The 72,089-nt window shown below is 41.8% G+C and overlaps 1 protein-coding gene across 1 annotated transcript; it reads left to right on the top strand.

Moving 5' to 3' along the window:
* Positions 1 to 10,565: 10,565 nt before the first annotated feature.
* On the top strand, positions 10,566 to 44,894 carry TIM13 (translocase of the inner mitochondrial membrane 13). The gene is made up of 2 exons (XM_086492403.1): positions 10,566 to 10,728; positions 44,532 to 44,894. Exons 1-2 carry the CDS (start codon positions 10,615 to 10,617, stop codon positions 44,682 to 44,684), a joined length of 267 nt encoding a protein of 88 aa, XP_086348529.1. The 5' UTR covers positions 10,566 to 10,614; the 3' UTR covers positions 44,685 to 44,894.
* Positions 44,895 to 72,089: the final 27,195 nt, after the last annotated feature.

Raw genomic sequence — 72,089 nt, forward strand, 5'->3', positions numbered from 1 at the left:
CCGGTTGTCACATTGCGAATGCGTTTGTTGCATTGCAACCAGAGGTAAGAGCTCTACACATTGACGTAAGCCATTCACAGTATTTCGTAGCTTTTGGCGTCGCCGACCTGCGGCCTAATTTCATCATAACTAGGAATTTACACTTTTAAATCAAAAATTAAGCATAGGTGGGTATTGGGACATCATTGCTAAGCATTTAGATGCATTCTGGGTCGAAAACAACTAGGTCAAAAACCCATTGCTGTTAATAATTGCGATTTTGGAACTTGACCTAAAGTGGAATTTGAGGCCATAGGCATGTGTGATTAGGTCTTATAAACTTGTCCTAGAAGTTTCATTACGTTTGGATGTCATTTGATGCTGTAACGGATGTGATTTGCTTGCCGATGAGCGATTGGCTTTTGGTGATTTCAGTCACTTGAGTGTAGCTTGAGTTAGATACAAGTTGTTAGTTGTTTTCCGAGAGATTGAAAACCTCTTGTAACCTCTATGTACTAGTTGAGTCAGCTTCGTCCCATGGTTTGACAAATTAATCATGGTTCTCGCTAATACTGCAATAAGATAGGATGGTGAGGTTAGACATGCGTCCCACATTTGGCGCCGCTGCCGGGGATCGAAGACACCTAAACCAGGGAAAACCACGAGCGTCTTGTGTAGTTGTCCTTTAAATTCCTCTAGGTTCGCCTAGAGTTCAAAACTTTCTTTTAGAAAGTACCGCATAGCTTAAAATTTTCGTCTTTTGCTGTGTAGAGGTAGCTTTGAAGTAATCGTACTTGCTGAGCACCTTTAGGACTGTATGATTGTAGATTTAGATTAGGATTTGGAGAATGATTGGTAGACGAGACAAGTCTTAAGATCAAAACTCTGAAAAACATTAAAAAAACACAAGAAAACGAGTGTTTGTGGACACTTTCTACAACCCCATTGCATGAGAAACTAGGAGTAGGGTAAGTAAGATCCGAGGTGGATTTCAAAACGTTGCTCTCTCTGAAAAAAAATAAAAAAATCAAGTATGAGTTGTGATTGGAAGTTGCAGAATTTTAGGTCTACGGCTAGGAATAGCTTGAAAAGACTCGAATCCACTCAATCCGACTGGAGAGTCAGCCTAAGAGTTGTCCGGACCAGTGGGTAAGCTCAAAGACACTTCGAGGTAAAAATTTCAAGAAGTTGATCAAAACTCAGATTATCTACTTTTTCTTGACATTTTAGGCCAAAGTAAGTTTTGACTTGATTTATAGGCTTAAAAAACATCATAGAAAGATTGTCTTTGAGAAAATTGCAAAAAAGTGTTCATTTCAAGCCTCAAGTTAATAATCACGATTATTAACTATTTGCTCTAAATTGGCCAAGGTTCATACCATTGACTCATTGCATGTGTACAAACAACTTTTGTAAAGACCCAAAAGATTTGGATCATTAAACTAGATAAAAACTAAAGTTTGTACTAAATTTTTTAATATTGCTTGTAAATTGGGGAAAAATTTATCCAAACTTGTTAAAAATTGATCCATAGGCTTATATTGATGTGATAAACATGTGTACATGCGACCAAAAAATTGCAAAAAATTATCAAATGTAAATAATCATGATTATTTACATCTGCCCTGTTTTTGAATTTTTGACCAAGTTGGCATACCACTAGCTTTACCATGTTGTAATAAGCCCACAAACCAAATTTGGTAAGATTTGAATCACTAGATTGAAAATTGTGACTAAAATTGCAAAGTTAATCTGCGGACCGATAATTGATGACCATTTGACCAAAAATTGTCCAAACTTGATGAAACTTGGCTAGTGACCTTAACTTAAGGTGCGTAACAGATCTGTGTCAAAGTTGGGACAAAAATTTGTAAAAAATTATCAGGAGTAAATAATCGTGATTATTTACATCTGCTTTAAAACTTGTTGATTTTGCAAATTTAAGTATACCACAAGGTCAAGCACATCAAGTAGACCCCACAAATCAATTTTGGTGAAATTTGGACCACAAAAGTGAGACTTAAGCTAGATTCTCGAAATCAAAGTCTGCAGACACAGAAGAGTTGGTAAACTTGATCAAATTTTATCCAAACTTATTGAAACTTGACCAGGGGCTTTAACAAGTTGTATACTTGCCAAACTAATCCAAAAAGTGCAAAAACTTGACAAAAGTAAATAATCGCGATTATTTACTTCTGCTATCCAGAGACTTCAATTTTAATTGTTGGGCTTATACAGTGTTAGACCAGCATAATATAAAGCCACAGGATAATTTTGGGTTCAATCAGATAAAAATTGGTACAGATACACTCAGTTTACAGGTTGCTGATTAGACCTTCGATTTTGCTAAAGTTGAATTTGAAAGTCAAATTTTGACTTCCATAGCACGATTTGAAGTGATACAGAGAGACCAATCACAAGAGTTCTCAAGAGCTCTACTGTCCTTATAGAGAAATAGCTAATTTGATTAATTTTGTAGAGGAATCAGGTTGCAGACGTGGAATCATTGGCTTGACAGAAAGTTGCAATTGAATCGAGTGGAAATTGACGACAAGTCAATCCAAGGTGAGTACTCTATCCAGGGCTTCATAAGTCTATATGAACCTTAGATCTGGTCGTGTACTACGAAATCAAGGCGTATTCGGAGAAACCATCAGTAGAGTATCCACCAAAGAAAGCGTGAATCAAGGCAATTCCTTGCACACAATTCTTGAAGAAGTCTCAAACACTTTTTCACATTCAACATCCGAAATGTCTTCTTACTCAACTCACTCGGAAACTGGAATGACAATGCACTACAAGCATATACTCTCTTTTTACAAGACTAACCGTCATGGAGCCCATGTTTACTTGGATCCTAACGAGGAGTATGCTATTCGCATTGATGACCATGGTATTGAGTTTGAAGAAGAGGTTAGGGCAAAAGCCAATCGCTCATCGGCAAGCAAATCACATCCGTTACAGCATCAAATGACATCCAAACGTAATGAAACCTCTAGGACAAGTTTATAAGACCTAATCACACATGCCTATGGCCTCAAATTCCACTTTAGGTCAAGTTCCAAAATCGCAATTATTAACAGCAATGGGGTTTTGACCTAGTTGTTTTCGACCCAGAATGCATCTAAATGCTTAGCAATGATGCCCCAATACCCACCTATGCTTAATTTTTGATTTAAAAGTGTAAATTCCTAGTTATGATGAAATTAGGCCGCGGGTCGGAGACGCCAAAAGCTACGAAATACTGTGAATGGCTTACGTCAATGTGTAGAGCTCTTACCTCTGGTTGCAATGCAACAAACGCATTCGCAATGTGACAACCGGAGAGGGAGTAGAAAGCGCGAGAAGGAGAGAAGTGAGCGCCATTAGCTCACGCTGTGTATTTCTTATCCAAGAAACTTATTAAAAACTTACAAAAATTGGATTTTATACCTTAGCCAAGGTTTTTGAGTGGTCAAAACTAATAATTTGGAGCTCTACCAAAGCTAGGAATTGACTAGCTAATACAATCTGGAAGCTCGTAGCCCCGGCTCATTAATTAAAAAGTTTACCAAGAAAATAGGAGTTATAATATTCCCGATTTATCAAAATAATAATTGTTTTACAAGGAGAACTTCGAAAAATGGTGTCCGCATTAGCTTGTTGCTAACATTCTTCTTGCAATCATTCCTTCAATCCTTCATTACAAGCGTGTGGAGATATGGTGCTCATTTTGTGCATGGTGATGGTAATGGTGTTGTGATTATGTGATTAGGGTTCATGCTACTGGCATGTAGCACAAGGGTGTGTATGTGTAGGTGTGTGGGTATGGGATAGTGTGCATATCGGGTAGTGTGTGTGTGTGTGTAGTGTCTAATGTGTCCCATTTACAAAAGAGGAGGCCTCCTTTTATAGGCCAAGAGAGTGATTAGGGAAGAGATTATGAGCAAAAGGAGTTATTACAAAGTAACCTCAGTTAGAGGAATTCCCCCAATGAGAGAGCTCCGTATGTCTTTCTTATTGACCAATTTCCTCCTAATCGCCTTCATCATGGCGAGCTTTGTCTCCATGCCACCTTCCATAGCTTGAGTCCAAGAGCTTCCTTATAATATTTGAGAGAATCTCGATAAAATAAGCGAAAATACAGTAATAATGGAGAGAAACATTTAAGAAATTGTGTGTGTGGGGTTGGATAATCGCGACTTCTTCAGATGTGGACAGATAGGCTCCACCATTTCGGCCATATCTCCCAAACCATAGCTCCAATTTTTTTTTTTTAAATAGGGGCCAAAAGATCAGCTCAACACCTACAACTTTGCTGTTGAAAACGTTTTTCAAATTTGGAATAGAAAAGATATCCCACAAAAATATGTGCCTGTCTTTTCCCTTCCAAAAGTCTTCCAGGTGGTCCCCCGGGGCGTTCACTTTTCAAAATATTCCTATATCACGTGCGTTCATGAGGTTATTAATAATACCTCAATATACATACTATATTTACACAACATGCCTATTTAAAAAACCCCCACCCCCCTCTGTATGTATACATTTTGATACAGTTTGATCTTTTAATAATCCTCGCCGGTTAACTCACGTGATAGCATACACATTCTAAACAGTGACCGCCCCGGGGGTAGTCCCCTCTTGACTTCATGTGCAAGCCTTGCGTCCACAAGTGAATTAGGATTGAATTTGATAATATTTTGTTGACTCCAATTCAATAATGTAAGATTGTCCTCTCTTTCACTATTGACTTTTACTCTTCACCTGTAGTGACCGTCGGGTAGAATTAACATTCAATGCTTTTTATTTGGATTTTTTCCTTTTTATAGGGTTGTTCCTACCTCTCCTTATTTTCGAGATCCAAATGTGTCAAAACCATAGCTATGTACAGAATAAATACATAGATTTTTTTGTGTGATTTTCATGCATTAGGTATTTCCTCTTCTTAGGGTCCTTGAAGCCTTGCCACCAAGTGCATACCAAGAGAGAGGTGGAGCAAAACTTGAAAAGTGGCCGTCATTAGTCCTCCCCTTGAAGCTAGAGGCATTTATCTATCTAGCTTTGTACTTGATTCTTCGTCAGTTGAGGTGGAGGAGTCTCCCTCCTCAGGGATTTTTATCATAAGGGCTTGATCAAACCTCAAAAAGTATTGCTTCAGCCTCCATCCATTGACATGTGTTTTGTGGAGCCTACCATCTGCATCCATCAATAGGTAATGCCATTGTTGTAGCACAATCTAATGACAAATGGCCCCTCCCATCGAGGTGAAAATGTTTTATCCTTCCTAGTGTAAAACTTGTTATTATACCTTAAGACCAACATACCTTTCTTGAGAACTTTTTCCCTAAGTCTCTTGTTGAAGATAAGTCGATGTTTCTATGTCTGTGCTACATAATTGATGATAGCATCTTCTTTGTCTAGTTGAAACCTCTCTAGATCAAGAATGTGGTTGTGAAGATGAGCATTAGTGCATTCCATCTGCCTAGCTAGCACCTTGAGACTATCCAATTGTACTTTAATGGGTAAAATGGCCTCCTTACCATACACCAAGTGATATTGCGTGAACCCAAGGATGTGTGAAATGAAATTCGATAAGCTCAAAGTGCATCCATAAGATGCTTGTCCCAATCACTTTTGTGATTGTTTACATGTTTAGTGATGATCTTACAGATCATACCATTTACCTTTTCCACCAAACCATTGCATTGTGGGTAGTAGGGAGTTGAGTGTCGTTGTGAGATACCCAGCTTCTCCATCAGCTCTCCTACTAGGTCTCATCGAAAACCTGGTCCCCTATCTCAGAAGTTATTTCAAGAGGAGTGCCAAAACAGACTTAGCCACTTTCTTAGTTGTAATCTGGGTGGTAGCAACTGCTTCAGCCCACCTTGTCATGTATACACCCATGATTATATACAATTTACCTGATTGGCTCCTTGGCAAAGGCTCAATGGCATCAATTCCCCATTTCTCAAATGGTCCATAAGAGATAATAGGAGTTTGTGGCTCGTATGTGAGCCTCCTATCCCCAGCCTTCTGACACTCTTTGCTTGTTTTTCACCAGTGATGCACATCTCTCAGTAAACTAGGCCACACAAACCCGGCTTGTAGAACCTTCCTACTGGTGATGTTAAGTGCGAAGTGCCCACCACAAACACCAGCACAAGTGGGAACGGCTGCTGTGGCACCACTCTCAGCCATAGAAGATATGCTAAAAAGGATGAACGATATGATGAACAATATGCAAAAAGCGCCTATGAGAGGACCTAGACAAGGGATACCTCCACAGGGACAACCAATTAGGCCACAAAAATGGTGTGTAATAAAGGGTAAATGGACCAACCACAAAACCCGTGAGTGCTACTTCAGACCAAAGTATGATGGGAATGTTCAGTACGTGCCCATGAGGCCCCAGGGACAACTCATGTACAGATATCAGCCTAATATGGCCAAAGCTCAAAGACCACCAATGGGTATGGAAAGACCTCAACATGTGTTGGGACAACAACCTCCATATCCAGGACATAATGTAGTGTCTGTAAAGTACATGCACTCAGAAGGAGTCATAGATGAATAAGCATTAGTGCCTGTTACACCCTATGCAGAGCCTAGTCCATCTACAATAATGGTAGAAGGAGATTGGTATAGTCCACATCCACCACCAATGGAAGAAACCATGACTTATTCTGCACCAGAGGTAGCTAATCAAGGTATTAGACCTCCCATGGGAAGACCCATGATGAAGCCCATAACAGGAAATTGTCATAACTGTGATGCTGATGACCATGGGAAGAACGAATGTCCAGAGCCTGACAAAAACCTCAAACCAATTGAAGCCTATTGCATACAATGTTGCAAAAAGGGAGGACACTTTTCGGAAGATTGTTTTAAGAATCCTTTGACCAAGGGAAAAACTGTTGTAAACATAGTCCAAGTGATGCCTACTAGCTCATTAGAGAGCGAACCGATTGTTCCAATCAAGGTAATCACTAGAGCCCAGGCAAAGAAAAAGATACACAACTCCTCTGATGATTCAGAGAACACGAAAGTTTCTTCTCAAAGAATCAAAAGGAGATATGAGATGAGAAAACAAAAACAACGGGGTGAAAACGAAGAGAAAGTAAAATGCTAGCCCAGGACAAGTTGAATGAAACTAGCAGTGAATTCAAGAAAACAACCGTGAAATCTGGAGGATCCATTCTGGTTGATAAAATTTTTGAGCCTATTAATGCTACCTTGGAAGCTTACCAAGCAGCACTTAAAGCAGGCCAAAACATGGAAAACAAATGGAAAAACTATCCATCTCCAGACATGGAAGCAGCGAAGCTGGAAGCTTGTCAAAACTTGGTAAGAATCACGCAAAAAATGCTAGATAAACAAAAACCCAAGCTTGACAGTATTGCAAAACCTGAAGAGCTTGCGGTAGAAGAAACGAAAGCGAAATCCGATGTGGTGGCAGAACCCCATCTTGAAACAAATGAACGAGAGCTTATAGTGCCAGATAGGGAAGATGCCTTAGAAGGAATCCCATTCATAGAGGAAGACTAGCCAGGAGACTTCTGGGAAAAGGTAAGAGAGATCAATGATGGGAGCCTAACTTTAAAGTCAGCTCTTATAAAGGAAGTTTGGTTGGATAACCTACCATCTGATATGAACATGGATCTACAATCCTTGTACGGGGATTGCGGATCGGAAGCTTCAGGAATATCTAAACCATTGACATTAAAAACATTACCTTCTTACTTGGGAGATAACGAAGATGAATCCATCGTGTGCAAGACCACTCAAGTAAAAAGAGCCAAACAGACCCTAGAAGTAGACAACATTCATTATATCATGTCTACACCCATCCAATGCACTCTTTACTTTGGGAGAACTGTTGAAACTCAGGCCATACTTATGGAATGATTTACAGAAAACCCTAGAGAAGGTGGGGATAACGGGGTTAATCTCTAAGAATTTGGGAAAATTGAAAAATGAAATAGAAAACAAAGAGATTCGATCAGTTCCTATGAACAAGGTCGGAGAATATTATGAAGGGTAATAAGGAAACACTACCCTCCCAATGAAATATAATGACATTGAAACCATGGCAATACTGGATAGTGGAGCTGGCATAGCCATAGCCACTAAAGCAATATGGGAATCTTGGGAACAACCAGCCATTAGACAAACGTGAATGAAATTGCAGTTGGCAGACGGACACATTGAGAGGCCACTAGGGCTACTTGAAAAAGTGATAGTCAACTCCTGTGGAATTGAATATCAACACACTTTTGCCATAGTAGACTTTGGAAAAAAACTCAACTATGAAATCATATTGGGAAGACCTTTCATGAGACAGGTACAACTTATCCAAGATTGGGGAAACAACTATCTGTACTTGAAGCAGGTGGGATCTATAACAAGAGTCAATCTAAAAGATCAAACTTATAGAGATTTCTTGAAAACACCCATCCAAGAGTTTGATTCAGTCTCTTCGGTTGAAACTAAACTCCCATCCTGGTTAGACAAATACACTCCTATTTGGATGTTGGAAGCTTCAGAAAAAATTAGTGTTTGCCTCTTTCAAGCTTGCGCACAGATTACTACTTCAAACTATCACATCAAATCGGATAAGTGTGAATTGCAGTGTTGAGAGCCCGCATCTTAAGCAGGGTAATAATAGACGCAGATTGTAAAGGTGTTTGAGTGCTTCAGGAGCAAGGTTCTGCAACACGAGACCTCCTTTATATAGCAATAAGCTTGAGAGTGTCCCACCATACGTGTGTGTGTGCGTGTAGGATTTTTTTTTCATATGACTGTGTAAACAGACGCTCCAAAAGCTGTTTTGCTACGCGCGGGTCGAATCTGTTTCTGAAGCAATCCATCATGCCAGGGCTACACTGTATAGTAGGTAACATGTGTGTGTGTGTGTGTGTGTGTGCGTGCAAGGGCGTCACTTATTTTAATGACCCCATACTGCGAAAGCTGCTCTAGCTAGCATAGGTTGCAGAATAGCCATGCCAGTAGTGTAAGAAACTATAAACCTTTAATAAAGATTTCCCCCCTTTTCTTCCATAAGTGGACGAAAATCTAAGGTGATTATTTGGTGAAAAAATCCACTAAAAAATACTTCAAAGTTTCTGAAGCTTTTGCCAGTACTACATTTGTAAAAAGAATTCCCTTTCACCAACCTTCTTGGGTTTTTAAAATTTTAGTTTGATAAAAACTCGTCTAGACCCTTTTAAAAATAAAAAGCCAAGGTGACCAAAGCAACGAATGGCCTTGGGGTTTAATATATTTTTATGTCAATGACCAACGTATATGTGTGTGTATCAACCTAAAACTTGGTCCAAACTGAATTCCAAGTCTTTATTCAAAAAGGGAAAATTATTTGTAAATTTTTTGAAGTTTTGTAAAATATCAAGACTTGTGCTTTTTTGTATGTTTGCGTCAATGATGTAATAAGTTTAACTATATTAACCTTGGTTAGGGTATAGTTTAAAGGTAGGAATAGAGTAGTCGTTATTTAAATTGTCATGAAGCAAGTATGTTCCTGAATTCAACTCCATGGTTCAAAACCAATACATGGCAGTAGGAGTTAAAAATTTGCTAATGATCAGAGTGTGTGTGTGTGTGTGTGTGTGTGTGTGTGTGTGTGTGAGAGAGAGAGAGAGAGAGAGAGAGAGAGAGAGAGAGAGAGAGAGAGAGAGAGCTGAATGATTAGGAAAAATTGAAATAAAAGCTCACAACCTGTTTCTTTATAAGCTCCAAGGGAGTCCAAGCTTAACATGTGGGACGAGACAAGGCAATTTATCATTCAAAACATGGAATGAGATTAAATCATGAAAGAAGCAATAAAGACTATGCATGGAAAGGATTTGGAATATAAAAGAAGAAACAAAAGCTCCTCACGGTTCTTGATTTACTATAGGGTGAGAGGCACATTGATGTTTGAAAGACTTTCTTGGAGTGCGATTCACATCAAGGAGAGATTGACTGATGATGTATTGCCCCAAGAGAGGTTTTGCTAGATCGAAAACCTCACACAATTTGAAGATTGTCATAGCAACTCATTGAGCACAATGGTATGATAATGAGACCTTGGAAGGGAAAAGCCTCCAAGATGAGGAGCAACTCATCTAGGTAAACCGAATGCAAAGGATAGTTTTCTTTCTTTATGGCGGTTCTCCATCTAAAATGAGACGGATGGATTATGAAAACAACCTAACTCTTTGAAAATTTTAAATGCTATAGAACAAATTGAAAGCATGCGAAAGGTGTCTTAGGCCTATGTAGCATGCGAACACCAAGCCAGGGTCCAAGAGAGTGTCTTGGGCGTCTTCATTGTTGCACAACACAAGCAAAAAAATCAAATAAACTAACTACGACACGCCAATTGGAATGACATCAACACTCCTTTAAATGGATCGTGAACTCAATCCTCTCTTAGTCCTTCACACATGGAAACTTATGAGTGTCCATAATAACCGAGAGGTGTAGACAGGAAATTACTCGAATACTGCAAACTTTAGAGGGCCCTTTTTTAAATTGGTTTAATTGGTGTATGGGGGAGCCCTCTTAGTTAACCAAAAAGCTAGGGTATCTCTCATTTCATTTGCCAAACAAAGTGTTTTATCTTACAGCAAAACTCCAAGCGGACCAACGTCGAGTAAGATGGACCCGTTCTCTTCGTCAATGAGTGGAAGTTCGCGTCCTCCATCGCCAGAAGCTCTGGCGGAGCAGGTGCAGAGTCAATTAGCTCAGGTGTACATGGAAGAATTTTTCAACGTGAGGCCCTGTCTCTTATTTTTTTCCAAACTGTGTGAATGAGAGAGAGAGAGAGAGAGAGAGAGAGAGAGAGAGAGAGAGAGAGAGATTGTCATCTCTTTGGAGATGTTTTAAGAGTCCCGTCCGGGTGCTTAGAGGGGCTACATGGCACAAAGCGTTTAAATGGATAACCAGCACTGTCTCCCATTTATATGAGGAACACAAATAGGAGCGGGTATAGTCCGTGTGCTGCAGCCCAGGCTATAAGTTGGAGTGTTCTTGAGGTGTACCTAGTCATTTAGATTGTCTTGTTGGGTTTCTTTTAGCTTGAAGATTAGGTAGACAATGAGTAAATTGACAAGGTTTCCCTGTTAGGGAGTTTTGAAATTCTTGTTGTGCCTATTTTATCTCAAATATTAGGTAGAAAATGAGTGCACTGACAAGGTTTGGAACTCATTGTGAACGGTTTTATTGCTTTCTAATGCACGAAGAGGAAAATGATGTTGTCCGGATAGGCGGTGTGATGGTAGTGACAAGAGTGGAGGTGGTAGGAAACGCTGAACCATCTCGACATGTGAAATGACTCAATACTAGGAAGGGGTGATGAAGTTCTAATAAAGTCAAGGCTGAATATAGTCTCGTCAAATTGAGCATCACATGAGAGAACACCTTCCTTTAAAGGAGGATCTCGAAACAAAATCTTTTGAAGCTGGAGGCATAATCACAAATGTCATCTCTTTAGATTTAGCGTTCAAAGTCCTCTTCTTTTATGGAACATGATCATGAGCAACATAATCAAATTCCTAAAGATGTGGAATAGCATGTTTACGACTTGTAAATGCCTCCTTTGGATGCTGTCCACCGCTTTTGTGAGAGAGCAGTTGCGAAGATAAGCCAATGTAGCCACAACTTCATCTCAAAATGAGGGAGGGAGAGAGACATGATATAGGGTATGGTTTTGTACGGGAATATAGTGTATTAAAGTTTATATCTATGGTTGAAATCCATTCGATGCGTTTTGAAAAGGATTTTTTATTATTGTACGGTGTGTTGTATAGAACGACCATAAATACGGTCGTACAATATGGTGTATTTATATTGTATGGGCATTTGTACACTATTCAGAATCTTCCATGGCATGTGGCATGGAACAAAAATAGCAAGTGGTTGATGTGGCAACCCAAAAATAGCAGGGGTTGAAATGACAATTAATATCAAATGGTTGATTTGGCGATCCAAAAATAGCAGGTGGTTGATTTGGTTGTCCAAATAGAGTAGGTGGTTGACTCGATGATTCAAAAATAGCAATTGGTTGATGCGGTTGCCCAAAAATAGCAGGTGGTTGATTTGGGAGATGGTTGAAATGGCGACCCAAATATAGCAGGTGGCGATGTAAAATAGCAACAAGAGGACTCATTGTTAGCCCCTGCATGGAAAGTGGACACATAGACAGTGCATGCATGGAAAGTGGACACACAGGTAGTGCATGCATGGATAGTGGACACACTGGCATCATATGCATGGAAAGTGGGCACGTTGACGCTCCCAATATGGTAGGAATGAAGCAACCCACACACAAGGAGTTGTTGGCGGCTGCATGGTAAGTGCACACATAGGTACTATCAGCATGGCTTGAACTGTCTCTTATTTTTTTCCAAACTGTGTGAATGAGAGAGAGAGAGAGAGATATTGTCATCTCTTTGGAGATGTTTTAAGAGTCCCGTCCGGGTGCTTAGAGGGGCTACATGGCACAAAGCGTTTAAATGGATAACCAGCACTGTCTCCTATTTATATGAGGAACACAAATAGGAGCGGGTATAGTCCGTGTGCTGCAGCCCAGGCTATAAGTTGGAGTGTTCTTGAGGTGTACCTAGTCATTTAGATTGTCTTGTTGGGTTTCTTTTAGCTTGAAGATTAGGTAGACAATGAGTAAATTGACAAGGTTTCCCTGTTAGGGAGTTTTGAAATTCTTGTTGTGCCTATTTTATCTCAAATATTAGGTAGAAAATGAGTGCACTGACAAGGTTTGGAACTCATTGTGAACGGTTTTATTGCTTTCTAATGCACGAAGAGGAAAATGATGTTGTCCGGATAGGCGGTGTGATGGTAGTGACAAGAGTGGAGGTGGTAGGAAACGTTGAACCATCTCGACATGTGAAATGACTCAATACTAGGAAGGGGTGATGAAGTTCTAATAAAGTCAAGGCTGAATATAGTCTCGTCAAATTGAGCATCACATGAGAGAACACCTTCCTTTAAAGGAGGATCTCGAAACAAAATCTTTTGAAGTTGGAGGCATAATCACAAATGTCATCTCTTTAGATTTAGCGTTCAAAGTCCTCTTCTTTTATGGAACATGATCATGAGCAACATAATCAAATTCCTAAAGATGTGGGATAGCATGTTTACGACTTGTAAATGCCTCCTTTGGATGCTGTCCACTGCTTTTGTGAGAGAGCAGTTGTGAAGACAAGCCAATGTAGCCACAACTTCGTCTCAAAATGAGGGAGGGAGAGAGACATGATATAGGGTATGGTTTTGTACGGGAATATAGTGTATTAAAGTTTATATCTATGGTTGAAATCCATTCGATGCGTTTTGAAAAGGATTTTTTATTATTGTACGGTGTGTTGTATCGTACGACCATAAATATGGTCGTACGATATGGTGTATTTATATTGTATGGGCATTCGTACACTATTCAGAATCTTCCATGGCATGTGGCATGGAACAAAAATAGCAAGTGGTTGATGTGGCAACCCAAAAATAGCAGGGGTTGAAATGACAATTAATATCAAATGGTTGATTTGGCGATCCAAACATAGCAGGCGGTTGATTTGGTTGTCCAAATAGAGTAGGTGGTTGACTCGATGATTCAAAAATAGCAATTGGTTGATGCGGTTGCCCAAAAATAGCAGGTGGTTGATTTGGGAGATGGTTGAAATGGCGACCCAAAAATAGCAGGTGGCTCAAGTGGCGATGTAAAATAGCAACAAGAGGACTCATTGTTAGCCCCTGCATGGAAAGTGGACACATAGACAGTGCATGCATGGAAAGTGGACACACAGGTAGTGCATGCATGGATAGTGGACACACTGGCATCATATGCATGGAAAGTGGGCACGTTGACGCTCCCAATATGGTAGGAACGAAGCAACCCACACACAAGTAGTCGTTGGCGGCTGCATGGTAAGTGCACACATAGGTACTATCAGCATGGCTTGAACTATCTCAGCATTGGTCACACATTTAATGGGTTGTAAAGTGGGGCTTTTTCATCACTTTTTGGCTCCATCTCTCTATGAGAACATCATGTAGTAATGTTGAATTTAAATATAGTAAAGAAATACACTTGTCTATCCCTCCATCCCTGTCTCTCTCTCTCTCTCATGTAAAACCCTGAGCTGTGAGCAATCCATCTCTAAAATCTCTGTCACAAACGCAAGCGCACACGAATAATCAACAAGCTGAAAATAGATATACTTTCAACTCAAGGAGAAGATCGACACAGTATTTGGGACCAGAAGATGGGCTATTCCTCTCCTTAAAGAGAATCTTTATTAGGGAGATTTTTTTTATAAGCATAAGAACCAAAGTGACCCCTCCGTTCTAATTATTCAGACTCGATGGTCGATTCAATTTTGTTTCTGTTTGTTTCTAGAGCGTGAAGCCCTACGGACCGTTCTCGATTTCGTTATGTGATGGAGTACCTGCAAGCAAGATCGACACAGTATTTGGGATCAGAAGATGGGTTGATTCCCCCCTTAAAGAGAATCTTTATTAGGTAGAATCTTTTTACAAGCACAAGAACCAAAGTGACCCCTCCGTTCTAATTATTCAGACTCGATGGTCGATTCAATTTTGTTTCTAGAGTGTGAAGCCCTACGGACCGTTCTCGATTTCGTCCCGTGATGGAGTACTGCAAAAGCACAAACACGAAACAACGCGTATCGCGAATTTACAATTGGTACCTGTCGCTCCAAGTATGGGAAAGCGAACTCCGAGTATTGGCCTCTCTCGATCACTTGTAGATTCCTACCGGAAGTTCTCCTTGTTGCTAGCGCTTGGGCTTTTCGGAGAGACGGAGAGAGAGCATGGGCTGCGTTTATAGGCTCCTGCACTTGGCAAGAATAGCTGGTGCGGAGCCGGCCAAAATAGGGGGTATGGGTAGCTCTAGAGTGAGGGAGACTGGCGGCCAAAATCACCGAGAGCAATCAGAGGGTGTGCTTTTATTTCAGCCAGCGCTGGTTTCTTTTTTAAAAGCCTTGGTTTTATTTAAAGAGGGTTGCTCACTTATTAAGTGGGCGGCCGGTCACTTTTTTTTAAAATGTGAACGTGGAGAAAACTCAATAAAATTGATGCTATACGATCACATTCCAGGTGTCCTCGGATGCAATTCTCTGACACAGATGCAATGCAAACACAGATTCCTCGCAGGAAAGCATTTGCTTTTCTCGGAAAACACTTAAAAAATATTCCACTTTTTAGAAAAAGCTTCTTAGAACCCATCTTATTCGTGTGCTTGCGTCTATATGCGTATTCCTTTTTCCAGTTTGGATTTCCTGCCAGACCCTTATAATATTCCCTTTTCGATGCTCTCGCACCCATCACGTAACGCATCAAGAATATCTGTTTCCCGGTCTCTCCTATCGAACTAACGGTATAGTTCCTTACCTTACGATTCAAGTGCACACATTTAAATATCCTAATTTCAATGAAAAGAAATTACTCAAAAATATAAGAAAATAGTTCATTTAGCAACATCTCTCTAGCTTCTAAATAGTTATCCTCAACTTTAGTACTTATACATATCCTTCCAGAATCTCGGGATAACATGCTAATTCTTGCTCGGTAATCCATTGTCTAAGCCCTGAAGAAGAGAGCCAACTTGTAGATGCCGACCGTCGGCCGAGGGGCCTAAACCCTAAGAAGAACAAGTAACAGAAGAAGAAGTCCTACCAACTTATGGGGACCCCGTCCGATGGGGCCCCAAGAGACATAAAGGATTAAAATAAAGCATGACCCACACACAGAGAGAAAGACTTGCGCGACGTGGTAGCTGTACGGTCAAAACCCGAAAATTGCGGTGACATGATGACATGGCAGGTTGTATGGATTTTCGCGTTTTGCATTGGTTGATGACGTGGCAGCTGTACGGATTCCCGTAAGTTACGGTGGCAGCTTTTTGGCATTGCTTTTGGACCATATGCTTTTGAGTTTGAAGGCTTTTTATGTAAACTGTTTTTTGGGGCCTAGGGCCTTTAAATATGTGCTAAGGGCTCATTCTTTGGCATGCCTATGGAGAAGGTGCAGAGTCTCGAGTACCGGCTTGTACTGTGTTGATGCAATATAAAGAAATACCAAAAGGGGCGCCAAGGTTTGGGGCCAATACTCTCTGGGGTGGAATTCCGTCACTCCGTGTCGCGTGTCGTCTCTCTCTTTCAGTTCAGTTGTTATTGAAGTGCTAAAAGTTTGTTCAATCTGTTCTTTTCTATTGGCACGTGGTGCCCGTCTTGTGACGTGGTATCAGAGCATCAGGCAAGGTTTAGGGCCAATACTCTCTGGGGTGGAATTCCGCCACTTCGTGTCGCGTGTCGTCTCTCTCTTTCAGTTCAGTTGTTATTGAAGTGCTAAAAGTCTGTTCAGTCTATTCGTTTCTATTGGCACGTGGTGCCCGTCTTGTGACAGTGGTATCAGAGCATCAGGCGTGTGCTTTTTTGAAAGCATACCGGTTCTACAAAAGAGCTATCTTCGGCCTCCGACCCCGGGCTTATTTGCCACTCCCACCCTTACTTCATCGCGCATCGGGCGCGCTCCCGTCTTCATCGCTCTCTCTTACGGGGCATAAGCCATAAAGAACCCAAGACTTGGAATTCATGGATTCAATAGAATATTTGTAGTTTTTGCTCAACGAACGTCACGACATTCTTTCGCGGCATCCTTAGCAAAATCTTTCGATGTTGCAAAGTTTTTAACAATTTTTGAACTACATGTTATCCCCTCTGATGCCCCAGGTGGTACCTCCTTCTCCAGCAACAGAAAGTACGAGAGCTTCCAACTGGCAAACTTCTCAGCCGTCTTTTCCGATCGGGGGAGTCTTTAGGATTATGGTGCAGCCATGTGACCCTGATCCAATGCAACCGCCTTTGCCACCGCCGTTGCCCCCACCTCCACCACCACCACCGCCATCAGGCTACAATGGTTGGAGCCCATATGGATACCCTTATTATCCATACTCGGGATATGCGCCTAACCAACCCAAAGATTTCAAAGATGGTGGCACGACAATCAAAGTTTTCACTTTTTCTGAGGTGAAAGATCGCAAGAAAGCATTGCAGCTCCTACAACAATTCAACATCTATGCTTTAGGGTACTATACAGAAGAATCCAAGATTTCTCGAGCAGCAGGATTTCTTAAAGATAATGCTATGCAATGGTGGATTCGGTTGCGACACAACTGCATGCTCCAAGGACCTGGCAAGGTAGTTACATGACTTCTATGTTTGAAGTCCGGATTTTGGCATAGTGGGGCAACTTGAAATTGCTTGCCATCGAAACCATGGACGAATATAACCAAAGGTTTCTCGACGTGTACCTTTCGGTATCCTTCTTTAGATATGTTCCCTTGGAGGCCCAATACGAGCGATACACCATTGGACTACCATCACCATTGCAGGAATATTGTCTAGCCAAGCAAGTCTCCACCATGCAAGAACTTATGGACCATGCCGCGGTCGGCTACATACTGATGAAGGGAAAGGCTAGAGTTTACCACGGAAGAATCTTCGGCCACTAACCACAACTCTCGGCAACAACGAACAAATTCTCGAGAGTCTCATGAAAATCAACCGAAAAGGCCTCGTTTGACGCCTCAACAACGAGACACCTTACTACAAGAAGGCCGATGCTTTGGATGCTTTCAAACAGGGCATAATCATTCTAATTGTCCCAAACACACTGATAGACCAGAGGAGCCGACGCCCGCACCAACGGGTGACAGAGCCCCAGCGCCACCTCCTGCTAAGAGAGCTAGACCCGCTATTGGACTAGTTCCTGATATTATGGCATACTCCTTGAGAGAGTACAAATGAATTGTGTCGAGCATATGGCAAAGTCAATGGCTTTAAAGCCCTTATTTTCTTTGACCTCGGAGCTACAGACAACTTCATCCATCCAGAATTCTTAAAGCAGATGCACTTTGATTATGATGCACAGGGTGGAGAAATTGAAGTTGAGCTAGCCACGGGGCAAACTCAGAAAGTGGTACCGTTCATTGGTGCTCTTCCAGTGACTATTCAAGATTATCATGGAAAAGCTGATTTCCACATCATGAAGTTGGGCAATTGCGACGTTCTCTTGGGCATGCCTTGACACGACAAGAATGATGCGACTCTCCAGGTTTGGAACCGAACCATCACCGTGATGCAGAAGGACAAGCCAATCGTCCTCAAAGTTCGGTTGTCCGAACAAAATCTCGAATGAACTCTCTCTACTTGTTTTTCTTTATAGCTAGAAAGTATTGTTTGAAAATTTGTTTGAAATGGATGGTATCTGTTTTGAACTTGTTTTGGTGTCGACTTGAAATGTCTGACTCTTGTTTTAATACTGATTTCAATGATTGGTGATTTTACTCCCGGGTGGAGTAGTGAGAAATGATGATTGAAAAGTGTTGTTGTGACTCTCGGCTCGGACCTGGATGGTTATGCGGGAGGAGTATTAAGAAGTCTAAGCAGTGGTTACTCTTAGCACCTCCAAATGACGCAGGCTGCGGTATGGGGGCCGTTTGTTTGTAAAAGGCCTCTATATCTCCCGGCCCGGACCTTTTTAGGTTATGCGGGAGGAGTGATGAGGGAGTCGTTGAATATCTCCCGGCCCGGACCCTATTAGGTTACGCGGGAGGAGTGTTCATCCGCGGCTTTATGTTTCTATGTCTTGTAACATGCATATGTGAGCATTTGTGTTGCATTGTGATGTGCCAACCACTGAATATTTCCTAATTGGATGAGATTGCCTGGGTATGTAATTTTAGTGCATTAAGACACACGTGGAAGATCAATACGGTCTAGGTGTGATAGCTAATTTTACTACGCCGAAATATCAAGAGTTCCGATTTGGATGAAAGGAGAAGCTAACTCCTTAACAAAAAGGGCAAACTGATTGTCCTTCGGAATGTCCCTCGGAATGACCCTCGGAAATTTTTGAGCTAACTTGAGTTGTTTTGCAGATATGTTGTAATCGCGGACGATTACTCTCTTTCAAGAAGGGGAGATGTCACAAACTGCTGACGTGTCAAAGCCTTGAAGAAGAGAGCCAACTTGCAGATGCCGGCCGAGGGGCCTAAACCCTAAGAAGAACTAGTAACAGAAGAAGAAGTCCTACCAACTTATGGGGCAGGGTGGTCTCGTACGGTCACGTACGTTTTGTCCACGTACGAAGACGTACGGTACTCATTGAACTAGATAATTTTATGTTGTACGATATGGTTACGTACGTTCAAAAATAAAAACACGCAATTCTTAACCCTAGATTTTACACTTGTGACAATTAGAGAATTGATTATCACATTGGACAAAAAGGCAACTTGCAAGTCCGCTCTTCGTCGAGCTTCTTGGTGCGCATGTCCGCATAGGATGGACCCGTCCACCCCTCATGGATCGACAGCCGCAATAGCTTTCACGATCCTCTTCCACCCTGTTTATGAGACCACCCTGAAAAGTCCGTCCGAGATCAATGTTTTTTAAGCTGGTCAAATGGACTTTAAAAAGGCCGGACAGAACGGACGGGACGTCCAGACGGGACGAGCCGTACGACGGACGAGAACAACCCTGTTATGGGGACCTCGTCTGATGGGGCCCCAAGAGAAGTAAAGGATTAAAATAAAGCAAGGCCCACACACAGAGAGAAAGACTTGCGCCAATACTGATGACGTGGCAGTTGTACGGTCAAAACCCGAAAAATGCGCTGACATGATGACGTGGCAAGTTGTACGGATTTTTGCGTTTTGTGTTGGTTGATGACATGGCAGCTGTACGGATTTCCATAAGTTACACTGGCAGCTTTTTGGCATTTCTTTTGGACCAGATGCTTTTGAGTTTGAAGGCTTTTCACTGTAAACTGCTTTTGGCGCCTAGGGCCTTTAAATATGTGCTAAGGGCTCATTCTCTGGCATGCTTCCTGGAGAAGGTGCAGAGTCTCGAGTACCGGCTTGTACTGTGTTGATGCATTATAAAGAAATATCGAAAGGGGTGCCAAGGTTGGGGCCAATACTCTTTGGGGTGGAATTCCGCCACTCGTGTCGTCTCTCTCTTTCAATTCAGTTGTTATTGAAGTGCTAAAAGTCTGTTCTTTTCTATTGGCACGTGGTGCCCTTCTTGTGACAAACTTACCAAACACTTTCGTGTAATCTTCCCGGATTTGAGCGGTCGCTCCTGAGGATGAATGATCTTCTCCAGTTGGAGTATTTCTTTCATTTCCTCAACCTCTAGAGGTCTCTCAGCAATAGGTTGACTTGGAGGCGGTCCCACATTATTTTCCAATTAGGTGGTAGCTCTAATCGGAACGTCACATCGTTCACTTGGTTATTATTTTAAACGGCCCATAATAACGATAGGAAAGTTTTACCACTTTCCCTTTATGAGTCGCTTGTTTCTTTAGTCTTCCCTTCTCAAATTTGAGCAAGACTAATTGACCGACTGTTAAGTCTAGATTCGTTTTGTGCTTGTCTACAGCTTTCTTATGTTTTTCCTGAGAGCGCAAAATGACTCTCGTAACTTGCCCGTAGGCCGTGTCCAAATCTCGGACAAATTCATTTGTTGTAAAAATCTTACCCTTATTAGTGACAAGGATCGGTGGAAGCAAAGGCTTACCTTTAAGAATCTCAAAAGGTACTTTCCCTGTAGACGAATGTACGGTATTGTTATACGCGTACTCGACAAGGGGCAAATACTTTTGCCAATTAGACCGTCTTTCTGACACATAAGATTCCAACATATCCAATACTGTGGAATTAGCGATCTCACTCTGTCCATTTGTTTGAGGATGATATGCAGAAGAAAAATTCTGCTTCGTGCCAAGGTTATCAAACAAAGCACGCCAAAAAATTCCTGTCATGCAAGGATCTTGATCACCTACAATAGATTTGGGCATATCATGATGTTTAAAGATGTGCGCTATAAAAATCCTAGCCATATGATCCCTTTGATCGTCTTCTTGACTCGAATAAAGTGAGCTTGCTTGCTAAATTTGTCCATAATGGTCCAAATCGCATCATTTCCAATCTGAGTCTTTGGAAGATCCATAATAAAATCCATGGCAATACTCTCCTAGGGTTGATCAAGTACAGGCAAAGGTTGGAGTAACCTAAGCGTCTTATACCAATCGTACTTTACCATTGGCAAACCAAACATTCCTTGACATATTGATCAATGTCTGCTTTAAGGCTTGGCCAAAAGAAATACCTTTCCAATGCTTAAGTCGTAGGGAGTATTCTGCGATGACTGCCATAAGGCGAAGCATGTGCTTCTTCCACGATTTTCTTCCTCAATGTCACCACCAAGCAAATTGCTTGGTGGTGATAGAGGTAACCATTCCGATTGGAATAGGGATATTCATTCTCTCCGTTTTGTAACTTGCTGCAAATGGAGAAGTCGGGGTCGTTCGGATACAAATCTAGAAGTGATTCTAGTTCTTGGTGATGTACAAAAGTAACTGCATTCATCCTAGGCCATCTAAACAATGCGTTTACAGCCGCATTCTTACTCCCAGCCGTATGAATGATCTGGAAGTGAAACATGGACAAAAAGTTGGCCCATCTCATCTGCTTGTCAGATAGCTTCCGTTGCGTGAAATAATACGGTAAACTCTGATGATCAGTTTTGATCACAAAATCTGCTCCTTGAAGATAATGCTTCCATGTAGACAAGGCGTGAATCACAACCATAAGTTTCTTCTTGTAAATTGAGGCATGCAATTGTGTATCCTTAAGTTGTCTACTTTCATAAGCCACTGCATGGGCCTCTTGGTTAAGTACTACACGGATGCAATCACCTGAAGCATCGCAGTGAACTTCGAATGGTTTCCTTAAGTATGACACTATCCATGGTCTAATTGCTACTTTAGCCTATTAAAGGCACCTTGTTGTCGCGGTTCCCATTTGAAAGGGATCTTCTTCCTTGTTAGGTCATGGAGTGGTCCTGCGACTTGAGCAAAGCCTAGGTGGGAACACAGTCCCAAAAAGCTACATACATAATGTACTGTAGTTGGAGTTGGCCAATTTTGTATCACCTGGATCTTTGTGGGATCCATACTCACTTGGTTGTGTGAGACTATATGGCCCAGATAGTATATCTCAGTGAGAAAGAACTCTCTCTTCTTTGCATTCACATGTAGTTCATGTTTTCGCAATTCTTGAGACACTATGTCCAAGTGCTTCCGATGTTCCTCCTTAGTCTTCGAAAAGACGAGTATGTCATCAAAGAACACTCGTGTAAAAGCTCGGTGTGGGCTGAAATTTCGATCCATCATTCGATTGAATGTGGCAGGAGCATTGGTCAAGGTGAAAGGCATCAACAAAATTCATAAGGTATAAAGATTGTGCAAAAGGCAGTCTTATGGACATCCTCGAGGGCTATGCGTATCTGATGATACCCGCTCTTTAAGTCAATGCGACTAAAGATGCTTGCATCCTGCAACCTATCGAGGATATTATAATTTATCAATCCGAGGAATCAGAAAGCGATTCTTGGTAGTGATCTTGCTTAGAGATCGGTAGTCTATGCACATTTGAAACGTGCCATCTTTCTTCTGTACCAATAGAATTGGAGAGCAATAAGGCAAAGTACTTGGTCGTACTAGACCTTTTTCCAAAAGCTCGTTGACTTGCTTCAAAATTTCCTCTTGTTGAGCAAGACTTACCCTGTAAGGGGGTTGGTTTGGGGGAGAGCTACCCGGTACGAGATCAATACATCGATATGATGATCTTCTTGATGTTTCGGAGGTAGCTTAACTGGCAGAGTATCTGTGAAACATTCAATACTTTTCAAGAAATTGAAAATGATCAATTTCCAAACTAGAGAGAGAACCCTCATTAGTTTTATCGTTTTCTCGTGCAAAAATCAAGTAAGCAGAAAGGCACTTCTTTATTTCCTTCTTAATGGAGATATGGCTTACAATAGGGAATAGCCATTCCCCTGTATCAACAAAAAATTTAATGTTCTTGCCCTCATGCGCGATCGTCTTCTCTAAATAATATGGGATCGGTTGCATATGGTAGTGCCATGGCATACCCAAGATGATATCACATCCCTCGATGTAAGGTGCAGCGGAATGAACGTTTGACTTTGCTCAAGATGAGTGCTCCGAACTACGTTCAAGGTTCCTTTTACTTACGGAAGGGAGAGCCTTCCGTTCCTTTAGTGAGAGAGTGCAATGGACACAACAAAGTGAATGGACACTGTGAATGGAAGTGCATGAGACTGAGAGAGAGAGAGAGAAGAAAATACGACATCAAAGACGTTGTAAAAACCCTCCTCCGAAGGCCCCACTCTCTATGGCGAGAGCGGTCTACTTATGATTGCACAAATCTCTACAATTGCTTGGACTTGCCGACGATGTCGACGACGATGAGAACGACGACGAGACGGGCTGAAATCTGAAAATGCTAATGGCTGAAATCTGCAAATCTTTATTTGCTGAATTCTGACTCTACGGCGATGACGACGACGTGCTGAAAACGCAGATGCTGAAATCTGCGTTTTCCGGGCTGAAAATACAAACTTCAATGGATCCCACCGTGCGGCGAGGAACTGCTGCGGGAAGGGGAGATCTACGAGGTTCGGGACTTGATCTGCAAGTGCTAAAGGCTGAAAACTGAAAACGCTGGTCCTATGGCTGATTCTCTCGCGATGATCTGCAAAAACGCTGAGGTTGTTCTGCAAACCAAAAAAGCTAGGGCTGAAAACCGACTTTGCGGGGAAATCTGCTAACGCTAGGAAATCTGTTGTGTTGCTGTGGAAATCTGCTAACGCTGGGGCTGATCTGTTGTCTACTGTCGTTGGGAATGTGCAATTGCAAAAACGCTGGCTGATTTGGTGCAAAAATGCTAGGCCTTCTGTTGAGAGTAAACGCCAGAGTTGTCGCGGGGGTTGGTCTTGCTGAGAAGTTGTCTATTGAGCAAGGTGCTCGTGCTGCCTCTTTTGCCAGAAAGTGCTATCTCTGGTTTGCTTATATATTATCTTAGCAAAATTGCCTTACCTAGTTTCCAACAAATCACTTAAAAATACTAAGTGAAAAATGTCAAAAAATAGGGAAAATAGGTCTATGGACTTAAAAAATGCTACTGATGGTTTCTGACTGGAATCTGATGGTCATGTTGTGTGCAACCAGAGGATATGCATCTAATCTAAGTGTCTGGATTTGCACGGTCTACGAACAGACTCACAAAAGTGCCAGATCACTTCCTATTCTAGACTGACTTGATTGAACTGAACCTTGGTCATGCTGTAACTTGTCCATGGACACATAGGGTTGGATGTGTCACGTGACACTCGATGCGTGCCATTAAAAATGATTCGCGGTCCTTGTACTTGCCAATCCGAAGATTAAGCTATCCTTGCACGGGAGTTGCATTGGTGGTCAATGAAACCGGCCCGTAGGGCGGTAGGCGTTGGCTTTCACCCGAAATTCTTTACTTTAGACACGCACAGAGAGAACGTGCAAAGGAAACCTGTGACGGGAATTAAGACTTAAGTACACACACGGCTCGGAAGCTAGAATGCCCCGAGCAGATGCCAACAACCTGTAGGCCCCAAAATTGGCGCCCCTTTCGGTATTTCTTTATACTTTGAGAGGGTAAATTACAAGGTAGAGTCCTGGGAATCCTTTATCTGTATCCCGCTAGATACTATCTGATTTGGCCAAATTTCGGCAGCATAACAGCCCCAAAACTTGCAAAATCAATTCCCCTGGTGGATCTCACTTGCACTGATGTAAACCCTATGATTCCTGCCCAAAAACAGTAAATTCAGCTCGCTGTATTTATTGGTTTTTGCCCTGTTTCCGGCCTTAAATAGTCCTTAAACTGTTCTCTGCCAATGGGGCACGATTCCCAAAGGTTCTGACGTTCGTATGACTGAAAAACAGTCAATTTTCTGCACATACACAACGCTGAATTTGCACCTGTACGGTGAGGTTATGACCCTCATCGGTGCCTGCTTTGGAGTAGCAACTAGCTACCCCTGTTCCTGCTCAAGGAGGCTCTTGCCTCAGCACAAAAGCATGAAACCACACAGTTGTACATCAGTCAAATGAAGAGCCCTCTTGTGGGGCATCACATAACTGCACGTAGGGGGGAGAGAGAGTAGTGTGTAGCGTGCAGGGCATCACTCCTAGCACCACACTGTACATGGGAGGTAAAGAAAGCACTCCATAGCTCTTAACTTGTGACAAAAATGCATAATGAAGCCTCTCCTAGCTTAAAAATCAGCGCGCTTTTTTATGCATGAGGCAAGTTCATGAAAAATTGCCACGTGGCGCATTTACAAGCTTTTGCCCGTTTCGGGGTTGCCGCCTAAAAATCTCCCGATTGGTCGCCCAGTTGACTTCGCGGCAAAGTTGTAAAGTGTTCCCCTAGTCATACCGGAGGTAATGACGCGAACACATTTCGTGGCCCAAAATAGCAATTCCCTAAATTTTAGGAAATGATTCCGTTGGGCTCCCTGTGGTCATCTGACCATCTATCCTCATTGGGACCGCATCCAAAAATGCAATGTGACCCAACTGTCGGATATTTTCTGCTGGTAGTCCCACCTTGACTTTATGCCTTTATTGAGTTCACTTCGTAGTATCCACCAACTTGCTAAGTGCGACGGGGGGACCTATATGATCTTGCTCTGAGCCTAGACATCCTCTTACTATACGAATTTCAGTGCTGACCACTTCCCGTCTGCTGGTGAAACTACCGTTCACATTGGCCATACAATGTTCTGCCGTTTGCTACTTCAAGAAGAGGGTCTCAAAAATAAAACAAACCCCACTGGAAAGAAACCAACAACTAAAGTTAGCAGCTGCCACGTCCTCGTGACATAGTTAACAACTGCCACGTCCATGTGATATACCCCCCTCTTGAAATCGCAAACGTCCTCGATTGCATACCATAAATACACGCCACTGATGATCTTATGCTATTAACGCTCTTTTATCATCGCATGTATCCGCAAGAAAGGTCGTAACACATAGATACAAATGACTTAATGAGACCTTCATACTTTTGTCATTTCCATCTATTACATTGAATTCATATGTACATTTGATGTACTAGCTCCATCATTACCCCTCCGTTGCACACGTTGGGTTGGGGCTTAGGTAGGTTGTAACCCCAAGGCTTTAAGGTAAAGCTGCAATACATTTGGTGACTCTGACAGTTCATGCTCTTCCATCCACTTTGCATCCATAGGCGGATAGTTGTTGAACTTCACCAAATAACGTCTTGCAACTTGTCCAAATGGGAGGAACCTTTTTGCCGCCTTCAACAATCTCAAATGGCGCCTTGCCTGTGGACGAATGCATTGTATTGTTGTACGCATACTCAAGCATAGGCAAATACTGTTCCCACTTGCCTTTATTATCTGACACATAGCATTTCAACAGATCTAAGACAGTAGAATTAGCCTCTTCTGATTGTCCATCAGTTTGTGGATGAAACGAAGACGAAAAATTGAGCGTAGTGCCCATGTTCTCAAACAATCCTCTCTAGAACAAACTGGTCATGCAAGGATCATTATCACTGATAATCGATTGTGGCATACCATCGTACTTAAACACATTGTACATGAACAAGCGTGCCATCTGATCAAATCTTCTTCCTGACAGGGATAAAATGAGCCTGCTTGCTGAACCTGCAGATAATGGTCCATATACCATCATTCCCTGTTGGCGTTCTTGGAAGATCAAAGATAAAGTCCATAGCAATGCTTTCCCATGGCTTATCCGGAATCGGCAGTGGTTGTAACAACCCTGGTGTCTTTTGCCTGTCAAACTTGACCTTTTGGCAAACTATGCATGCTCGCACAAAGGCATCCACATCTCTCCTGAAGGTAGGCCAATAGAAGAATGTCTCTACCGCTTTAACTGTTGCATCAATGCCACGATGCCCTGCATATGGTGGAACATGACTCTCTTCCGTAACCTTATGTCGCAGTGGCCTTGTGACACAAAGTCTGCCATGCATCATCATAAAACCATCTCTGAGGAGGGAGTGCTCATGATGTTGCCCCTCTTGTAACTGTTCAAAGATCCTTGCAAAATCTTCATTAGGAGTATACTGTTCCTTCATGTCATCTAGCTCATGATAATAAGGAATTGACACAGCTGAAATTTGTGGCTTTCTTGATAACGCATCAGCCACAACATTCTTCTTGCCTTCCACATGCATAATCTGGAAGTGGAACATGGAAAGAATGTTTGCCCATCGCATATGCTTTTCGGATAACTTTGACTGTGTCAAGAAGTATCGCAAGGTCTGATGATCTGTTTGGACAACAAAATCAACACCTAAGAGGTAGTGCTTCTAGCTAGAAAGCGCATGAATCACGGCCAAGAGCTCTTTCTCATAGACTTGCATAGTCCTCTTTGGCCCTTGCAAAATTCGGCTTTCATAAGCTACTACCCGTCCGTCTTGCATTAGCATTGCTCCGATGCTATTGCCACATGCGTCACACTGGACCACAAACGACTTCCTGAGATCTGGCAAAACAATTACTGGATCTGAAGTCAACTTTTCCTTTAAGAGACTAAAAGCTGAAATCTCTTTTTGGGTCCATCTGAAAGTGACCTCTTTCTTTTGCAAAGGGTGAAGAGGCGATGCTATCTCTGCAAAATTCCTAATAAACCTTCTATAGTAGGAACACAATCCCAAGAAGCTTCTGACATCATGCACAATCCTCAAGTCTGGCCATGTCTTAATAGCTTCGACCTTTGCGGGATCCATTTTGTCACCATCCTTTGAGACTATGTGGCCAAGAAAGTGGATCTCTTCGAGGAAGAATTCACTTTTCTTAGGATTGACAAGTAACCTGTGACTGCGCAGCTCTTGGAACACAATGGTCAAGTGATGCCTATGCTCCTCTTCATTCTTCGAATACACTATCATGTCATCGAAGAACGTCCCAACAAACTGTTGATACGAGCGGAAAATCCAGTCCATCATTCTGTTGAACGTGGCAGGAGCATTTGTTAGCCCAAACGGCATCACTAGAAACTCATAAAGACCAAATGTCGTTCTAAATGCAGTCTTGTGCACATCCTCTGGCCTTATATGATTCTGATGGTACCCACTCTTAAGGTCTATCCTGCTGAAAATTGTAGCACCCTCTAAACGATCGAGAATATCATCAATTCGAGGAATAGGAAACCTATTCTTGATGGTATTCTTTTTCAACGCAGGTAATCAATACACATGCGCCATGAGCCATCCTTCTTTTGCACTAGGAGCAGTGGGGAGCAAAAGGGTGAAGAACTAGGCTGAATCAGCCGCTTCTCTAATAACTCCTCAACCTGGCCCATAATCTTTCTACTGCGCCGCGCTAACCTTGTAGGGAGGTCTATTTGGTGGGCTACACCCTGGCACCAAATCTATCCAATGGTCCTCAGGTCTCTCTGGCGGCAATTGCGACGGTAATGAATCAGAAAAACAGACACTAAACTTTTGCAGAAATGTTGACCTTTCTTTATCTAACACAGATAAATTTGACTGATCACTATTTGCGACATCAGGCGCAAAAATCTAGTACACAGAAAGATGATTCTTTATTACAGAAGTGATAGCAGAAGCAAATACAATAGGGACTGACTCTCCTTTAAGCTTTACATCCAAGATGTGAGTTTTGCCCCTAATGACTGGATATGCAGACGCAACTTTCCAATAATGGGAGTAACACACTCTGAGTGGCCAGGACATGCCAACCTTGTCTCTGTTGTGTACCCCATCTCTTCAGCTCTGATGCCCAACTTCGTAGCTAATTCTGGTGAGATAAAGTTGGCTTTGGCACCTGGATCAAAGAAGATGAGTGCCGTTTGATCCCTAACTTTACCCCATGCCTTGCATAACTCACTAGCATCTGTATTGGGCCTGTCACCCACCATGTCTGGCACTAAACCTGCCGTGGGTTTAGGCTTCTTGCCTTTCCGGTCTTCTTTATCATTAGAGTTAGCTGGTCTTTTCCTTTGTGGACAATTGGTAGCAAAGTGACCAGCATTTGTTTTCAGCCGTTAGGACCTTCTTTTCCTCGAGCGACTTGCGCACAAAAGGCTTCCTTTTCTGTTTCTTTGCCTGCGCTCCATAAGTCCCGGCTGAATCCTTGTTTTTGGTGGCCTTTTCTGACCCCTGCGATGCATCAAGAGCCGTTTTCACAAAGGGCTTCTTCGTTGAATTTTTCTTTTGCTGCCCTCCTTTGTCGTTGCTCGGAAATCCACTGTCCTCTTCTTTCAACAAGGCAAGACCAGTGTTCGCAACTTCCATTAGCTGAGTGAGGGTAGCCACTCCGTTCTTGGTACAGTAATCTCGAAGCCCTTTAGGCAGCCCACAACAATACTTCTCTATCTGCTCTGTCAATGGCACAAATTTGTAGGAGGTTACTGAGAGTAACGCTTTACAAAACCTCCTATTGTACTCCAGCAAGCTCTTGCACGAAGCTGAAGTAAGCTGGTGCCAATCTGTCAGACGTCGGCTTCAAATTCATTTGATAGCCAAGCAGATGCAAACGTTTGCTTGAAGTAAACCCAAGTGGCGGGTGCCTGTTTTTGCATTAACAATGTCGTCCACCATGTGAGCGCATTGTCCTTTAAGAAAGTGGCAATTTTCCTGACCTTAGAGGCCTCTGTGAAATTCCCTCCTGCAGAAGCTGTATCAAACTGCTGGAGGAAAGCGAGATCTCAGCCTTTGTCTTATCCTCGAAGCCATTGAAGGTACTGAACTTTACAGCTGCACCACCTTCTTTGTAAGCTTTTGGCTTCTCCAGTGCCCCCAAGTTGTCATAAGGAATGGTCTACAACATGGGCACTGTAGTAGGCATGATCGGCACATCTTGGCCATTCACGTTTTGTGTCAGAGGTGCGATATCTGGCTGCTGTCCAAAAAAACCAGCCATGCCAAAATGACCCTGTGGCACCCCGAACTGGCCCTGGTTGTAGTAAAAACCTTGCTGCATGCCGATACTACCATACATGGGGTTTGGCATGATGCCTTGCATATCCCCAAACACTGTTCCTGGCATGTACAGCTGACTTCCAGGCGCATAACCAGCCATACTTTGGAACACTGATCCACCCCTGAAATACCCAGGATATACCGTGGGTGGTGGAAAAGCTGGGTGCATTGTCTGGTATCCAGTTCCCTGTCCATTCAAGACAACAGTGGGCTCTGAAAGGTGGCGGGCTGAACTGGCATAGCCTGTGGAATAGTCGCTCTAGCCACCTCTTCAAGCACAGGAGGAACCTGTTTTGGAGCCCCTGACTCTGCAACATGCGAGTGTTCCCTTTCTTGCTGAGTCGCACTAAGTACTTGGGCTTGAGCCTCAACAAGCTCCATACGCGGTGTAGGTTGCCTATTTTGCTATTGCACTGGTGGCACTTGCAAGAACTCCATAAACCTTGGATTCTACACCAGCTGCGAAAAGACATTCACCGCGGCAACTAACTGAGTCCTGAACGCATCATCCTCAAGTTGCCCAGTCATAAAGCCCTGTACTACTGGAATGACATTCACATTGACAGGAGGTACAGTCTGACGTAGCCGTGAGCTCTCGCTAATCTCGAAAACCATAGGGATTTCCTGTCTGTCCTTTGAAGAGGAACCCTCTTCCATAATGCCCTTCCCTTTGTCGTCCATAGCGTAATCCCGCGTTCCTGCACTCTGTGACTTTACCCAAAACAACCGAGGCTCACTCTTTGAGAAAAAAGTGATTGATATCCTGGCAATGGAACCATGAAACCGGCTCGTAGGGCGGTAGGCGTTGGCTTTCACCCAAAATTCTTTACTTAAGACACGCACAAAGAGAACGTGCAAAGGAAACCTGTGACGGGAATTAAGACTTAAGTACACAGATGGCTCGGAAGCTAGAATGCCCCGAGCAGACGCCGACAACCTGTAGGCCCCAAAATTGGCGCCCCTTTCGGCATTTCTTTATACTTTGAGAGGATAAATTACAAGGTCGAGTCCGGTGAATCCTTTACCTGTATCCCGCTAGATACTACTTGATTTGGCCAAATTTCGGCAGCATAACAGCCCCAAAACTTGAGCAAAATCAATTCCCGTGCTGGATCTTACTTGCACTGACGTAAACTCTTTGATTCCTGCTCAAAAACAGTAAATTCAGCTCGCTGTATTTACTGGTTTTTGTCCTGTTTCCAGCCCTAAACAGTCCCTGAATCGTTCTCTGCCAGAGGGGCACGATTCCCAAAGGTGTTGGCGCCCGTATGGCTGAAAAACAGTCAATTTTCTGCGCATACACAACGCTGAATTTGCACCTGTATGGTGAGGTTATAACCCTCACTGGTGCCTGCTTTGGAGTAGCAGCTAGCTACCCCTGATCCTGCTCAAGGAGGCTCTTGCCTCAGCACAAAAGCATGAAACCACATAGTTGTACATCAGTCAAATGAAGAGCCCTCTTGTGGGGCATCACATAACTGCATGTAGGGGAGAGAGAGAGCAGTGTGTAGCGTGCAGGGCATCACTCCTAGCACCACACTGTACATGGGAGGTAAAGATAGCACTCCATAGCTCTTAGCCTGTGACAAAAACGCATAATGAAGCCCCTCCCAGCTTAAAAATCAGCGCCCTTTTTTCTGCATGAGGCAAGTTCATGAAAAATTGCCACTTGGCGCATTTTACAAGCTTTTGCCCGTTTCGGGGTTGTTGCCTAAAAATCTCCCGACTGGTCGCCCAATTGACTTCGCGGCAGAGTTGTAAAGTGTTCCCCTACTCATACAGGAGGTAATGACGCGAACACATTTCGTGGCCCAAAATAGCAATTCCCTAAATTTTAGGAAATGATTCCGTTGGGCTCCCTGTGGTCATCTGACCATCTATCCTCATTGGGACCGCATCCAAAAATGCAATGTGGCCCAACTGTTGGATATTTTCTGCTGGTAGTCCCACCTTGACTTTATGCCTTTATTGAGTTCACTTCGTAGTATCCACCAACTTGCTAAGTGCGACGGGGGGACCTATATGATCTTGCTCTGAGCCTAGACATCCTCTTACTATACGAATTCCAGTGTTGACTACTTCCCGTCTGCGGGTGAAACTACCGTTCACATTGGCCATACAGTGTCCGACTGTTTGCTACTTCAAGAAGAGGGTCTCAAAAATAAAACAAAACCCATTGGAAAGAAACCAACAACTAAAGTTAGCAGCTGCCACGTCCTCGTGACATAGTTAACAGTTGCCACGTCCCCCTGACAGTCAACCCCTCGAATGCCGATCCGAAAGTGACCAGAGTTCCAAGCTGAGCCGGTGTGAGGCCCAAGCAGTCTGCAGCTTCCAGTGTGATGAAGTTGTCCGTCGATCTAGGGTCGTAGAGGATCAACACCCGTTGGTTATTCACAAATCCCTAGCCTGTAAGGCTGACATTTCCCTTTTTTTGTTTTTGTATTCCCCTACACATTAGGAACGGATTCAAGCTTGGTGGAGCGGGTTCCCTTCTTCGAAGATGCTTGGTCTTGCTGTTGCTACCGAACAAGGCAGTCCGTCTTCATGTGTCCTTTCTCACCATAGGAGAAGGACCTTCCTTGCTCTTTGAAGGTTTGTGCTTGATTTGGCGTGAGATACTTGAGTTGTTCGCTCTGGTTTCTTAGGCTGATCCAGGTCCTTTGGGGGACGCTTTGTACCTTGGTTGCCATGGTCATCATAATCCGCTCTTTGCCTTGCACGGTACGTGCTGTGTTCCATTCGTCTGGGAGTACCAGTGGAATATAGATCCTTGGCAGTGATTGACTCCATCATCCGCTGAAGGGTGTCGTGCGGGTACACCTACATTCTTCGAAGCGGTGGTTGAAGGCCTGCTTCGAACTTCTTCACCTTCTTGTTGGAAATCTTCATGAAAGACGTAATTTTCAGAAGAACCTACCTATACTTGTCGACATAAGCCATGACTTTCTCATGTTCCTTCTAGGCGAGCCAGTCCCATTCCTTCCGAATGTCCTCGAAGTCGGCGGAAGAAATTGTTTATAAAATTCAGTTTTGAATTGAGCCCACGTTCTGGCTTGTGTACCTTCCAGAATCTTGGCTAACCACCAGTTGCTTGCTATCTCCTTGAGATGCATCCCAACATAATGCAACTTGGATATTTCAGTGAAGTCTCTCTCTGTTTTGTGTAATTATCAAACTCGACATCCTTGTTACAAGATTTGAAAACCCACATCTTGCGGTGACGCTTAAAGTTATCCTTCTTGAACTTGGGCTTTTCTTTAGCAAGGAAGTAGTAGGAGTTTTCTTCTTAGGAGCAGATTTAGATGTCTTATTAGAAGTAGATGTAGTAGTATAGTCAGGAGAGTATGATGGAGAAGAGATAGAGATATCCTTGCTGTCGTTAAGCAGAGAAAGTTCTTTTGCCTGGCCCTTGCTCTTGAAAGGTTTTTCTTTATCCGGAGATCCCTTGTGCGCTTCGGCGCCTCTTTCTGTATCCTCCTCTGCGGGTTGCTATGATCGGTTCGTCCTCATCCTCTTCTGACAATTCCGACCGCTCTTCCTCTTTTGATTCTAGTGATGAGAACAAAAAGGGCAAGAAGCGACAGAAGAACCAAAGACAAGGAAAGAACAAGAAGGCCAAGAAAAGCAGATTCCACCACAGATGTCAGAAATTTTCTGACAGTTCTGAGGAGGATTCATCCTCTTCTGAGAGCTCGGACTCTGATGATTAGATGTTTTATTCTAAGAGGAAGCACTTTTATAGAGCCAATCAATACGACTTTCCAAAAATTCAAGGAGGACGGACAAGCGATTAAATTTGATATCTTTTCAGGTTTTCGAGATGCACACAAGGCCCTCGCTTTTATTCGACAGTGTGATATAGCTTTTTTTGGAGGGCGCTATTCAGAGCACTCTACCAAGAGTAGAAGGGCAACATTCTACTTGAAGGAAATGCACGGACATGGTGGTCCACTCTTCTGTTACGAAAAGAAGCCCCGACAAAGTGGTTTAAGTTCAAGAGACTTTTTATTTCCTCGTGGCTCACTCAAGAGTACGACCATGACGTGATTACTGCCTGGAATCAGCTTTGGACGGTGAAGGTAGATACTTTGGATACTTATTGCAAGAGATTTTGGGATGTTTTTCTACTTGCTTCATCCTTTAAAAAGATTAGTTTTATGCAGTAAATCGAGCGATTTTGCTGAGGATTGCCCAAAGAGATACGAGATTACTGCTTGTAACAAAAATCTCAGTGCATAGAGCAGTTGATGGGACATGCTAAGCAATGGTTTTCTATGCATTCAGGTAACCTAACTTATCCAGTAGATCAACCTTCGACAAGTGGTGATAGAAGAAGAGGAAAGCAAGATGCATGTCCCCGATTGAGAGACGAACAGAAAGACGAATATTGTTGCTAAATTGGCTTTATCTAACAGGAAAATAATTCTAAATGAATTATTGGATTTATAAGTGAGAGGGTTTTCTTGCTTGGAACACCAAGAAAAATAATTCTAAATGAATTATTGGAATTTTAAGTGAGAGGGTTTTTCTCACTGGGGACATCCGAGTACAGTATATTCATAGTGCGTCATTTAGAGTAATGACGGGAGCACTGTGAAAGGGAATATCTGTAAGGCCACCATGAACGGGTACTTCTGATGCGTCACATCGGATGGGTGACAAGGAGCATCGCGAAGAAGTATCCGACCATCCGGGAACGGACATCTCTGATGCGTCATAGGATGGGTGACATAGAGCATCGCGAAGGAGATTGTACCGTAAGTTCGGTAGGAAAGGACTATGTGATGGGTATTCCTAATGCGTCACAAGGTGGGTGACAGGTGCATCGGAAAGGGGATATCCATAGTCAAGAGGAAATTCCGAACTATGTTGGAATTGTGCACAAGGAAAAGCAAGCACTTGAGTGTAGATGGGTTCAGAGGAAACTTTGAGGAAAAACGGATGCTTTCTGAGAAAGCAGGATTGCTTTTCAGGAAAGCAGATGCTTTCCCGGGAGGAATTCTATGTTTGCATTGCAACTGTGCATGTGATTGCATCCAGGGACGCCTAGGAAGTGTTGTGAAAGCATTGTTTTTAACTTATAAGGTTTTATTGAGTTTTTGGGCAGATTCAGACTATTTTTAAAATCGCCAGCCGCCCACTTCATAAGTGGGCAGCCATCTGATAAATAAGGCAACAGATCAGCCAGCGTTTTCTCTCTCTTTTTCTGGCAGAACAGCGAAAATAAAAAAAAAATTGGGAAAAAAAAATTTATGGAAAAAAAAAACGGCCGCGATCTCTACGCGAGCAGCTATTGGTGTCCATGGCCAGCAGCTATAAAAGCATCACATGTCCTCACTCAGGGAGGAGGATCAGTTTTTGCAAGAAGGAGATGCTGCTGCAGAGTTCACCCGCAAAGAAGACGTTTGCCGGTGATGCCCATGACTGTCCCAAGTGTACCCGATGTCGCCAAGACCCAATGTGCGAGTTCCCTCGCGAAGAAGTGCCTACGGAGCATGTTTCCATCGCGACAAGATGCTGTTTTTCTCTGTTTTCAGCCCATAAACGTTGTAGATGGGGCTGATTTACGAGAAGGAACCCGAGAAAACACCTCTTTTGTGTGTAGGATTGGAAGAGAGGATTTTCTATGTAGAGATCTCTTCCGGGGAATTGCTTTTCGAGAACCGAGTTGGGTTTCGAGCGTCGAGACTTTGAAGGTAACGGATTTCATGTTATGATCTCTGAGTATTTGATTGTAGGTGTACTTCCTCTTCGTGAGGGAGTAGGAGCAGAGGAAGGCATGAGCCTCTGCAAGAGAAAAGCGCTCTAAGGAACTAGAGCTAGATCAGCCCAAGGGTTTCGTACCCGAGTTTGGGAAGTAAATCCACGGATTGGAGAGAGGTAGTCTTTCAAGTTGTGATCCGGAAGTTGGGATTCCCAAGTAAGGACTTCGTGTCCGGGAAAGCAGAGTTGTTCTGCGGGAAGAGGACTCTGGAAACAGAGTTGGAAAAGAGAGTTGTAGGGATGTCATGCCCTGAGTCTGGAAGGTGAGATCCAAAGGCGAGGACCTTGGTTCTCAAGGATTTGGAATAAGGAACGGAAGTTCCTTGGAATAGGGTTTGCCCTAGGAATCGGAAGCCGAGGCTTTCGGGAACCATCAAGTCTTATTCTAGAATGAACGTGGTAATACGTTCGGTTCAAGTGCTTGTATAGACTTCTCCTCAATAATAAAGATACTATTACGGGGGGGGGGGGGACCAGCCCATCTTCTCGTCCCGAGTACTGTGTCGATCTTCTCACTCTCTCTCTCTCTCTCTCTCTCTCTCTCTCTATATTTATTTCTCTCTATATCCTTTGGCTTCAATATTAAGTGATAAATTCTATTTATCTGAGTATATTTTATATTGTTATGCGCTCCCGAGTATACTGTGTTGAAAAAATGATGCACGTCCCTGATTGACAGATGAACAGAAAGACGAATACCTTAAAGGCAGTAAAGTGCTTTGACTGTGGAGAACAAGGACATAAATCTACGCGGTGTCCCAAAAAGGCACAAGAATGAGAATGATGACAGATTGAAATAGAACTCGGCGAGAAGATACTTGCTCTAAAACAGAAACTGGATAGAAAATTGAAAAAGATACTGATGTGTTGACATTATTTTGCTTTATGATTTTATGAATGAATAACTTTGAAATAGGAATTTTTGAAGATGACTCTGGTTTATGTATGAAATTAATGTGCTTGGAAGATCGTGATATTTGTGAATAGATAACAAATGAAATCAAGAATGAGATGATGACGAATGAATGCAATTCGGAGCAAAGACAGCTCTTGAATGAACTCTATAGCGATAACAATCATGAACTTTGAATCATGATGATGACTGATGATGAATGACATGATTGGATATGGTGGTGAGCGCATCAAGAGTTCCCGAGGGATGAGATGGCTACACAGCGATAAGATAACTAGACTGAATGATTGAAACACTCTGTTCAGTATGAGTTCAGTGTTTGATTGATGAATTGGAATTCTCGGAAATGATTTGATTTTTGATTACTCACACATGTGATTGTGTTTGAGTGCAGGATTGAAAGATGGAATGATTGACAAAATGATTGCAGCATTTTGGTCTTGAGAAATCTATGGACATGATTGCAATAAGAGTTAGTTAATCCGACATCAATGAGGTCCGGTGTGGATCTAGATGCGATTACTAAACACGTTGCCAGGAATCATGGTGCTAGATCGGAATGGATTTTATGTGATATGACTTGAATGTGATGTGATGTGACTGTCGTCTTTGTACAAGTGTTGGATTTGCAACAATACGGATCTCCGTCTTTTACGTTGACATGCCACGTGGCAGGTTGTACGGATTTCGGCAATTTCTGTTGGTTGCTTTTGGCCCAACGCTTTTGAGTTTGCAGCTTTTCATGTACTTGCTTTTGATTTTGAAGCCAAGGGCCTTTAAATAAAAACCCAAGGCCCCTCTTTCACTCAGTGTGCTGACGAGCATCTGAGCAGAGAGGGCCGCGGGAGTTGTAACTTTGCTCAAGCATTAATATAAAAATAAATAACCGAAAGGGGCGCCAGAGTTTGGTACCTTTGGGCACGGAACTACACCGGGCCGTGTCGACTCTGTTTTAAAAGTGTGAAAATTGTGAAGTATTTTAAGTGATTCTCTGTATCGTGCCCGATTTTTGACTTGGGGCGTCCGAGTCTGTTACAGACTGGCGGCCAAAATCAGCGAGAGCAGCCATAGAGAGACATCACATGCTTCCTTTTATTTCAGCCATTGTTGGTTTCTTTTTTAAAAGCCTTGGTTTTATTTAAAGAGGGCTGCCCACTTATTAAGTGGGCGGGCTGTCACGTTTCTTTTAAATGTGAACATGGACAAAACTCAGTAAAATTGAGTGAGCTGAAAATTGATGCTATACAATCACATTCAAGGCGTCCCTGAATATAGTTCTCAGGCACAGATGGAATGCAAACATAGATTCCTTGCGGGAAAGCATCTGCTTTCCAGGAAAACACTCCAAAAATATTCCGCTTTTTAGAAAAAGCTTCTCAGAACCCATCTTTATGTGTATTCCTTGTTTCAGTTCAGATTTCTTGCTAGACCCATAGAATATTCCCTTTCCGATGCTCCCGTCACCCATCACGTGATGCATCAAAAATATCTGTTTCCCGGTCTCTCCTACCGAACTAACAATACAACCCCTTCGCGATGCTTAATGTCACCCATCATTTGACACATCAAAGTTGTCCGTTCCATATGGCTTTTAATAATTCCATTAAGTGCACACATTTAAATATCCTAATTTCAATAAAAAAAATTAGTGAGAAAAATAAGAAAATAGTTCATTTAGCAACAATCTCTCTCTATTTTGCTCTTTATTGTGCTTAAGCCTTAAAATTATAGGTTTGTTCTCTCCTACCACCTAGATAGTATCAAGAGCCGGTTGGCCTGAGGCACCAGGTGCCTCATGTGCGTGCCTCATCACCTCCGTCCCTTGAGATATATGTAGCAGCTATGGTAGATTCTCCCCCTCCTCGGCCTTGTCTAGTTCCATGTCTAGTAGTTTGTCTGCCTTGTGCATGTGGTCGATGCTAAGAAGTGTCAACGAGCTTAATGTCATAAGCTCGTGAGGGGGGCATGTGTAATCTTGCAATCAATACTTTAACCCTCTATGAGGCATTTGTAACATCTCTACCTCCTTGTGTTAGGTGCAGCGGAAGTGTTTAAGGATTTAGCTTGGATCTAGTACTCCGCACAAACACAAGGTTACTTACTTGAAAAGAGAAACTGAACTGAAGACAATGAAGAAGAGCGAGAGGCAGAGAGAGAGAGAGAGAAAAGAGAGACGACATTGCATGTCTGGTCCCAACCACTCTCAAGGGCCCCCTTGCTTTGTTGCTAGTGCAAATACTTGCTTTATTAACTTGCACAATGTTGTTACAATGATCCTAGATGCTGATTTGCTGATGGGTACTTGATGATGTAGATACTTGGTGCTGCTAAGATGCTGATGGGTACTACGGTAGGTACTTGGTACTGCGGCTAAGGCTGAATGCTGAAAACTCTACTTCTTCTGCTTCTTCCCTTCTGAGGAGAAACCCCTAGGTCACATATACACACAATAAATTATGGGTTGTGCAGTCATAAAATCAGCCCACGACCTTGATGAAAAAGGCTAAAAAGTCACTTATTAATAAAATGACTTAAGAAACTGTTCCGATGCCTACATGTTGAAATGGTTGTATTGTGCAAGAGAGGGTATGCAATTATGACTGACTTGCTTGGACATGCTCGTCCTGCTAGAGGCTCACAAAGTGCAAGGCTAGGTCCCAAGCTAGACTATGGCTGATGCTAGACTGGAGCAGAAGCTTGTCCAGGTGGCGCAAGTGCAATGCGCACATGACACTTCGTTTCTCATTGTTGTGTACACCTTATCATCGATCGATGTGTGTTGCAATGCCTTGGGATCAACCTATCATCAACAAAATAGAGGTAATGAGGAGTTGGGACAAAAGACTAAATGCTATAGCTGATAGTGATTGATCAAACTTTGAAAGAGAAATGAGTACAACTTGCACATGATCATCTAACTTTTTACAGCTACGCATAGCCATAGAGGCACTACATGTTGTCGGAAAATATAAATTGGAACTAAACTTTAACACAACGGGAAAAAATCTTCAAACAAATCACACTTGAATTGGAAGAGATCTTCACACTTGAGACACGGAGTGGTGTAGTTGTTAGGTGCAGCAGAAGTGTTGATGGTGATAGCGGAAGTGTTCACATGAATTGAAAGTGACTTAAAACAAAGAAATGGCAATTGTCGAGATATGGGTAGTTTGTTCATGATTGTCCCTTGGAATAAAGTTGCAGGAGGCCTCGGTCTGCAGGAATAGTGTGTGTCGGGTTGTTAGAAGAATGCCATCATGAGCATCCGTTGCCTTTTATAAAATTGAATTGTAGACCACACTACGACCAAGAATCCCCATTCGTGAACTGTGAACACATCACATCTAGACTTTCCAAACAATGAACTATGAAACACATCTTGTCCATAATCAGGCCAACAACAATGGATTGGTGCACTCATCCATAGTGCTTTAGATACGTCTGATTGGTTCCTTGCTAGATGCATGTGCCTTGAACTTCAACCCACGGGTTCAAACACCGATGACTTGAACTCCAACACATGGGTGCAAATCATTTGTAGGGAGCTTCATTTTGCCCCTCTTTGGCTAAAGTTAGTTGCGGCAACGGCCACTTGACTAGAAATCTAGCGTCGTGGTCACACCACATGTACCATGCCGATTTGTAAGGTGCAGCGGAATGAATGTTTGAACTTTGCTCAAGATGAGTGCTCCGAATTGTGCTTAAGGGTTCCTTTTACTTACGGAAGGGAGAGCCTTCCGTTCCTTTAGTGAGAGAGTGCAATGGACACAAACAAGTGAATGGACACTGTGAATGGAAGTGTATGAGACTGAGAGATAGAGAGAGAAGAGAATACGACACCATAGACGTTGTAAAACCCTCCTCCGAAGGCCCCACTCTCTATGGCGAGAGCGGTCTACTTATTGATTGCACAAATCTCTACAATGCTTGGACTTGCCGACGATGTCGACGACGATGAGGACGACGACGAGACGGGCTGAAATCTGAAAACGCTAAGGGCTGAAATCTGCAAATCTTTATCTGCTGAATTGTGACCTATGTCGGTGACAATGTCGATGGCGACGATACGACGACGATGCGCTGAAAACGCAGATGCTGAAATCTGCGTTTTCCGGCTGAATCTGTAAACCTTGCGGAAATTGACCGTGCGGTGAGGAACTGCTGTGGGAAGGTGAGATCTGCGAGGTTCGGGACTTGATCTACGAGTGCTAAGGCTGAAAACTGAAAACGCTGGTCCTATGGCTGATTTTGTCGCGATGATCTGCAAAAATGATGAGGTTGATCTGCAAACCAAAAACGCTAGGGCTGAAAACTGACCTTGCGGGGAAATCTGCTAACGCTAGGAAATCTGCTGTGTTGCTGTGGGAATATGCTAACGCTAGGGCTGATCTATTGTCTACTGTCGCCGGGAATCTGCAAATGCAAAAACGCTAGGCCTTTTGTTGAGAGAAAACGCCAGAGTTGTTGCGGGGGTTGGTCTTGCTGGGAAGTTGCTTGTTGAGCAAGGTGCTCCTGTTGCCTCTTCTGCCAATTAGTGCTATCCTAGGTTTGCTTATATATAAACTTACTCAATTTGCCCTACCTACTTTCCAACAAAAGTCACTTAAAAATAATAAGTGAAAATGTCAAAAATAGGGAAAATAGGCTAAATGCACTGGAAAATTTCCTTGAAGGATTCTGATGGGAATGCTTATGATCATGCTGTGTGCAACCAGAGGATATGCATCTACACTAAGTGACTGGGCATGCACGGTCTACGAATAGACTCACAAAAGTGTCAGATCACTTCTAATCTAGACTGACTGGACTGACTGAACCCTTGTCGTGTTGTAGCTTGTCCACGGTCACATAGGGTTGGATGTGTCACGTGACATGATTTCCTCTGTCAAATCTTTATCACTGCTATCTTTCTCCAGCTTGCCCTTGCCTTTGTCCTCTTGTGAGTTCATGCTTTTGCCTTTGGCTTTGCATTCCCAAGCCAAACAAAGCTTCTTTTTGCATCGCAATGATAACAGTCTCGCTCCTCGTGGATACCGAGGCAGCTAATTGAGTACTGATTCTGCAATCCTTGTCAAGCTTGCCTTTGCCTCTGTCCTCTAGCGAACTCGCACTTTTGCTTTTGGCTTCACAATCTCGAGCCAAACAAAGTGGCGACTTCCTTGAGAACTGAGATCGAGCATAAGCCACTAACTGGATGATGGTCCATGCGCTATGTGTAGCCATTCTTAAAAAATAGGGCTTTCTTCTCGTACTCGAAAAGCCTTCAAAAAAATCCCCCAAGCTGCTTCAAATTGCTTCCAACCCCGATACTCTTCTCGATTGCTATAATGCCGATGTTCCCCTTTGCTTCTCAAGACGCCACCGTTGGTGGAGCCAAGTCTCATAGCCGGCGTCTCAAAACGCTTTTAGATAGGTTGCCTGTGGTGCTCCTTGTGCCTAGCGTTTCAAAATGCTCCGACGGACCACCTTGCTATCGTTGCCAACATCTTGGAACACTGTCACCACAATTGTCCCTTTGTCTCCGTCGCCATAACTGTCCCTTTGCCTTCATTTTAGAATGCCAGCATCCAATGCTGAAGGCCCAAAATGCCGGTCACAAGCACCCTAGTGCAAAACGCTGTCTTTAGGGGCCCTCTTTGCATCGCCTTTCAAAACTAAGCCAAAGGAGCAAAGAACTGTGCAGATCAAAACGCCACAAAAACTGTCGGTGCACTTAGCCTCTTCATCATCTCCTCTTCTTCAACAACACTGATTCTCTCCCTTGCGATCAACGAACCAAGTGCTCTAATACCATGTCAAGTCGACGATTTGGAAACATAGAGCAATGGAGAGAATACACGAGAGAGAAAGAGAGAGAAACTGCTGAATCAACCAACCTTGGCAATGAATTGATGTTTATACAATGGGGACTAGGTGTACTTATATAGTCACCTTAGCAAATTACCCTACTGAGAGCTTGACAAATAAGTAAAACAAATACCTAAAGTTAAAATAAATATTGGGATTACATTGGTCCGTGGTAGATTGTACGAACCTCCGCAATTCGTGCTACTGACGTGGTAGATGTACGGATTTCTTATTTTTGCGTTGGTTGCTTTTGGGAGGCCAGATGCTTTTATGACTTGAAGCTTTTCATGCAATTGCTTTTGAGAGGCCAAGGCCCTTAAAATATTACATGAGGGCCTCTTCTTTGGCAATCTCTTGCAGGAGCGGAAGTAGAGCAAGAGCCCCAGGCTGTTGTACTGAGTTCAAGCAATATAAAGAAATACCGAAAGGGCGCCAGGGTTTGGGGCCAGTGCTCTCTTGGGGTGGAACTCCGCGTCTGGTGTGTCATGTATAACTTTGAGTTCAACGTTATTTGAATTGCTTAAAGTTGTTCAATCTGTTCTTTTTCACTGACACGTGATGCTCGTGCCGTTACAGCTCGTCCATTGGAACTTGATTATGCGACTCTGGTTCATGCGGAAAGGCTTATGAGACAGTGGACGACTCGGAGCCCCGTCCTAGGAGGGATCTTAACAACAGGCACACCTGCCTTCAAGATGACGAGTATCAAAAATCGTGTGTCGATTGGGATGCTTGTAACGCGAAGACAATGTCGGCCATTGTCACAAAGTGATGACGTGGGATGTCCAGTGGGCCCAAGGGACACAAGAACATTAAAACAAAACAATGACCCAATTTATGTGGACCGAACATCCTCGCGAATTGCGTCGGCTGCTGACGTGGCATCTGTACGGATTTCCGCGATTTACATTGGTAGCTTTTGGCGCTAGGGAATTGAGACTAGATGCTTTTGGGCCTGTAGGTTTTCATGTAACTGCTTTTAGAAGGCCATGGCCCTATAAATTTATTACCAGGGCCTCTCTCCCTCAGATTAGCTTGGGAGCACTGAGCAGAGAGAGGACCCACGGACATTGTACTTTGCTAAGAATTAATATAAAAAGAAAATTGAAAAGGGCGCCAGACTTTGGGGCCAATATCTTTGGGCACAGAATTACGTCGGGTCGTGTCGTCTCTCTCGGTTGTGATTAAGTTTATTAAGTGGTTTTCAGTTTCTCTCACGTGTCGTGCCAGATTCTCGACTTGGAGTGTCCAAGTTTGTTATAGCCATCACGGATTCTCTTACAAAGGAAATTTCTCCAGCCATTCAGACCTTGAAGATGCCAACGATATGTGGTTCAAGCTCGTTGGAATGTTTGATCAAGATTCTACAATTCGAGCAATCACCCTTCTTGGAACAGATGCTCAAGATGGCATTCTTCTAAGGTACAAAGTAGAGGGTAGCAAATCCGAGGTGTATCCAGCAAGGAGCTGTTTCTGGGTGTCCATGGTAGCTTCTTCATCACTTGGTTGCACTATTTATGTCTTCTATGAGTTGCATAGAAGGTGTTTAAGTTATGGCATCTCAAGTGAACTGCCCAATGCGATCCCATTATTTATTTTGGCTTTTATTTTACTTATTTGTCAAAGTTTGGGTAGGGCAATTTACTTAAATGGGTATATATGCAACCCATTGCCCCCATTGTATTTATCTTCAGTTATTCATTGCCAAGGTCGATTGGTTCAGGAGACACCCCCCCCCCCCCCCCCCCCCCCCCCGCCCCCCCCCTCGCTCTCTCTGTCTCTCTCGCTTACCTTCTACGCTTCCGCATCGTCGACTTTGACAGAAGTGCCCATCTTTCAGAGGCTGCTGTCATCCTCTCTCCACTGAGCTTGCAAGGGCAATTCTTGCTCTCTTTAGGAGAGGTTTTTCCCCCTGGCTTTCAGTTTCCACAGTTTGCCCATCTGGCTAGTTTTTTCAGTTTCCATTTTGTTGCCTTGGGGCCTGCTTTGTAAATATGGATGTACTGGGACAGTTTGATTTTTGGGGTAAGCAGCTGTCTGTGAGTTTTTTAGGGAAAATGATTGCTATGTTGGGTGTATTTTGATTTGTTTTTGCAGACAGTACGAGACAAATGTTTCACTAAATGTGTAACAAAGCCCAGCAGCAGTTTGAGTGGGAGTGAAAGCAGTTGCATATCGCGGTGTGTAGATCGGTATATTGAAGCCACAGGGATTGTCAGTCGTGCAGTTGTTAGCTCAATTCCCCGCTAATTTATGTTTCTGAGTTGTTAAAATCATACACACCTTGTCGCATTAATAGAAAAGCCTCTTAGATGTCCAGTTTTATTTGTGTGGACAAATAACAGCTCAACGATTTTTTGTTCATTTTGTTGAACTGCTCGTACACCATAGTCATTTTTGTACAATCCAAGCAACTCGGACAGTCTTGACTATCATAAAGGGTTTTACATCATTCAACCATCTGTTGTCTTACTGCAGAGATGCTGGTTGTGCAAAAGTGTGTTCTTTTCTGATGTAGTTGGGGTAGATCATTTTATTGCATGGATGATCCTTTTGGAACAACCTTATATAATGGTTGTCTGAAAAGATTGCGAGGGTCAGCGGTTTGAGGAGGCGATGGAGTTTTCTCTCCACAATTCTCGTGGATTTTGAAAAGTCGAATGTTTTTTCCATACGCCGTGATTTATGTACCGTTCGTTTCTGTTAAGAGTAAAAACTGTCAAGTTTTCTACATTTTGCCTTACCTATCTGAAAATTGTCTTTTGGGAGGTCATGATGAGACCCCACCTTGTTCTTTTCATACATATCTTTTGAACGTAGGCTATAACTCTGTGTGCTCTGACATGCCCTCACTTTCTTTGTGTTGTAGTCGCCTTCTTATTTGTGAGTGACTACTCTTGTACCACTTAAACTAGTTCCTACATTGTGTGCCACTCAATGTGCTGTTGGGCTACTCGTAGGAGAGATCCCAGTGGTATTTTTGTTACTGAGTTCTGGTAACAAAATGTTTGTCAACACAGTTGTGGAATCATGGAAATGGGTTCTCCTTTTGGGCTATGGTTTCTATTTCTTAATTCATGAAAGTTGATATCTCTTCTTGCATTAAGTGGTGATATTGTCCCCCCTGTCATCATGGTTTACGAGAGTAACAATCAGACCTGCAACGGGCCTTTTGCAGCTTTATGGACCAACTAATCTACGTGACCATCTCTACTGCAGCCGGTGGAATTGCATGTGCGCAGGGTTGCTAAGCCGTTTGCAGCATGGACACTAACATCTGCTTTGCTGAACCATTGCACCCACTGCCAGAAGACTTGCCCACCCCCCTCACCTACAACCACCTCGCACCCTTTGATGCACACAAAAAAGTACTAACCCTAGCAAGTGGAGATGTCATTCCTTATATAGAAGCTTTTTACAGGTTGTGAACCCTCCCTAGATTTCTCTGGGCTCCTCTTTTGTAGCATGCATGACTTGGGCAGGCAACAATTTCCAAAACAAAGGATCATTCCAACATAGAATCAAAATATGGTGTTTTTTATTTTCTACCTTCCATGACCAGTCATCTCTCTCTTATTTCTTATGTAAGTTAGCCCTAAGAATATTCCTCTCTTATGCATGTAGACATATTTTAATTTTCCCAACTCCTAAGGATTCTAGTAGTTTATTATTTCTTCTCAATATAATGCAAAGGGAATGTGACATAGTAGAATATCTCTATGATGGTTCAGACGGTAGGTGGATATTTAACATATGGTAGGTGGATATTTAACATATGAAACGCTAGTGAATATGTAAGAGAATGGATATTAAAGTTGATGTATTATTGATGCCCTTTAGAGTTTAACTCTAGTTCAATACCAAAAAGAGTCCTTTTGCACGAATTTAAATGAAATGGTACATGAAATCTATAAAAGATCTCAAGAAATGCTTTTAAAAACATCGAGCATAAAATTTACAATCCCTTGCTTTTGTATAGAAACCTCAAAAGTCATTACACTCATGAAAAGCACCTATGCAAAATCGTAGATAATGTTTCAGTAAAACTTGTACCCTAGTCTACGTGGAAAATGAGCTTGGTAATTACTTATATATGTGTCACAATTTTGTGGCTCTCGTGTTGATTAGAATTAAATATAGGAAGTTGTGGGTCCAGTATACGTGAATTTAATTAACGATCACATAAAACATTTAGTTTATCTAAATTTGTATCGTTTTATGTAACATATATACTAGATCTACCACTTTATTACATAAGGTGATATTATTGGATGGTTGTGCAAGCTTCATTATGACATCCAAATATTGCACATGTTGAAATTCTCTTTTTCTATTTATAAGAGATTAGCCTTAAAATAAAGTCAACTTTTGGATTTGTTCATTCATTTGTATACAAATACTTCATGTGGACACAATTGTAGAATCTTATGCACACTTTCATTGATTTTTCATAGTAGTGGTTGTTTTACAAGAAATTACACATCATAAATTTTCTTAAATGGCTTAAATTACAAGATACTTGTGAGTTTGAAACCTTGAAAAATGCTGAGTTGATGGTTGTTGCCTATAGAGATATTATAGACCTTAAGTTTTGTCCCATACCTTCTCATGTTAATGGAAGCTTTGCATTTTCAAGATTTGGTCTTCTTAATTATGACAAAAAATTGGTCTCGAAATTAAGTTATGAAGCTTGACTTCTTGCTATAACTAGGTTTTTTTCTATACATAAATCTTGAATTTTATCCAGAATCTTATTTTGATGAGAAGTTATATTCAATTTATGAAAATTTTGTTAAAATTGCACTAAATATTTAGGATTTTTTTCATCTTAAATCTTATCACCATAATATATTATCGTATTAATTTTGGCAAGATTAAAAATTTGGCTATGTTCTTCACCTCATAACTGACCTAAGACATGAACATGGATAATCTATAAACCTTGTTTCACCAAATAATTGACAACTTGTTGAAAAAATAGACACTTTAGTGTCTTATGACACTTGACGGTCCAATTACAGAACTAGTGTTAATCCATTGCCATTCGACATGGAAAGATTCAGAGGAATTTTTTTAGAGAGACTCCGTGCTTGGATGAATGGGTGACATCAAGGCTTGGTGGGAGAACTATGGTTGACTAGGATATTTGAGGGTGCACTTGTTGATAATTGATTTTTGTGAGAAAGATATGAAATCACGGATGCTATACTCAATAAAAGATAGGATTGTTCCTCTTTTGGTTTATCCTATGATGGTGGGTTAAACTTTGCATTCAGTTTGGACTATTTACTCTAAAGCTATAAAGGTTTCATAAGTTTTGATAGAGGTTGTCTTTCTAAAGTCGGAGATTTAAAAGCCATGCATATGGTAGAAGAAGACTACCTTACCTTTTTAAAGTTAGAAGATAAAAAAGGTACACATGGTAGAAACCGTAGGTCTCTTTTACTCGATCTGGCTTTTAACCTCCATGATTGATTTATCAAAGTAACAACGAATTTTGGTTTGAAGAGGTGGTCTTGGTGGCAACGCTTCCTTAATGCGTTCACATACTTGACTCTGCCAATTAAGCTCACCAACCGTCAGTAGGATTGAGTTGTTTGATCTTTCTTATAGATTCTAGGTGGCTCTTGGATTTGTTGATGAAAGACACCTTGTACCGAGGTGATTTTGTCTTACACTTGTTGATTGGCTTTCACAATTACTAAACAGTTGGGCTTTTACACCTTTCAAACATGGTGATGCTGTGGAAGTTGGGATACACTTTGGTAAGAGGGAGTAATCAAGGCTAAATTGCCCTATAGTCAATCATAGTGTTTGTATGGTAACTAATCTTGGTAAGATCATGGTGACATGGATGCCATTCATGGGTTCGTGAACACATGCAAAACACATTGAAAGCTAACAAAATGTTCTCTTGTTTGTATGTATAAAGGTAAACATCTTCCTATGGTTTATGCTTGGATTTCTTGCTATAAGTACAAGAAGATATCTTCTACTATAACTTCAATGTGAATGAATTACTACAATCTATAATAAAATAGAATTGTGTACACGTTATGCTTTTGTCCTCAGTCAAACATTTTCTTTGAACAATATTTGTTCACTTATGTTGTCTTACATTTATGACGATACACATTAGTTTAAGATACAATGAAAACAAAAAATTTATTTAATTTACATGAGACCTTGACCAATATATCTCTTTTTAACATACATTTAAGATACAATGAAAATTTCATAACTTTCTAGCGTAAGTGAGATCTTGATTGATATACCAATTTCACTAGAGTGGTGTTTCCATCCTCACTATCATCATGCCTTTTAAGTTCAACATTTTGAAAAAGGTAAGACATAACTATGTATTAGGGTTGCAAGAAAACAGACACAGCTTGGAGAAGACGAAGGAAGCTCAAGGCACACAATAGAGAGTGTATTACTTAGTGTGCAATGGAAAGATAGATAGCCCTCGAGTGATGGGCATATATACAATGCACGGGATGTATATGGTGACAAATCCCCCCGGAGTGATGCGGCGAAGGAGAGCTGGCACATGAATAAAGGGAAGTGCCATGCCCTGAGGACACGATCAATCCACAAAGGGGAGTAAGCCCAAAGCTTTGCAGAAAGCTTCGAGATTCTCACGAGACAATGTCTTTGTGAAAAGATCTGCAAGGTTGTCCTGTGTTGGCACATAAGCCAAGCTGATCTCTCTTGCTGAGAGCCTCTCCATGACAAAGTGGTAATGCACCTCATTAGGAAAAATATGGACTCTCCTTGGGCCTTTTTGATTAGTGAAGGCTTAAGGGAGAACCAATGAGAGGGCTCTTGGGATATCACCTAAAGGGGGAGGAATGGTAGGGGTGCAGCCTAATTGTCTCCCTCTTCAATGCTTGGTTCTTAGAGAGAGGTGGGAGGGAAGCTAGGGGGGGGGGGGGGGGGGGGGAAGGGGGGGTCATAAAAGAGGGAGGCCCCCCCCAAAAGAACAAATGCGTAGGGTTAAAAACCCTAAAAAATGAATTTTTTTTTTAAAGTGTTAAAATTGACTCATTTGCTTCCAAGACTGTCCCAAAACATAAACTAACTTCAAAAAGTCAATTTCCCCCCCCCCCCAAAAATTCACTTTTCTCTCCCTCCCTCACTACTTTTCTCTCCCACACTCTCCCTCTTCTCCTTCCTCCCATTCTCTCTCTACAGTCAAGGCAGCCATAGCCAAAAGATTTCCACCACTCTCTTCCTCTCTCCATAGCTCCCCCTCTTTCACACCTCCATCAACCCTCTACAGTCCCACATCCCATAGCCCACAGCTCCACTATCCTCTCTACCTCTCACTCCTCCCCTCTTTCTCTATCTCCACTGTCAAAGCCACCATAGGCAGCTCACATCACCCTCCCCTCAGCTCCTCATTCTCTCGCCACAGTAACCACACACAATAGCCCACAGCCTTGCCCACTTCTCTCCCTCACCTTCCTCCCACCCATTTCCAATCCCTTCCTAAGCCCAACTTCCCAAGCATGTCCATCGCTAACACGCATAGACGGCCCAAACCAGAGATACAGGAGATTGTGTTGCACAACACAAAAAATTTAGAGGGGGGATGGATCCCACAGGTATACATGCAACCGTTCAGTGCTGAACCTCATCGCATACGATGTCAAGGTGTATTGGAACGCCATTGGAAGGGAAGACTATTGGCATTCAAAGAAACCAAGTCCGGAATGGTGGCCATCGTGCAACACGTGTACGGTGCAACTGAGATCCACCTAAAGAGAGCTTCAACTCAATTTGCACCTCATTGTAAGTCCTCATGGTTTAGCTATCCCATGCATATATCATGTTTACGTGCATGCAATAATTATGTTTGACTAAGGCCATTTGTAAAGATGTTTTTTGCATCCAGCTTAGTTGAGGAGCAGCCACTTAAGTGCCTCTCAGGCACATTCATTGTTGTGCATGCTCACATTGGGGAGCTTATGTTTCCTAATGTCTCGTCGAAAAAACTTACCGAGCAGCGAATATTCATGTACTCCCAGAAGTACGTGGTGCCGAAGCCAAAGCTATGGTAGGTTAGAAGCCGTGGAGACACCCTCATTGCAGAGTGCAGAATGGCCAACTCCAGACCATTGGGCCTTGCTTTCTTTCAAGGGCCCCTAAAGTTTGGTAAGGCAACCATATCGGTGGGTCTCAGTTGGCATTGTCCCATTCATTTGTTTGTGCATGCATTCCGCTCTCTGCCGATTGTAGAAACACCGACAATGTTTGTTTGCAAAGAAGTTGACATAGATGCAATGGACACCATTCTAGGTGTCAATTGGGGCGATGTTGACGGTTTGCATGATGGTGACCATTACAAGTGCAATGTGTCTCCCACACAGCTTTGCCTTCGATATTTGAAGGCAAGGTGCACCTTGTATGCACGGTTTAGCTACGAAAGGTGGATGCACAAACGTGGCAAAATGGATACCCTTGCAGCTGACAGTCGAAGAGGTTGAATCCTTTGAAATTCGTGTCCGCATGCCCAATAATGAGGTGGAGGTGGTTGCAGTGAATCCGCATTGGACTCTTGCCAATCTTCGGGAACACTTTGTCATAATGGGATTCGAGGATGTCGGCAATGCAAGTTTCAAAATGGAACAACGCAATGTCTGCTTTGTGCTTGATTAGCTACCTTTTCTTAATTTTTGTGGGTATTTGTATTTTGATTGCCCATTTTTTGGTTGTGGAGATTGGAAGGCGGATGGAGGCCACTATGCTTGTTTACAAAGATTGGGCTACAGAAGAAGTCATCTTGTCTAAGTGAATTGGCTTGTAACTTTAATCGTTTATATATTGGATATTTTATTAAAGATTTTGATTTTTTTAAAGGTAATGTACTTGATTTTGTACTTGAGTTTTAAGGTGTTGTGTAAATTTATTTTTAAAAACGCATATTTTTAATTTTTTTCGAGATGGAATATATCTATATAAGGGGGACCACCTCCTCATTTCACCATTTTCATCCCAGCATTGCAGAGAGACCTAGCATACCCAATCACGCAAAGAGAAGACATGGCTGCTACTAGTGCTTTAGATGCATTCCTTACTCAGGCTGGGCATGCAAATCGCCCTGAGCTTCAAGCATTTTTCACAACCCAACCCGATTTGGAAACCACCTTGACCCTCCACTCTCAATCTCTTGAGCACATTACTTCACACATTTCCACGTGCATGGGGAGATTCATTGTTGAGTTACCAAACCGGCAAGGGAAATGGGTCCCTGAGGGCCTTCTGCACCACATCTACCAAGGGGACAGGCCATTTCATCAGCGGTTTGCACGCTTTGCCACCATAGCACAACCCGCCGGACAATATGTGCGGCTTGAAGCTGATGATGTGCAAGCAATGCGTAAGGGAAGGATCGGAAACAATTTTTTCTCTATCCAGGCTATAATGATCTTCCTCCTTCACGAGTGCCCAGCAGGCCCTGACGTAGTGCTACCACACTTGCAGATCGGCGGGGTACTGGCTGATGCGAAGGACCCCAAGCCCGCGGCCATTGACACATCCCGCAGAGGAGAGGACGCTTGCCTTGACCTACCCTGTAGGGATTCAAGGCCTCTTGGAGGACGCACTCGGGATGCCATCCCTGAGGTAGAGATTACCCGTTTCTCCTCCATTGTGGTGGGTGGAGAGGAGTTTGTGTTTATGCACGATCTGGAGAAATCCTTTGAGCTTCGCATGGATGAGGTTTCGCCATCCTCGATGCCCATGGCAAGTTTGAGGTTGATACCACCACCTCCCATGACGATGATCTCCTACTGCCCATGGGGAATACTTTGGCGGACACAGTGGCGATCGCACAAGCTGAGGTGGCAGCGGCCGAGCAGGCCAAGGTCTCTGAGGAGGAGTTTGTGGCCGTGCAAGCCATGTGTTTGGCTAAACGCGCAAGAGTGGACTCACCATCACCTACTACAACACCTGTTTTGCTTGATCCAAAGGGGAAGTCAAGTGTGGATCTTTACTTGCACCCCAATGCTGATGAGGAGGATCGTAGACAAGAGGTATAGATGCTCACTTACATTTGATTGTTACAAATGATTTTTTAAATGTTATATCATAATTCTCTGTCATATTTCTCACAAAACCTATGTTTTGCAGGATGTTTTGGAGGTTGACGCCTGGGCGCAACAGTCAGGGGGGAGGAGGACGCCGTTCGGACCTCAAGCGGCACTTGCTCACTACCTCGGCACACTTTCAACTGGTGTCGTGGTGTTTGTGCATGCCGACTACTCTCCCAATGGTCGCTACAACATTTCTGCTCTCCGTTCACTCTCCAAGGCGTTGTGCTTAACAACCCTTGCCCAATCGGCCAACCTTGTAGTGCTTGTAAAGAAAGATTTTGCAATATCCACTTTCGGCGTTGACTTTCGCGGGCGCCTTATCGCCCATGTCGGCATGAACCAAGCTGTAGGGGTTAATGACACCCAATAAATCACAACCACTTTACTTAACAGGGAGCCACCCCAAAAAGCCAAGCGCCAGAAAATTGTAATTCGAAAGATCTTAAAGCAAAAGCCGGATATCATGTAAAGCATTGATTTCTTTAATGAAACTACTTTTTGGTGTCTACGACTCTCTTACTTGCAAGTTTTTGAATTTGTTATATGTTTGGCTTCCATTGTGTATGAGAAGCACCATAATTTCTGATATGACTACTAAAGGGTTTGGAAGGCCTTGAATTATTAATATGCATACTTTGTTATATGTTAGGCTTCCAAAGTTATTGATTTGCCTGTTGAAGGGCTTGGAAGGCCCCAAAATGGGCTGCCACAAGGGCACGCATTTGGGCGTTCCATCAGCAAATGAAAGGGGCAAATCCGTGCCCTTGTGGCAGCTCATTTTGGAGCATGTAAAGCCCATTTAGGAGCATACCCAGGTATATTACATGTGTAAAAACCAAAGACAAGAGATAAACATGTTTTGGCAGCTCATTTGGGGTAATCTCAAGCCCATTTTGGAGTAGACCCAGATGCTTAAAGTTGTAGTACTGAGGCGGTCTGGGGCGGGCAACAAGAGGAGCAACCTCTAGACACCCTTCAAGGCTCCCGTGCTGCTCAATGGGGCTGGGGCACAACACAACACAAACCAAAACAACAAATCCACAGCCAAATCCCAACTACACAAGAGGCACCACCTAGTTTAAGAGCGAACTAGGACGCAAAAGAGGAGAATCGTTAGAGCAACCCACAAACAAGCAAGGAATTTACACTAACCCTAACACCAATGGAACACTCTCACACACTAAAACACGAGAGAGAGAGAGAGAGAGAGAGAGAGAGAGAGAGAGAGAGAGAGAGAGAGAGAGAGAGAGAGAGAGAGAGAGAGAGATGGTGTACAACTTAGCTTCAACTTTATATTTTGCACAAAAAGGAACTTAGAGCTTGCGGAATCAAGTGACAAGATTTGGTTATAGCATCACTAGCACATTGTCTTAGGGTTATGGGAGCCCTCTTACCATCCACCCTCTTACAATGGTAGCCAAACAATAGCCAATGAATCACAAGCAACAAAACAACAACCTTCAATGAAACAAGTCACCTTATGAAGTTGAATGAGTTTGCCAAGCCAAATTGGAGGAGAAGCATGAGCCTTTGGACATGAATTGCACCCAAAACTACCAATTCATTGATGTTGGGGTAGATACAACAATGGTAGGAAGAATATCTTCTACTCGCACTCACTCAAACTTGCTCAAGCTTTTCTATGCACCAAAGTGATGGTGTATAGAAAAGCTTACTCTCTCTTTACAACCAAGATAGAACTGGCGTGTGCTACGCTCAATCTAGTGTGCAATGGTATAGTGATGTCTTTTACAAGGAGGAATGGGTTCTATTTATAGGTTTTAGAAGCCTTGATTAGGATTAAGCCTAATCAATTTTATTAGGAAAGATCAAGGATTATGAATTTTTATGAATTTCAAATGAGAATGGGGTCTCTCTTTTCTCTTGAGTCACATGGATGTGGGCTCAAGTAAGAGAATTATTGATGTGGTGAAAGGAGAGAAACTTCCATGGGAGTGAGTGAATTTGGTTTACTTGTGCGGTTGCCTACTCCATATGTTGATAGTGTGGGTGCATTTTTACAAGAGAAGTTAGTTGTTAGTGGTAATAATCACTAGAATTGTTAGTGATACATTTACAATGGGTAGGATGAGTTGATTTGATGAAGGAAGAGGGGTGAATTAAAAGAGAATCATTGAGATGGTGAAGCTTTGAAGAAGCTTGAACTCACCCTTGTGTAGATTGTGGAAAAAATGACCGCTGGTCTTCTTCTTCTTCTTCGCTTCTTTACGCCGCCGCCACGGTTGACCACCACGATGAAAAGAGGATTTGTTGATGAAAAATCCTCAATTTGCAGAAGTTATCATGGTTAAGATGTTGAATTTTAGATATTTTTAGGAGAGGTAAATGAAATTGTAACATAGAAGCAATAGAAAGAGACATGGAGAGGGTGTATGTATGTAGAGGTTCATAAAAGAACTATGGGGATGAGAGAGAAGGGTAATGGTGAAGAGGGTGGGAGAAGCCATGGAAATTGTAGGTTTGAGTGAGGGAAGGAGAGGGAGGGATGTGTAAGAGTGAGTAGATGTGTGGAAGGGTGAGAGAAGACTAAGGGCTACTTGTGAGAAAAGTGGGCAGACTGGGGTCCACTCAAAAAATCATAGCTCACCGCTGGTAGCTCCAAAAATCATGAAAAAATTTGAGATGATTATTCAGAGCGTGGGCTACATTTTCTCTTTTGACCACCGCTCCAAATTCAGAGTGGAAATAGGTGCCAAAATTCTCACCAAAAAGCTTATTTTTATGCCTGCAAAAGTCTTTTAGTGGCCCCCTCCTTTGTTGAATTTGTACAATGCATCCAAGAGTGAGCCCCTCCTTTGTCATATTATAATACAAAGCATCCAAGTTTCCCTTGACCCATGCATGGAGGAGAATTATTGGTGAATAAAGAAATATATACATGGTGGGACTAGTGTATGGACTATTCATGGACTTTAGCTCAATGAGCACATGGTGTTAGAATAATGAGTAAAAATAATTATAAAAATATGGAGAAGTTATGGATATGGAAAGATATTGGAATCATATGATATGGTCCCTCCTTGAATTATTTTGGGTGAAAGAGGAAAAGGTATGCAAATAAATAATATAATAAACGTAACCAATGAGTAGAAATCAATTTTTTGTTTTCACGAGGGTGAGGGTGAAAATGTGGGAGTGATTTGTATAAAGGAAAAATATGAGGTTAGAGTATGTACATATTGGCAAAAAATATAATTATGGTGTAAGAGGATGAAAGAAGGTGTACATAGGTTTAATAAAACACACACCTAAGTAGAAATATTTAAATAAAATACAAAAATAATTATAAAAAATCCCTATATTTAGGCCATATATACAATGAAATATTTACACACAAAGAGGCCATAATATACTTTTATTTTTTAATTTTTTTAATTTTTTTGGCTCAACTAGCCCGGTGACTAGCTAGCTGAGGGTTTTTAAGAAGATATGGGAAAAGCCCCTTAACTCACACACGCTTATGTACAATGAAATGGTAGGGATAGCCATAGCGTTTGGGTGAATTTGGTAGGGTGGAGTAACTTACTATGGCAATTATGGAGAGCCAAAAAACGGCTATCATTAGCCCCCCCCTTAGATAATGGTACATTCATGTACCATTTATCCGATCATACAACATGTAGATTGTGTAACGTCTGTCTTTGTCTGCTCTCATCTTTGTATGATTAAGAAACCTTGTGTGATATGAAAGGTTCTCAGAGCCAATAGTAGGATGTAGTGAAGTGACTGAGTAAACCTCCTCCATTGAGAAAGTTTCCATAAGCACCCCCCAGGATCAAAGATCTTGAAATATCTTTCCCAAAGCGAGATGTATGGTATAGAATCACTTACTGATTTTGATTAAAGAAACTTATAGATTTTACTGTTGTCCATCATTGCATCTATCACTATGAATGTGATATAAAAGATTGGTTGCTCTTCCTCCTGTATAAAGTTGATGTATTTGCTACGATCTTCAAGAGCTTGTATGAGCGAATTCTTGAACTGTAGCTCATAAAATTCATTCAACATGGGTAGGCTCACCAAGTCAAAAATTATATGGCCTTCATGATTTAGGAAATCTTGATCCATGCTTCCAGCTGCTATTGGAAGGTATTGCAAATAGTTTACCACATAGGTAGATAACAGAGGAAGGTTTCTATTGCTTCCAACACATTGGAAGAGAACTGATTTTGGTACTGATTGATGAAATATCCACATGTAGCAATCAACAAGTTTTTCATCTATGATGAAGACCAGAAGCATCACAATGTGCGACCTCCATACACCAAAGAACCGCCAAATGAAGAAGGTTTGGAAACATCCGTTCATCACCAAGTATTCATGTCCTCTTCCACTTAAGAAGGTATGGTGCCCCCGATGAAAGGTATATGTGAAGAGGGGAGAAGTTGACTTTGAAGAGGTGAAACCCAATGTGAAGATGATTGGGGCTTCAAAAGCTTGGATTTTCTTGCTAAGAGATTGTCCCATGAATGAAGAGCCACCCATTAAAACACCATTGGAGAGAATGATACCCTTCTGACAATTTCCTTTTATGATTTTATTTTTTACTACTCTCCCATGTTCTTCATCCCCTTCTAAGCCCCCCCTTTGGCAAGGTTGTAACTCCTCACATTGTACAACCTCAAAGGTTGATGGATTACTGTTTGATTTTGTGAAAACTTTGGCTTCTTGCAGGATAGGTTCCTCCATGCTTAATATACATGGGTCATACCGATGATTTTCAAAATCCTCAAACACTTCTTGAAGATTATCCTCACATGGATTCAACTCACACTTTCTGCTTTGTTTTGGAGTTGGAATTCCATGTACACAATCATCTCTTTATGCTCAATGTGGTCTATGATCTCTCCACCTATGATTTCATCTTACTCTTCACTCTCTTCTTTTAGGCAAGATACACTCTCAGAACATTCCATAAGATCAAGGTTACCTTCAAGGTCTTCATTCTCCATAGAGTCATGTTGCACAAAAGCTTCGTCTGCTCGAACTAGAAATTTATCCTCTGCCAAAAGGTTGGATGTATCCATTATTGAATCATCAATGCCATTTGAGATATCTTGTGTCGATTTTTGCAATCTTGTGATAAAGGTAGAAGAAAGAGATTCCACATTTGAATCTTGGCCACACACTTTAGCACTTGAATAATCAGTTGGCATGTAAGTAACTTCTTCAACATTTTTCGGAGTAGAAGGAGACAAGTATGGCAAAGGAGATGACTCCTTGATAGAAACACTTTCATGATGGTTGGTTCTTCCAGCATGATGGAAACCATTTTTGATGTAGAAGTACTTGTGAAACTTCCTTTGGGCAATAGTGACCGCTTCTTCAAAGGTAGAGAGGGTCCACTACAAGTAACCTTAGTCTTTAGGAAAGGAGACAAACCCGAAATAAATTGCTCCATTTTTACATAATCTAGAAATGTAGAACTAAATCAACATCCTCCCCATTGACGAGAAAAAAAATCCTCATAAGCATAGTAGTCTTCACCATGTTGTTGAAGTCTCCCTAATGAAGCCCATGTTGTTTCTGTTGTTGGAATTTTAGAGAATCTGGTCTTCAAAGCTTTGGAAATTTGGGTATACCCATCTTCAATCTGAGAAGACATACTCCAAAACCATTGCTCAGCGTTGCCTCTAAGGCATAGCAATAGAAAATCCCCTTTTTCCATGTCATCCCTTTTACCAAGGATATGACAAACCATTCTAAAATCAGCAAGAAAATCATCAACATCTTCTTCTAGATTCCCGAAGAAGATTGGGATATCCTCAAAGATATAGCGTGTCATAGTCTCTCAATGCTAGAACCACACAAAGATTAGTTCCAAACAATCATCAACTAACTACACAAAGTTTTGAAAGGTCTTTCAACATGAATTCTAGACTTTTATGTGAAAAGGTTTTCTTCCTTTCTTATGTTCTGCTAACCCAAACCATATTCTAGATATATTTTTTTCCTTGAAATTAAACTCGGTTATACAAGTTTTCATGATTCATATAATCTACTTGATTATGCTAAAATTCAAGCATTCATGCAATACAACAACAATAAGCACAAAGCCAGTCCTCAGTGGGGGCACCAAAATTGGGGCGATCCGGGGCGGGCAACAAGAAGAGCAACCTCTAGACACCCTTCAAGGCTCCTGTGCTGCTCAATGGGGCTGGGACACAACACAACACAAACCAAAACAACAAACCCACAGCCAAATCCCAACTACACAAGGGGCACCACCTAGTTTAAGAGCGAACTAGGACGCAAAAGAGGAGAATCGTTAGAGCAACCCACAAACAAGCAAGGAATTTACACTAACCCTAACACCAATGGAACACTCTCACACACTAAAACACGAGAGAGAGAGAGAGAGAGAGAGAGAGAGAGAGAGAGAGAGAGAGAGAGAGAGAGAGAGAGAGAGAGAGAGAGAGAGAGAGAGAGAGAGAGATGGTGTACAACTTAGCTTCAACTTTATATTTTGCACAAAAAGGAACTTAGAGCTTGCGGAATCAAGTGACAAGATTTGGTTATAGCATCACTAGCACATTGTCTTAGGGTTATGGGAGCCCTCTTACCATCCACCCTCTTACAATGGTAGCCAAACAATAGCCAATGAATCACAAGCAACAAAACAACAACCTTCAATGAAACAAGTCACCTTATGAAGCTGAATGAGTTTGCCAAGCCAAATTGGAGGAGAAGCATGAGCCTTTGGACATGAATTGCACCCAAAACTACCAATTCATTGATGTTGGGGTAGATACAACAATGGTAGGAAGAATATCTTCTACTCGCACTCACTCAAACTAGCTCAAGCTTTTCTATGCACCAAAGTGATGGTGGATAGAAAAGCTTACTCTCTCTTTACAACCAAGATAGAACTGGCGTGTGCTACGCTCAATCTAGTGTGCAATGGTATAGTGATGTCTTTTACAAGGAGGAATGGGTTCTATTTATAGGTTTTAGAAGCCTTGATTAGGATTAAGCCTAATCAATTTTATTAGGAAAGATCAAGGATTATGAATTTTTATGAATTTCAAATGAGAATGGGGTCTCTCTTTTCTCTTGAGTCACATGGATGTGGGCTCAAGTAAGAGAATTATTGATGTGGTGAAAGGAGAGAAACTTCCATGGGAGTGAGTGAATTTGGTTTACTTGTGCGGTTGCCTACTCCATATGTTGATAGTGTGGGTGCATTTTTACAAGAGAAGTTAGTTGTTAGTGGTAATAATCACTAGAATTGTTAGTGATACATTTACAATGGGTAGGATGAGTTGATTTGATGAAGGAAGAGGGGTGAATTAAAAGAGAATCATTGAGATGGTGAAGCTTTGAAGAAGCTTGAACTCACCCTTGTGTAGATTGTGGAAAAAATGACCGCTGGTCTTCTTCTTCTTCTTCGCTTCTTTACGCCGCCGCCACGGTTGACCACCACGATGAAAAGAGGATTTGTTGATGAAAAATCCTCAATTTGCAGAAGTTATCATGGTTAAGATGCTGAATTTTAGATATTTTTAGGAGAGGAAAATGAAATTGTAACATAGAAGCAATAGAGAGAGACATGGAGAGGGTGTATGTATGTAGAGGTTCATAAAAGAACTATAGGGATGAGAGAGAAGGGTAATGGTGAAGAGGGTGGGAGAAGCCATGGAAATTGCAGGTTTGAGTGAGGGAAGGAGAGGGAGGGATGTGTAAGAGTGAGTAGGTGTGTGGAAGGGTGAGAGAAGACTAAGGGTTACTTGTGAGAAAAGTGGGCAGACTGGGGTCCACTCAAAAAATCATAGCTCACCGCTGGTAGCTCCAAAAATCATAAAAAAATTTGAGATGATTATTCAGAGCGTGGGCTACATTTTCTCTTTTGACCACCGCTCCAAATTCGGAGTGGAAATAGGTGCCAAAATTCTCACCAAAAAGCCTATTTTTATGCCTGCAAAAGTCTTTTAATGGCCCCCTCCTTTGTTGAATTTGTACAATGCATCCAAGAGTGAGCCCCTCCTTTGTCATATTATAATACAAAGCATCCAAGTTTCCCTTGACCCATGCATGGAGGAGAATTATTGGTGAATAAAGAAATATATACATGGTGGGACTAGTGTATGGACTATTCATGGACTTTAGCTCAATGAGCACATGGTGTTAGAATAATGAGTAAAAATAATAATAAAAATATGGAGAAGTTATGGATATGGAAAGATATTGGAATCATATGATATGGTCCCTCCTTAAATTATTTTGGGTGAAAGAGGAAAAGGTATGCAAATAAATAATATAATAAACGTAACCAATGAGTAGAAATCAATTTTTTGTTTTCACGAGGGTGAGGGTGAAAATGTGGGAGTGATTTGTATAAAGGAAAAATATGAGGTTAGAGTATGTACATATTGGCAAAAAATATAATTATGGTGTAAGAGGATGAAAGAAGGTGTACATAGGTTTAATAAAACACACACCTAAGTAGAAATATTTAAATAAAATACCAAAATAATTATTAAAAATCCCTATATTTAGGCCATATATACAATGAAATATTTACACACAAAGAGGTCATAATATACTTTTATTTTTTAATTTTTTTTAATTTTTTTGGCTCAACTAGCCCAGTGACTAGCTAGCTGAGGGTTTTTAAGAAGATATGGGAAAAGCCCCCTAATTCACACACGCCTATGTACAGTAAAATGGTAGGGATAGCCATAGCGTTTGGGTGAATTTGGTAGGGTGGAGTAACTTACTATGACAATTATGGAGAGCCAAAAAACGGCTATCAGTACCAAATCACAAGAGGAAACCATGTGGCACCTCATTTTGGAGCATCTCTAGCCCATTTTGGAGCATAGGGCCAGATCCTTTACAGTTGCAATAACCATGCTTTAAAATTTCTATGCTACATGGACTAAGGGGGTATGATTTCCAGATACATCTATGCTAATTGAAGCATTGAAGCAAATGAAATATCCTTTTCGCTTGTTAATTTTTTTTGGAAACCATTGGAAAGGGCTTGGAATGCTCTAAAATAGGCTGCCACAAGGGCGCGCATTTTGTCCATCCATATGCCTCTGGAAGCCCTAAATGCGCGTCCTTGTGGCAGCCATTTTCAAGGGATTCTAGATTCTTTTTCCATGCAGTAGTGAGTTCTCCCTTACTTCAATGCTTCACATAGCATGGATGCATCAAGAAGTGCATGCCCCACTAGCCAAGGTGCTTAACGTAGGCAAGTTTTCACAATAACAAGCTAATGGCTATATACATACAAAAGAAGGTAGACAAAACATGGACCATTGCTACATCTCATGGTACAGAATTAAAGCAATACAATGCACAGAGTGGGGTATACAATGAAAAGGCGCTTATATTCAAATTCTTCCCAATCTTGAAAGTTTCGTAGATACAAAAAGGTTTGATGCCTAATTACAAGCTATTCCTCATGGCGCAAACAGCGAGCAAGCTGCATATCCTTGGGTATAATGGTTACACGCTTTGCATGGATGGCACATAGGTTCGAATCCTCGAATATGCTAGTTAGATATTGCTCTATTGCCTCTTGGACTGCCTCTATGGCCACGGCGCCCATCCGAAATTGAGTGTTGTACAATTGCAAAACCTCCCTGCATAGCCTTGCAAAAGGGGCCCTCTGAATCAAGAGCTCGGTGCTCTTCTGATAGTGGCGAATCTCCGCAAAAGCACGGCTCCACTTTCGCACCTTCTGAGGTCGACGGGGAGGTGCATTTGTTGCACGAGTTGGGCCAGCTTGCTTCCTCTTCTTGTAGACAATGCTCTTTCTCTTTTTGGGCCGCACAAGCACTTCCAACACCTCATAATTTGATTCCACCCACTCTCCATCTGATTCGTGGTCTTCACTATTGAGCGGATGTGATGGTGTAAGTCCACTCCCTTTAGGGAGTGTCTTACCCCCAGTAGACATGTGAGCCTCATAAGTTTGTATTTTGACGCCAACCCATGGGGGATCTTCATCCATTTGCGTCTCTTCGGAGCCTTCTGACGGCTACTTTTGGTTGTTTATTTCTTCGCCTTGGTTTCTCTCATCGTGCTTGTTGCCATCAGAATCATTGGAGTCCGATGAATAGACAACAAGGCGATGCTTCCTTCTCTCTTTTGCTGTTGTAGAGGACTGGCCATGCTGATTTGAATCTCCAGCTTCTTCTGTGTGGCCCTCACCTTGAGCTTGTGAAGTTCCAGCTTCTGTTGTTGTACCTTTGAGTCGTTGGCCATCCGGCCCCTCTGGATATGCAATCCTTGCCGTTTGTTTTGTTCTTGCCATGGTAGCACCTAGTAAGGAAAATTACAAAATGAGCGCCTTCAACCTTTAAATAGGGTTTTTTGGGATTTGGGCCCTTTCACACTGTGCGACCAATTGAGTAAAACTCAAATAAACCAATTGAATTTAACAAGTAAACCTGGATCATGCGGACGGCTGACGCGACGCCCAAACGTTGCCTTTTCGATACTTAGTTGCACGCCAAGCTTCATGGCCCAGGGATGCTCGCGAGCGTTTCCACTTCTCGGATGCTGCAGTACAGGAGGCCTTGCGTAACTGCTTTGCTAACATCGACTCTCTTGCTTTCTCAATAGTGCGAGTTCTCCCAAAGGTGTGCCTAAAAAACTAGTTAAACATCTCTTGGAGGTAGTTGGAGTGTGAACCACCACCACCATGCCGAGTATTCTTGAAGTAGATTCCTTTTGAAGAGGATTGTAAATGCACTCTGCACTAAAAGCCCATTCTGCATCAAGATCAGCATCACAGTCTCCTTTCACAGAAGACTCAACAATGGCTGCATTTGTAGTGGAACCACTCTCTTTCTTCTTAGCCTCTTTGGCCTTCAACTTAGGACACTGCTTGATCAAGTGATAATTAGCTTTACAATAATGGCAACGTATATTATTTTTTCTCTTATCACCAGAATTTCCAAACGAATTACTGGCAGCAAAAGCATTAAGAACATGTGATTTTCTACTCGTAGAAGAACCATAAGAAGTGGCTGCATTGATGTTACCACCCTTTCTTTGAGAAGCAATAAAAGCATGTTCAACTGCACGCTGCCTGGTCGTGTTTTTTCTAGAAAGTGACTCTTGCAATAGCAATTTGCATAATGCATCAAACTTGACAACTTTACGATTTCCTTGGGTCATAAGTCTCCAAGTACTAGCAAAAGTCTGGTAAGGCATCAAGAACAGTCTGCACAAGGGAACTTTCTTAAATGACCACCTGCCGAAATAAGTTTCTTATTGATATCCTTGACACCAGCAAGGAAAGTGTTCAAATCATCTTCCTCGTGCATAATCTTCAACTCCAGCTCTTTACGAAACAATGCAATTTTAGCCTCATTGTTGTGACTTGCATAAAGACAGCCAGAATATCCCAAGCGTGTTTTGCAGATTTCGTCGAACGAGTGTGAGGAGTAATGGTGTGCTTCACAGACACGTAATCAATGCATGAGCCTACACATCCTTTACATCCCAATGAGCTTGTTCTGTCATAGGCAAAACAACTCTTACAGCAGCAATCCGTGCAGCAAGAACTGCAACATCCTTAACATCGCCTACATCCTCAGAACCAGGACGTACATCAATGGCCTGCACAATATTCCAAACACCCTTTGACACAAGAACATGTTGCATCATGTAAGCCCACATAGGGTAATTGTCCCAATCCAATCTGTCCTCAGCAACAAACATCTTGAACACATCTGGATGTTGTTGTCAGCCATGGTAAATGTTGCACCTGATGTGTAAACTATCCGAAAAGAGGAGAAACGAAGCGAGAACAACAAGTGCTATATAACACAAACCGTAGAAGACTGTAAGACACCTGTTATGTAGAAAACTGTACTGACATAAATTTTGCACAAAATGGCGAAATAACCTGTGCAGTATTGCCTGTAGTGGAAACGGAGGCCGAGATGAGCCCCAAATCAAAAATCTGAGCAAGCTAAGCTCTATGATTTCTCCCAAAATTTTTGTCGACCTGCGAACGCTCGCCAAAGCTCATTGAAATCGGAGAAAGTGAGCAGGCGTGTGCTGGAGCTGCTAGCGACTAAGCCCTGGAGGACGCAACCTACTTTGATACCAATTGTTGGAATTAGGATTGCAGGAAACACACATAGCTTGGAGAAGACGAAGGAAGCTCAAGCCACACAATAGAGTGTATTACTTAGTGTGCAATGGAAAGATAGATAGCCCTAGAGTGATGGGCATATATACAATGCATGGGGGAAAAAACCTCTTAAAGAGGGAAAAAATGCCCCGTCGGTCCTAGTGTGTTTACACACATCACTACCACATGTATATGGTAACACTATGCCGTAGAAAGGTGCCTACACATAGTCAAAATAGAATCATTGCTTTAAGTCTACATGCTACACATGTATTGTTTTATGAAGAACTCTTTTAAGTGTTAGCATACTCTTTGCAAAGTGACTTTGGATCTTGACAAAAGATCATCCTAGAGTTGGAGGATTTTATGTTTTCTTTGCTGGAATCACATAGCCCTTTGCAGTGTGAATCTCTTTGAGCTTCAAGTACAAAGTACTTGAGCAAATTCAGGAAACCATCCTCTCCCACACTAATTACTGCAATTAGCGAGTGGGTGCCTCAATTTTTCCAATTGGCGTAGTTTCTATAGTACTCAAGGACGCCATTGAATTCTATAGAATGCATTCACTCAATGTATTCAATCCATACTTGATCTAAAAGGCTCCATACCCTAAAAAAATATCAACCCCAAATCTTCATCGTGTTGCTCACCTATAGAAGACCCATCTTTGGTTTTGCTAAACTGTGGTAAGTACCTTTTCAGGTTAACCATTCTATACATCAATTGTCATTAGTGATTCCAAAAGTTCTTATCGCTCCCTAGTTCATCTACTGTAATGTACATGCTCTTTTATGGTGTTGATTGCACCGTGATCTTATTGCAAATGGAGTTCTTTTGGATATGCTTGCATTGTGTTGTCATAAACAAAGTCCACGCTTAGTTAGATACTTTTCACATGAAGCTATTTGATCTGAAACATTTTATTCCAAAAGATTCACAACTTATAGTCTTATAGATCTAGAATGACCAAATCTTTGATTATAACTACTATCAATGCAAGAAAATTCCATTTCTTATCAATTTTTTATTTGGATATAATCTTACTCCTTGTCAACTCATGCAAATGAAAAGCAATTCATGCAAAATGGCTATTAAAGCAATATTAATAGGATCCAAAGACAAGAAAACCTCATAAATCATTCACACTGTGAATGATGATCAAGTGAGACTACATCCATTTTTATAGGATCCACTTGTATAAATCATCTTTTAATACAATGCACCCAAAAGAATGTACCACCGATAAGTAAAGTTCATTCTTCTTAGCATTGATAAACAATAAATGCTTGCATAGTTCTTCAAACACAATGCATTATTGGGAATCGTGTTTGTCTCAATTCTTTGCAACAAAAGAATGTCGTCAAAGAATACACCTGTAAAATTTCCATACCCAACATTTTTTTTGGAAAGTACCTAGCACCTTTGTTACACTAAATGGCATAATAGGATATCCAAAATCCCAAATGAAATGCAAAAATGATAATTTTTGCGCATCTTCTTATTCCATTCAAACTTAGTGATACCCACTTTTGAGGTCAATGCAACTGAAGCTTGTGAAGCCTTCCAATCTTTCAAGGATATTACTATGGGTAGATGCCTTGACCGTGAGTTCACCGCTTAAGCTAAATACCCAAATAATGATGTAAAAGCACCAAATCTAACATTTTAAAAGAGGCATTAAAATCAACCTAGGGTTAGAAATATGTGTCTCATTTTGACCAATGAACGCTTGGTCATCCACATGTAGAGCATTGATCTAAAGGTATATCTTTACCATCCATGACTTGATGGAGTATTCTCAAAACCATATGTAGCACAAATCTTCTCATATCAAACATGTGGAGCTTATTTTAGACCATAAGAATCCTTTTTCAACTTGCACACTTGATTTTTCTATGAATTTTGAAGTTGTATTACATACACGTTCTCATACATAGGACCTTTCAAAAGTGCATTTTAATGTCCACGAACTACTGTGCATTCCAACCATTATGATCTGCCAATAAATACAAATGCTATGAATGGTAGTCCTATAGTAAGTGTAAGAAAAAAGCTCATCAAAATCAATGCCCTTGCTCGAGCATGACCTTTTGCTACAAGTCCAGCCTTATAACAATCAATACTACCATCATGCTTACCTTGCATCTTAAAAACCCACTTTGTATCAATGGCTATTTTACTAGGTGGAGAGCAAGTGCCATTCTTCATAATAGCATCATACACAATTTTCATAGCCACCAACCAATTTTTTGAATTCTCTGCATTATCAAACAAAACATGCTCTTCCTCAACACACACACACACACACACATACTCGTATGGCCACTTCCAACTTGATTGTAATTTCTTTAATTATTATTTTGTTGGGACTACTAGCCGGGGATGCCCAGAGTGTACTACTAGCTCCGGTAAAGAATGTTTTGAGGACCTTATGGTATCTTTACCTTGTAAAATAAAGGGGACATTTTTCCCTGCAGGGATAGGAGGTTGTATTGACTAAGGTGGGACCGTACATATAACTAACCATGTAGTTAATTAAGGACATTAGGGTATGCAGGTTTCATGGCTCTGCAGTCACTGGCATTTTTTGCAAAACCATAATGGTTCCCTCCTCTCACGCTCTCTCCATTATGAGAACTTGCGGTGTGGCTTAACTCCACATCTAATGTAGGGGCATATTGTTATGTGCTGAGAGTTGGTTGCCACTTGCTCTATAACACCTCCTTTTTCTTCCTCCCTACGTTTGCCTCTATACACGGCGGCGCACCACTACTTCAGTAACTTATTGTGGATGGGCCCGCTGTACTACTGTGAAAAAGGTGTTACCTGCTCCTAAACCCTATAAAAGGTGTTACCTGCTCCTAAACCCTATATAAGGTGAGCGTTTTTAGTGCACTTAGCATTGGTAATGTGTGCATGTGTTCTTGATGTATTTATCTTCATAGTAGCACTTTCTATAACCTAGCCATTTGTTGGTACTATTAAGTAATAGATCTATGGCTAAAGGCAAGGAGAAGCAGGCCATTGTGGAGCTGGCTGCTCTGACTCAATCTCGGGTGAATATTGGCATTAAGATAGATTCTTTTCCGACAGAGTGATGATGTTTTTCTCGGATTGGTTTCTCATGCACATTTAGGACATGTATGTAAACTCATGTTTTTGTTAATTTTCCAGCATTTACTGCTATCTGAATGGTAAAGTTTGATTAGAGTAAGATTATGGTGCTATTCCTCATACTCAGTTTGCAATTCACTTTTGTTGTGGCTTCGACGGTGTATGCTTGGACGGTGTATGCTCTTGTATGAGAGCTTGCAATTACTTGTTAAAACATTGATGTTCAAATTTGTATCAGCGGCATTGGTTGTATGTCCCTTTTGTAAAGAAAGGATTTCCTGTCGTTATGCATATTCAGTCCTATCCTGAGCTTGGGTAGTTTCAACATTAATGAGGGTAGTGTAGCTTGTTAAGCTGGTTGTTTGGTGTCTTATAAAGCTAAGGCCTGAGGAAGATGTTCTTCATAACACTTGGTGATGAAAACCATTTGGTTTTGTGGACCTACTCGTTTGGTAAGTAACTTTGGCCTGGCATAGTTTAGCACCAACCAGAGGTTTGATTTTTTAAGGTTTCTCTACCAAACACTGGAAGTTGTTAACTTGGGCCTCTGTTTAAGTTAGATATAATGAAGAAATATCATTAACACATAGGGAAGAAACATGCTTAATGGTGTTAAGACTCTGAGAGTTGAATATTGTTATCGATTGGTTGACGAGTATACAAGTATACCAATACCACCAGCACCAATACTAGAATGGATAGTCTGAAACTAGTATCAATACAAATATGTCAGTATGGCAGTATAGCAGTTTCAATACCAGTACTACCAGTACCAGTACTATCATTGAAAATATGAAGACTAGTACTTGTACTGGTACCAGTATATCAAATGTTTATCAAATCTGTATCTATATCAGTACATTGGCTCTCAGCAGGACTCGTAGAATTACCTATTTTTCTTCTCCGAGTATATAACTCCTAGTTATATATTCATTCTGGTATTCATTGCATGACAATATGTTTGGAACCAGTATACCAATGAACCGGTAGACTAGTATAGCAATAAATAAACACCAGTTTCAGCTCTACCAGAACCAGTACTAATGCTGACAATCTGGAACTAGTACCAATACTATACGTGTATACATGTTTAGCAGTATGGCAATATCAGTACCAAGACTAATCGTACTAGTACTAACACTGCAAATTTGAAAATTGGTACCAGTGCCAAAACCAACATACCATACCTATATCAATACCAATACACTCTCTCTGTGCAAGACTCGTATAGATTTACCTATTTCCTATTTTCAAGTATAGAACTAATAGTTTTCTTTATTTTTTGGTATTCTCGACATAGAAAAATGTTTGGGAACCAATATACCAGTATAACAATATAGTAGTATAACGATATCAGTTCCAGCACTACCAGCATTGAAAGACTGAGACTAATACCAGTACTGATGAACCAATATACGAGGATAATGGTATAGCAATACCATAACTAGAACTATAGATCTGAAACTGGTACCAGTACCACTACCAGTACTAGTACCAGTATACCAGACTGGTAAAGGTTTGTTTATGATGGTGTAATTGGCTACCAAAGACTCTTGAAATTTCTCTTTACTTGCACAAAAAGGTTGTACCTTTGTGACATGGATAACAACTAGGATGCCCATGCATCACCTGCATACAGAGCCAATGCTAACGAAATGTTGTGTTGTTTTCTATGGGTAGGTGAGGGCTGCTTTCTTTGGTTCAACTTTTTGGTCCTTTACTGTTTGGAAGATTGGCAGCTAGTTCGAAGAAATTTTCACCTTTTGGATGGTGTCTTATACCAACCCGTTGATATTTATTTGTAGAAAATCAAGCTATATTAGTTTGTTTTGTATAATAAACCTTGTATTTATCTGGGTACCTTGGTCTTTGAACATGTATATGTTCGTTTGTGGGTAATATATGTAAATAACTAAAACACACATAAATTTCACTTAGATCCAGTCTTATAAATGGGTCAAGACGAGGCTCCCAGAATTGTGCTAGGTCAGGATGATGTGGTAAAACAGTGAGTCTGAGCTAGAAGGGGCTAGACTCACATGATCAATATGAATGTTTTCTGATCGGTTGAAGGTTGGGGTAGCTACCAGAATATTACACTATGCCGTTAAATGTATAGTTTATTTTCTATTATGCCTTTTATTATATTTCCTTTCAAAGTTCTCGAAAATCTCAAATTTTTGGTCATTTTTAACTATGCCTCCTTCAAACAATTTTGTTGTATCAGGGAGTGGATTTACCAATGGATCCGCTGTCTGGGCTTCACTTTTGGTTCTTAGATGTATTCAAGATGCGAAAGCATCTGCTCTTATTGTGACCTCGCCTAGTAATTCTACTACATCCCTTATTCACACAGTCTCCTTTGACAAATGGGTCAAAAATTTAGTTGTTTTGGTCAAAAATAGTAAGGAGGGTGTCTCTGTTATTACTGACATTATTGCTTATATTCCAACTATCTCTAAAGATCATAAAGAGGATTTGGCCAAGTTCTCCTCTGATGGAGCTGAACTTGCTAACCTTCTTAGAAAGCAGTGTGGGCTCAACTTAAGCTGTGTGCGTTTCTCTGCAACCCTAATTCCAATTGGTATCAGAGCAGTTTACGTGCTCCCGGGCTTAGTCGCCAACTGCTCCAGCACACGCGTACTCACTTTCTCCGATTACAGTGAGGTTTGGCGAGCGTTCGCAGGTCGACAAAATTTTCAAGCTCATTTCAGCCTCCGTTTCCACTACAGGCAGGTCTGCACAGGCAATTTCATCATTTTGTGCAAAATTTCTGTTAGTGTCGTTTTCTGCATAACAGTTGCCTTACAGTCTTCTACGGTTTGTGCTATATAGCACGTGTTGTTCCCGCTCGATTTCTCCTATTTTTTGGCAGTTTTCACATCAGGTGCAGCATTTACCATGGCTGACAACAACACAGATGTCTTCAAGATGTTTGTTGCTGAGGATAGGTTGGATGGGGACAATTACACTATGTGGGCTTATATGATGCAACAGGTTCTTGTGTCAAAGGGCGTTTGGAATATTGTGCAGGCCATTGATGTACGTCCTGGTTCTAAGCATGTAGGTGGTGTTAAGGATGTTGCAATTCTTGTTGCACGGAGTGTTGCTGTAAGAGTTATTTTGCCTACGGCAGAACAAGCTCATTGGGATGTAAAGGATGTGTAGGCTCATGCATCTGAATTTTGCCAGTTTGCTGCGTTTGCAAAAATCTAATATGGTTGCTTCTTTGCCGCCTCTTGAAGCACTTGTCAAACATGTTTGTGAAGGCTGTAGTTTGGGTAAGATGCAGCGTTCTAAGTTTTCAAAGGATGGTTCAGTCAGGGCCACATGTAGGTTGCAACTTGTGCATAGTGGTGTTTGTGGGCCCATGCAAACTTCTTCCTTGGGCAATTACCTTTACTTCGTGACTTTCATTGATGATTACTCCAGGCATGCATGGGTATTTATGCTTAAAGCGAAGTCTGAAGTTTTTATGTGCTTCAAACAATTTCTAGCTATGGCTGAAAATGTCTCAAAATGTACTATGGGCACCCTCCATTCCGATCAAGGGGGGGAGTATATGTCTCATGAATTCAATGCAGTTCTAGCTAGTCGTGGGATAAAACACCAATGTACAGTGCCTTATACACCTCAGCAAAATGGTGTTGCTGAGAGGAAAAACAGGTCGCTTACAGAAATGTCATGATGTATGGTCAAAAGTCAAGCTTTGCCGCATTCTTTTTGGCTTGAGGCCAGCATGTGTGCCACTAATGTACTAAATAAGTGTCCTACGAAAGCTTTGCAGTCTATTACTCCATATGAAGCATGGCATGATAGAAAGCCTTCTATTGAGCACATGCGTGTTTTGGCTGTTTGGTATATGCTTTGGTGCCACAAACACAACGCAAAAAATTGGATGATAAGGCTGTCAAATGTATTTTTGTTGGTTATACTGCTAAAAGCAAAGGTTACAGGTTGTATCATCCGTAAACAAAACGTATGCTAGTTTCACGAGATGTAGTGTTTGTGGAAGATTCTGTTCAACCCTTGGTGTCATGTACTAGAGACAGTAACGTAAGCTCACATGACATTTATGACACTTTGTTGCCTCTTTTCGGTGGTGGAAATACGAATGTAAGTTCCAATGAGGCAAATGTACAGCCTATGGGGGTTTCTGAAGATTTTACAAATCAACCTATTACTGATGCAGATGTATATGATGTACTTGATGAGGAAAGGGCTGACAATGAACAGGCTAGAGGTATGCCAAAATGGCTGGTGCACACTTTGCATGACAGTAAATTGGATGCACCTTTTTCTAGTCGTACTCATTCAGGCTCT

The sequence above is a fragment of the Adiantum capillus-veneris genome, chromosome 20, assembly GCF_014529385.1.
Source record: "Adiantum capillus-veneris isolate H3 chromosome 20, ASM1452938v2, whole genome shotgun sequence".
Taxonomy (NCBI): Eukaryota; Viridiplantae; Streptophyta; class Polypodiopsida; order Polypodiales; family Pteridaceae; genus Adiantum; species Adiantum capillus-veneris.

Excerpts from the sequence above, each read along its gene's own strand:
- TIM13 (XM_086492403.1), top strand. The coding sequence starts at position 10,615 with ATGGACCCGTTCTCTTCGTCAATGAGTGGAAGTTCGCGTCCTCCATCG. Across the intron at positions 10,729-44,531 it reads ACATGGAAGAATTTTTCAAC|ACAGTACGAGACAAATGTTT; the intron begins GTGAGGCCCTGT and ends TTGTTTTTGCAG.